This window comes from Quercus lobata, chromosome 9 (genome assembly GCF_001633185.2).
Source record: "Quercus lobata isolate SW786 chromosome 9, ValleyOak3.0 Primary Assembly, whole genome shotgun sequence".
Classification (NCBI taxonomy): domain Eukaryota; kingdom Viridiplantae; phylum Streptophyta; class Magnoliopsida; order Fagales; family Fagaceae; genus Quercus; species Quercus lobata.
This window is the reverse complement of record NC_044912.1, coordinates 4,953,725-5,025,813: the sequence shown is the minus strand read 5'-3', so window position 1 is coordinate 5,025,813 and position 72,089 is coordinate 4,953,725. Positions and strand designations below refer to the sequence as shown.

Here is a 72,089-nt window from a genome sequence, read left to right as displayed (position 1 = left end):
ACGGTTCTTACCGGTTCGTGCAATCCAATCCCGATTTTAACGGTTCACAGAATTAACAAAAAACCCAGTTCTTTATGCTTAAAAAACCGGTTGTCATCCCGATTCCTAGTTTTATGGTCTGACCTCCCAGTCCGGTCCAGTTTTAAAAACTATGCTTTTCACGCAAGAAACCCTATGACTACTCTTTAACTTTACACATTAAATATGCTTCTTACTTGGGCTAGAGTTTAAGACCCACTAAAACTTATCTCTTTAATCTCCAAGAAGCTCATAAAACTTAAATATACTTCCAAGACTTTAATTCTCAATTAACTATTTGAGGTTTATTTGTTTAGATAAGCTGGAATTCCAATGGATTCCAAAAGTTTTATATGAATAACCTACAAAGTAAAACTCCCCATTACATCTTCCTCTTTTATTTATTTATTTATTATTTTAATTGCCGTACTAAATTGTATACACTAAAACTTTAATTTTCTCACCTATTTTGTAGCACTACAAAATTATCTACTCTCATCTTACTATGCGCACATGTATAGTAACTTGACTCTATAATAATAATAACAATGACGGTGATGATCAGAAAATAAAATGGGGGTATTACACTCAATGTCTAACAAGCATGTAAATACGGCAATACATGTTCCATATCTCAGAGGTAATCAATTGCAGGAAAAGAAAATCCATTAGCAATCAGTGAAACCCAAGTAATATCTACCCCAAATATAATCTACGGTGAACCACTCAAACAAAGATGCTAAACTTTCAACATCTTGTTGTATATTCTTTTTCTGGCATGCTTTGATGGTTTTCCCTTCCAACCAGCATGCTAAATAAAAACGAAACTGTTAGCTTTCTTGCTACCGTAGATGCAAATGCATAAATGCTCTTTACATGGAAAAGAGGTATCCATATATAGTTGACATTGGCATTATGTATATATCTTTGCATATCCTTCTCTTTCTATAACTCAAAACTCCTTTAATTTTGTCATGCATTTTTATCTATAGTTGCTTTTGCCTTTTGTGGATTCATCACTAGATTTTAGTATGATCTTAACCTACTCTGCAATCCTCTCTTATCTATGTTATACTAATTAATTACAAACACAGATATGTGATCAACATTGATTAGTTTCTTAAAAATCCAAAACCATTCAAAATTTTGAGATAAGACTTAATCATTGACATTGTATGCCTTTTCTACCCACCATGTAAAAACTCCTCGCTTTAGATTCTCTTCACAGTTTCAGACCATGCAAACCTAAAAATATGGTCTTGTCAGTCCAATGATCCAAGTTTTCACAAAGCGCAAAACATCATAATGCCCCCATACTCAAAGCCAGAATTTCACGTATTCTACTGTTCCTAAAATGTCAGAACTGCACCAACTTTGTTGAACTTAGAATCATCAAAAGTTACAAAAACCAAACCAAAACCCACAATTATTTCACTTGTACAGACCCCTAAAAACTTTTCTTCGAGAAAAAAAAAGCCCATTTCACATTAGTATTCATTAGTCATTACACAAAGTTAACTAAAAAGAAAAAAAATTAAACCCAAAAAATAATAATAATAATAACATAAAAAGTCAAATATTTATTAGTTAATTAATCACTTAGACTCATGATCCAATAGGTTGTTCTTCTTGTTGTTGTGGTGGTTCCGAAGGTGAGTCATCGGGCCCTGATTCTCTACGGCGGTGAGCATTCTTGTTATTGTGCATCCACACTTTGAGCACATTGCGTTTGACACCAATTTCAGAACAGAACTGGTTGAGCGCCACGTCATCGTGCCTCTGTATCCTCCACCCAATCCTCTCAGCGAACTCTAGCATTTTCTCCCTCTGCTCCTGCGTGAACTTAGTCCTAAACCTCTTCGCACTAGTAGTATTATTAGTACTACCACTCCTCGTGATCGCCACGGGCCCCACTACTCTCTCCGGCGTCTCTGACCGTCCACGGTCGTGATGATCACCACCGTGATGTTGATGATACTGATGATGATGGTGATGAGGATGCCCACGTGGCACAGCAGCGGGGCCACCGTTGTACAACGCAAACATTGGTGGCGGAGAGTGCAGGTGCACGGGATGGTGATGCGGCGGCTCACCACCGAATACTTCCCTCCTGTGAAAATTGCGGTGACAGCCACATGCGGCGCACGTGAGCGAGTTCTCATGCTGCTGATCTTTAACAACGTTGTTGTTGTTGGTGGTGGTGCCACGTGGCATGAACTCGCCGCAGCCGTCGTTGGCGTGACCACCTAGAGAGGCCGCGTGGTTCCGCATGCACTCCTTGTACACAACGGTAATAACGGTATTATTAACGGTCTTATTCGACGGGTTCATAACTACCGGTTCACGATCAGCTACATCATTGTTGTTGTTGTTGTGGTTATGGTGGTTATTGTTGTTGTTGTTCTTCTTCTTAACGTCGTCGTTTTCGTTCTCGGACTTGGGGGTGTGGTTGTCGTAAGGTACGACGGTTAAGTCCATGAAAATAAAAGAGGGTTGAGTTGGGTTTGGTTTGGTTTGGTTTGGTTTGGGTGTCTTGGTTTTTTTTAAGGTAAAATGGGATTAGATTTAGAGGAAAAAGAAAAGAGTAGGAAGTTGAGACAAAAAGTTAAGGTAGAAGAATGAGGTTTTGTGGGTTTGGTTTTGTTTTTAAGAATGGAGGAATTGTGATTCCAAAGTTGAGGTTGTCGTAGTCATCATGACGATGATAATCGTTAGGTAATTCAGTGAAGATGAGGCGTGAAATGCATTTAAGACAAGCGTCCCTAGGGAAGAACAAAGATGGAATAGAATAGGTTTAGGTCTGTTAACTTACACGTGTCGGTTTTTTTTTTTTTTTTGGTCTCTTCTACTTTGTTTACATTTTTCTTGTACAATCTAATAATGATTTGGTTCATGCTTATCGCTGTTTATTCTAAACTTTCTAGAGTGAGCACAGTTCGAAATTAATGTCTCTTGTTTTATTACTTTATTGGTTGAAAAATTAACTAAAACTTGCACTCTCTAGTCGTTTAAAAAGAAATTAAGAGAGTTTGTTTCATATTATGATTTATAATTTTCAAGGATTAAGAATGTATATATATAGTGTTGTGTTATTACAAATTTAAGAAACAAAGCTTTTTTTCTCTATATAGTGAGGGATAGAAAATTGAACCTTATTCTATGTTCTTTAAAAACAACAAGAGGTGTTAACAACTTAACCTGCTGAGCTACAACCCCATTGACAAATAAAAATAAATAAATGATTTTGCATGACATGGGCATTACATATACCCTTAAATCCATAATAATTAAATTTTGATCATAAAATGGAATATCTTGATTTCATAAACACATAGAGAAGCTGCAACAAATTCCTTTTAATAGAATTTCATTTTTTTTTTCTTAAAGTACTAAATTTGTTAGTTCTAGATCGTTTTTGTTGTAAAGTTGAGATGTAAAAGCTTTGTTTAAAATGGATAAAATCAGTTGATCCGATATGAGTTGTTTGCTAGATACTTAACCATGTTGTTTCAACTTTAATTGAATTTTAATCAATTTCCCAATAATTTATTCAGTCTTTCAGAGGTGATTAATCCTTGGGAATTTGGGACATTGTTATAATAAATCTTGAATTCAAATATCGTAAATATAAAAAAGCCATTAAATTGGAATGCATTTCCAACTTGAATTTCTGATGGTGTCGGCTTGGCCAAAGTTTTCCTAGCTATTCCTATGTCCTAAGTTGAATTAAGATTTCATTGTAGAAAAAGAAAACTAAAAAGAAAGAACCCAAAATTCATAAAATCTTTACCAGTCTTCAAAACCATGATTGTTTTAAAACTATTTTCAAATAGTACAATTCCATATCTGCTCAGAAGGCTGAGATATGTCTAAAACCATGATTGTGTTACAACTTATATGCACAAATTCAAGACACCATCAAGTGTTTAAAACATTATAACCGTGCACAAGATGAAAAAATATATTCGAGAAATATTTATAAAAAAAATGCATAAAATTACAAGAACTTTATATATACAACTTTATAAATTATTGATAAATGTATTCTTAACTCACACTATTATTTATTTATTTCATTTATTTATTTGGATGTAAGATTTATAAGTTGTGAGAGAAAGATATAAGTTTTGCATACATTAAGAATTTTTTTTTTTTTAATAAGTTTTAACCTTTAGCATCCAATGTTTGCGTTTTACCATCTTTACCATCAAATCAAACCATTAATTGTTTTTTTGTGTAGGTAAGAATTAATTAAACTGTAAATTTCTTCTAAGAAATTTTATCAATTGTGTGACGTCTGATAATTACTTTTTATCACTTTTTATTAGAGAATTTTAACTTATAACATCTGCTCTTAATAATAATTCTTTATCATCAAACTAAAATACTAATCAGTTTTTAGTATAAGCGAGAATTAAACCATAAATCTCTTATTCAACTACCAAAAACATTATCAGTTGAAGTATAATCCAGATACATCCATGAAGAAAATTAACCTTCAACCGGGTGGTGTTTCAACCGGGTGGTGTCAGCCACAAGAATTTTTAGAGTGACAAAGCCAAAAACGTGAATACTGATTACCGTAAAACACACACTGTCAGTCACAAACGACCACGTAAGAATTCCATGGAACAAAACCAGAACAGCACAAAAGAAAAGAAAAACACAAGAACGGAATATCGATCGTACTGTAAATGCAACACACACACGTGTCCGTACGCGATTGGTCCAATCACAAAAACGTCCTGCCACAGAGAGCTCGTGAAAGGTCTACGTCTCATTATCAACAAAACGTGGGACCCACCACGTGGGTTTCTGATAAAACCCGATCAGAGAGGATCGGACGGCCCAGATTGCACTTTAAGCGCTGACGAGATCTTTGCACTGTATGTGGTCGCTATATAAAAAAATCAAATATGATATTATTTTTTATATTTCATTAATGAAGTTTTTTTTTTTTTTTTTCTTTCTTTCTTTCTTTTCCGCACGTCACGCTTTTCCCGCCATGTTGTGTTGGGTCCACAGAAAATTGTGACACAGTTTAAGAGAGAGAAAGAGAGAGATAATGAGAGAGAGCGTGGCTTCCAAGGTAACAGAAGAAAACAGAAGCCCACCACCACCGTCCAATAGAGGCTGTAGTTACTGACACTTTCTCTGCCACACGTAATAATCCCAAGGAATCCCAAATTCCATTGTTTAATCCAAAATAATATATTATAAGGTTGATTGAATTTTCCAAATTTCATTACAGGATGTCTTTCACTCTTTTGTAATCAATGAATCTAAAGTGCCGGCTCGAATACTTAATTCAAAAGTTTTAGGTTTTAGTTTCGTTGTCAGCCGTCCTCCTTGATGGGCGAGTAAGTCCTTTCTAAGGCCTCCGACCTTCCTTGATCTTGGTATGAAGTAACCTCCTCTCATCTAAGTGACCATTACAGGTTAAGAGTTATTGTAACACTTTACATGATACTCGATAAAAGTTAAGTGTTTCAAAGTAATACCAATTAGGTGAAAATGTTGGTATAGCTCAATCAAGACCCTAATAGTAGACGTGATATTATTCATTATTATCATATGAAATGAGATCAATGAGTTAAGTGGTTCAAGACTTCAAATATAAACTTTTTAGTGAATATGTTGTGTCTACGATAATAGTTTGACATGAGGTCGATGAGTTTATACTAAAAACTCTCTTTTTTATTTAACAAAAAAAAAAAAGTAAAGGTGCATATAAACAATAGTGGGAATTGCACATAAAGTATTAACTATTCACAATTAACCACATCTACCTTATTATAAAAATGGATAGAATGAAATTGAGTGCATTCCTAATTTTTTTTTTTTTTGAGAAACAAAAAAGATGACTCATGTGTGTTATCACAGCCGACCACACCTCACAGATACATCGCTTGTGGGTACCACCAGCACATAATGGTACCCGCAACTTGGACCATTCCTAATATTATTGTTTTTAAATACTAGAGTAGTTTTTTTTTTTTTTTTGGAACTATTTGATTATGGAAAAGCTAGCTTATTAGTTCTGACGGGGTTGTTTTCTTGTTAAATGTTCATACTTGCTTGCCTGCTCAATGCTCCCAAGTCCAAAAAAAAAAAAAGGTTCATACTTAACTGATTATGGCTGCTGATACTTGATTGTGTTTGACTTTTTACTGCTATCAAATTCAGATCCTCAAGTGCTAAAGAGATGAAACTAATTTTAAAATGTTTGTAGCTCGAAGATTCATACGAAAAAAATTTTATAATGGAATGACCTGCATTATTACTTATAGTTAGACAATATGCTAGGGTTAATTTGATATTTTTCATAATTTAATAAACGTGATTTAAAAAAAAAAATTATTGTTAATAGTAAGTGTATATACACATCATAAAAATTTGCCTATTTCAAATATTTAGTCTTCCTAAAACTTTATAATAGAAAAAGCATTTCATATATCGAATATACATACCATCAATTTCACAATATGTTTCTCTCTTCCTTGTGTGTGTTTGTTTCAAAAAAAAAAAATTCACAACATGTGAATCTTACATGAGTATGAAACCTACACTATAAAAAATAATGATGCATTTAGAAAATACATAATATAATTATTACCGCGGTTGACATTTAGGCATTCTCTTCCACACCCAAAATTCTCATAATCTTAAAAGGAGAATGTGGACTATTTTAATATGTTTTTAGCTCAAGGATCGATGTATCTAAGGGATAGCCTTTTTCTTTAAAAAAAAAATTGTTTGGTTGCTCAATATGCTAAAAGAATTCCTTCCAAATAAAATAGAAGTAAAAGAATAATCTTGGAATGAGAAAAATACTAATATAACGACATGCTAGTTGTTAGGCATACCCAAAATCTCTCAAAAAAATATTACATATACAACAAATTTTATAATTTTTTGAGTTAGTATAAATTATGCTTAATACATCATTTTCACAAGACAATAATATTATTTTTATTGTACGCCAATTATAAGATGTCATTAACAATAAAAATAAAAAAAGATTACAAACTTTATAATATCATTATATTTATTGCTCAAAATATAAGAAAACTCATAAAAACTGCCGGGATAGTACATTTGGACCTATACCAGTGGTTTTTTGTGGCTGTAATCGCAGTTTAAAAATGCTACTATAGCCTTTTGTAGTGTTCCTCACAAGTCTGCCGACCCTTAAGTCCTGTGAACAAAGGAAAATTTGGCTCCTACATGCAATATAGGTATTCATTAGGGGGAATGAAATTCAGAAATTGTATTGATGAATAAATGAGTAAAACTTGTACGTTTTGTCTTCGTACAAAAGTAAAAGCTAATAAAATGGAGAACAAAGTAAAAGCTAATAAAATGGAGAACATATTTATTAGCTTTACAGCCAGCATACGTACAGAAGACAAAGCTGTAAAGCTTTGTGGTGTTGATAGCATAGCAGTAGGGTTTAGCATTATTTAAGAATCAACCATGCAGGATTCCAAGTCTGGGTTTCAGGAGTAGCTATAGGTTGTTGCCTGTTATTGAATACAGAACAGATACACACCTAACCCAAACCTGTGTTTGGATTTAATATATAGGTATAATTGTGGGAGATTTTGTATTCTTAGACTTATTGTTAATAAACTTATCTATAAAAAATAAAAAAAATTGTTATCCCTACTTTTATACACTAATCCAAACAAACCATCTTAACAATTGTGAAAAAATTATTATAAATTTTTTTTATCTCTAAGCATATTGAAAATTTTATGTCACAAAATCTAACAAATAATTATTCTAAGTTGATCATTAATTAATCAACTGAAAAATCCATTCATTCCATGTGATTTTATTTTATTTATTTATGCTCAGCCAAAATGCATATTAATTTTCCTTATTGCACTCATTTTTGGGGTTTATTGAAGCCCAAAAATTAAGCACAAAGTCTCATAGAAAGAAGAATTCTTCCCTCTTGCAATCATAGTAGCTAATATCTACATTTTTGTTAAGAATTTTATAACTCAATGAAATAGTCTAGTTTTTTTAACAAAGATATCCAAAACTCGAATCCCTTTTTAACCGCATAAAATGTGTGTGTATATATATATAAATGTTTTTTTTTTTTTTTTGTATTTTCTATATGTATGATTTTAAATTAGGGGTTGAGTTTGAAAAGCTAACACTACACTATATAATATGTGTTTGCGTGTGTACCTTTTTATATTGGAGCCTAAGAAGCTACAATAATTTTGTGCTGTAAAATATTGCTCCGACAAGCTTTGCATCTAGTTGAATTTGCACGCATCCCCATATTTATCTGGATTAATATCAACTTTATTGATTTTATTATTATTATGAGGACATATATTCCATTCTTAACTTTGTAATTGGCTTATTTAAGCTACTTATAGACTTGTGCTTAAAACAAAAGCAAGCGTATTTAATAAACAGATTTGCAAGAAATCTATTGACGGAAAAGATTTTGCAAGAAAGCTCCCATGGTAACTACCACAACTATAAATCAATTTATGGGACCACACTTTTGTCACTACTAATTTGTTTCAATGAAAGTTTTTTTTTTTTTTTTTTAAATTTTATGCAATAACATTTCAACTTATGAGTTATGATATCCATTCCATGAAAATTACTCATAATCATCAAACAAATACATCAATTAATTTTTTGTCTAGGGGATGTTTGAATACTAAATTTTTTATTTGACGACAAATAACTTTACAGCTAATTGAAACCCACGTCTGTACTAAAAATTTCATAACGAGTATTTGTGTGATTCACTTAGAAGCAATGTACAAATTACAAAATATCAAAAAAAGAAATGGGGTCTATCCCCAATACAAAACTTAGTGACCTTACAAAGTGCTTTATTTGTGTCTTTACGAAAACAAAGCTCATCTTACACCCACCCAGCCACCCCAAAATGCTCTTATTGTTGGAAACTTGGAAGTGTTGTTACAACTTACAAAAACTTTAATTTGATTGTACTATACATATATTAAATGTACAACAACATGTTTGATAAAATATTCACCATAAAATTAGAAATCATTCATTGGTGTTGAAATGAACATAATTTTGACCCTTTAAAATCACAATGTCAGTCAATTATTACTGTCAGATTTTAAGCAATACGTATAGCTAACACTTGGACCACATCATCAATCCAGTTTGGCCAATCTTTTCGCCATGTCACCAGCTCAAATCGACCACAAACTCATGAGAGAGATAGCTCAGGTTGGGATAGTCCAGAAGAAATGAGCATGATCTCACCTCAGCTCAACCAAAAATTGGTTAACTTTAATACTAAATACTTTTTCAGAACCATACTAGCAGTTACAAGTTACAACCATTATCTAAAACTAACCACAACAATCAAAGATTCAAGAAAGCAAATAACCATAAAGCACAATAAAAACTCTCTATATACGAAAATCCGCTTACACTAAAAATTAATTGTTATCTTGTATAATAATAATGAGAAATCATCATAAACCGAACAATATCATAACTTAAAATTTTATCGTATCTATAAAAAACAAAGTTATCAAAAAAAAAAAAATAACATATTGATTTTTAAAAAGAAATATCTAACTAAAACATTGGAGGTTTTGTGACTGACACCATACCAATGTCTTTCTTTTTTTTTTTTTTTTTTTTTTTTTTTTTTTTTTTTTTTTGTGTGTGTGGACAGATTTTAATTGTTTATGTCACTCATACAGTCAACTAATTTATCGATTTGATATGGCCAAGAAAAAGTCCATAATTACAATAACAATTTGGGCTAACTAATCTTATTTTTAATTTTGGTTAATAATCACTTGTTGATTACACAATAGTATAGTTTGAAACTTTGACATCTCTTCCTCCATCACAATTCACTCATAGTCTATAAAGCCGGTTATCAATTAGTAAACAGGATCTAAGCACAGGAGGCCAATTATTATAGTTTGACGTATATAGTTAGTGGTCATTCGCAAAAATCTCCTACATTATTGGCTTTTTTATAATATAATTTTCAAAGATGAATCATTACAAGCGTAGTCCATAATTCATTGAAACAGTGGTCTTGTTGACATCTTTAAATTACTGTGTTATTGTGAAATGATTGCCAAGGGAAATCTTCTTCTATTTTCATCTTTTATCTTGGTTTCCAGTTTGCAATTTTCCTAAGAAAGGTGAAAGTGCTTCTATGACGTTAATCCACAATCAATATCATCAAAGCCCTATTATGTGAACCACGTTGCATTAATTGACAATGATCAATTTAGCACAAAAAAATTTACAAACTAAAGTGATAATTAATATAATTTTTGTCACTTCAACAACATAATAAATAAATGTCTTTTTTTATTTTTTTTGTTTTCAAAGGGTTTCTATTATTTTTTAATAATTGATGATATATCCACTGATTCAACTTGCAAGATTTATATAATAAAATCTATAATATCTTTAACATCATGTTTTTCATATACACGATAAATATATGAATATGAAATCATCGCTTATATAAGAAAGCGCATAATGACAAGTGATCTTTTATAGTTAACACCTATTATGTAAGAAAATTTGAAGTGTTACAAAGCAAACATCTCTAATAACCTTGTTTTTTACTTACCAGATAAAATTAGTTGGGAAAACAATCAAAAACGGAACTAGATTATAAATTAGATGTCAATTAGTAAACAAATGATAACATAAGTAATAACCATGACATCTTCGAAAACCAATAATCTTATAATTAAGTTAAGTAATACTTTTTTTTTTTACTGTAAAAAATATAGAGTTTTATATTTTGTTTTTGTTTTGAGATAACAGATTTGGGTTTTAAATATTTATAAATACTGATTTTTGTGATCAAAGCTATTTTATATTTTTTTATATAAAAATAAATAAATAAATAAAAACATGTAAAAACAAGTTCCATCTCAATCAAGCATCAAATTAAGATTTGATATAGATGCTATCATTCTTATCAAGAAAGAGATAGATACTGTATATGATTCATACCTAACATGTGAAAAGTGAAAAACATATATACCATAGCAATTAAAAAACAAGGGGAAAAGAAATATGAAAAGCTATGAAGAACAATCTTCTTGATTCTTGAATAATGATAATTCAGTGGTCCTCAAAGCATGTCAGCCTACCTCGCCTGACGGTGCAGAAGCAAGGACCCACTGGAATGGTTTAGTTTAAATGCAGTGACCTAGACCTAAATTTTTTTTTTTGATACATTAGACCTAAATTGATTGATTCTACTAGAATGTTTAGCTTCTAAAGCAATCTATATTTTTGGCTATGTTGGGAGATATAGGCTTTTTCTTTAAGAGGTCTCTAGGCATGTTGACTTGATATAACACTATCATTATCATTAGTTCTTAGTTACGTCAAATTGGTGGAGACATAAGTCTTTGTCTTTGCTTCCAGAACTTGACTTAATATAACACATTTGAATTTAAAATACAATGTGAAAAGGAAAGTTTCCAATGTAACACTTACATTTTGGAAACTTTATTACTTAACATTTAATAATATGATGCTACTCCAATAGTGGAGCCAAGCCATGAAATACATTAACTATAAATTAAAACTTTATTAGTTCATACAATATTAAAGATGCGTAATTTTGAGATTCAAGTAATAATCTAGTGTTTACTTAAAAAAAAATAAGAAATGATAGTCCAATGATAATGAGATGATTTATAGCACTTTATATATGTGATTTAAGCAACTCTGCTCTCCCTCTCCTATTATCTACCTATCTCAAAAAATAGAAACGTAATATTTTTGAGTGACAATATATTATTTCTTTCACTTCAATATGACAATTCGATTGATTTTTAATTGTAATTTGATTTCTTTTCAATATGAAATTTAACACAGATTTTTGAACAATTGTTTGCATCAATTTGTATCACAAATATTGTCTGCATCAATTTGTATTCAAAACTTAGACACTTCAAATAGAGAAGAATTATGGTAAAACTGAAGGAGCATGTGACCAATACCAACTATTCTATAAGGGAAGCAATTTTTTTTTTTTTTTTTGGTGGATAATTTAAAGATAAAGCATTATGTTAAGGCAATTTTATTTTAACTTCATGGTAGAATAATTAGGCCTTGTTTGGTTTATCACTCACTCATATCCCAACACTCATAACTCAAATCTCCTCACTCAAACTCATATCTCAATATCTCACAACTCTAACTCAATAAAACCCATAACTCACTCTCACGCTCATTTGGCTAAAGATTTTCACAGCCACTAGGTCCCACATAGCATTGGTTGCACTGCAAAAGCACTACAACAACAACAGACTACTCGCGTGTAATACCTCTCTCCTCTTCATGTCATTCCCACAAAATCTCATCAGCTTCTCTCTCCATTCTCTCCACAACTCCTTTGTTATCTGCAACTTCTCCTCACCCAAACTAGGATTTGTTAACTCAATTCAAGGAAATCCAAACAAGGCCTTAATGTCCAAAGTTTGGAATTCCAAAATTCCATGACAAAGTATTCAAAGTTTTTAAAATGTTTTTGACCATTCATATTAACAACTAATATGTAGTGAATTCAAAACTCTATCTATATCAAAAACCATTTAATCTTATCAGCTTCTCTCTCCATTCTCTCCACAAATCCTCTGTTATCTGCAACTTCTCCTCACCCAAACCATTGACCTTCTCCTCGGCGAAACTGGAGCAAAAGATTTTCAGATGAATTACAAGAATGTTTTTGGATCAGGTTGTGCTTGTGCTGTGGGTTTGGGAGAAGGGAAAAGAGAAAGTGATGAAGAAGAATATGGTTTGGTGGTTGGGAAAGTAATGAGGAAAAATATCCATTACTCACAAAAGCCTGCAGTGATGGGACGAGACACTACTGTGGGACCCATGTTTGTTGGAAATAAACAAAACTACCACTAATAACTCAAAACTCTTAACTTGAAAATAGCCTCACCATGTTTCCAAATTGCTCACCCATCACTCAAAATTATGAAATATCATCGCTGAGTTAATGGTTTGAAAATTCATCCAAACAAGCATACTACCTATGGGCCCCACCGATTTTGGGTTATGAGTTAACAAAACTAGGATTTGTTAACTCAATTCAAGGAAATCCAAATAAGGCCTTAATGTCCAAAGTCTGGAATTCCAAAATTCCATGACAAAGTATTCAAAGTTTTTAAAATGTTTTTGACCATTCATATTAACAACTAATATGTAGTGAATTCAAAACTCTATCTATATCAAAAACCAATTAATCTTGACCATATATGAAACCTAAAAGCACTTGGACCCTGAAGGCGTAAAAGCAGAGATAAAGAGAATCATGTGGGCAAACTTTTGTGAAACACACATCAGGCGGATTAGATTAGCAATGGCCCATTTTGTGTTTTCAAATCATTACTGACAGTGACGAACCAGAGAAGGAAAGCAATGAATAATACTGAGAATAGATTCATACAATGCATATACATCGGCTTCCTTTAGCAACAAACTAAGGAAACATCCAACTAACATAAATTAGATTATAGAAACGGTAAATCTAAACCACATAATATGCTGAAGATCCAACAAGAACTCCATGTGGACCAAGTACATGTTGAAAAACGTTTGGCACAACTACCATTGCAGGGTTGTCTCACACAACAAGACATGCAGACCAAGAGTTAAAGGTCTAGAACCTCGACTCTCAATCACTACCTGAGTTGGAAAACGACTTATCTTTATGACCCTTTGTGCTAGTTGCTACTGACAGTAGGACAGGCCACACTATCTTGGTCCACTAGGACAATCCCGCCTGATCCTCCTTTCAGCGAGACATTCATCACAATCCCCCACAAGGGGTGTGGTGCTTTCTTCCAAAGTCTTGCTGAGGACTTCTCGACCTAGGGCAAGCTGTTGCTCTTCTTTGCACAAATAGCACTTCTTATTGGTAAGCAACACGCTGCTTATCAATAAGCAACAAGCGTCTTAAACCCACAACCTCACTCTCCATCTATTATTATTATTATTTTGACGTAGAATAACTTTGCTCAGATTAGTTGCAAATCGCAAAACAGACTAAACAATTGACCTCATTGTTACTTAATCAAACTCCTACGGGCAACTAACCCTAATCCAAACTAAGCATATTATCCTTGTCTATTATGAGAGTGCGCTTAGCTCATTGTCAATCTTCACATGCATTCCAAAGGAAACATCTATTTAATGAAAACCAAAAACCATGATACTAATAGCAGCAAATCCACCTGCATTGGTTCTTTCTTAGCTCTGTACTTTCCCAGCAGAGCAACTAAGGAAAAGGAAAAAGAAAAACACATCTTCAAATTTTCTTTGCTGGGCCATATGCAATTGTGTGTTGTTATGGGCTCCATTAATTTTCCAGCCTTAGATTTTTAAAAGGTCCGTTTGGTACATGTGTTTAAAAACTAAAAATTGTTGTTTAAAAACTTTTGTGAAAATACATGTAGATAAAAAAATGTGTGAAAATACGTGAAATGTTGCTTAAAAATCAAAAATTATTGTTTGGAAACACTCACCAAACACCCCCAAAGCTACACAATTTTTTATTTAGTCCTTTCATAGTCTTGCAAATAATGCTCTTTGTTAAAACACTTTCGAAGGAGCAGAAACTTCTTCCCCCCAAAAGAAAAAAAGAAAAGAAAAAGAACAAGGTATGTTGATGGAACCGAATGCTACATTTATATTTCATTAACTAGGGTAATACACTGATATGGGAACCCATAAAGAATAAAATTAATTCTAACAATGGAGGAACAGACCCAGATTGTAAATGGCTGCTAATAACCTATATATACATATCATCCTTCTAAAGACCCAAACTTCTATATATTTAAAGTGGGAGACCCCGTTCATATTGTGTGAAACTATAGGCTATGATTTACAGCTCGTTGCCTCTGTGAGTGCAACCAACCAAGGTAGTCAGACTCTTCGTCTGATTGACTTGGTGGAGTTGGTGGAGTAATCCTCTTCCGGATCAGCATTTCTACGGTTGGGCACTTTCTCTTCCGGCCACCCCTAATCCTGGATTGATATTGCTCGTCTGACTCTTCAAAATCACCCTGAACCCAAAGCAGTATGATCACAGTCAAGAATTTCATTTTCTAACTTTGTCATTAAAGGATGCCTACCCAGATTAATAATAAAGATGGTGTCAAATAATCCAAGCATAAAATACTTACGGTTGTATGAACATGGCACCCTGTCTTCTCATGCTTGTCTCTCACATGCTTGTGTGCAAATCTCATGCCACAACCAGAAAAGCTACAGGCAAAAGGTTTAATATCAAGGTGCACAGCCTTGATATGCTGATGGAGATTTGATTTCTGAAAACATATAACCAAGTGAGCAAACATCACCCAAAAAGGCAAATAAATTTGTTTCGACATGAGTAATATACTAATCTAAACATTTAGCAAAGCAAGTGAAAAAAAGGAAACTCTTAAAAAAAGTGCAGTATCTTACAGTTGAAAATGTGTGAAGACAACCGTCGTAGTGGCACTTGACTCTCTCCAGTGAAACTGTGTCTTCATGTATTTGTAGATGCCGCTTAATGTTCCTTCTTAGTTGCTTGGTCCCACATATCTCACAAGTAATATGTTGGTGGCAGGACTGGATGTGGGCCTTAAGGCATTCTTCGTTTGAAAAATATTTCATGCAGCCAGGTTCACAGCAGAGTGCCTCCACTGAGTCTAATTTAACTGCATCAGTAATTGCATTTGTCAGAGCTTGCAACAGATAAAATTTCAAAAATTTACTAAGAATAATTTTTTTCTCATTTAAAGAACAATGTTACTATGTTACTGGATCATCTACAATATAAACTAAAGAAGACAAAGAAACATCCAAAAACAAAATCAAAAGTAGTTGGAAAGCAGAGAAACTTGCCATGGGATTCCTCATGCTTTCGCAATTTTGATGCAAATTTGAAAACCTTTCCACACCCTATTTCCTGGCAGACAAATTGCTTCTGGGGTTCAGCATTAATCGGAGGGCAATCTTTGCTATGGAATTCTTTCACATGCCTTGTCATGTTGCCTTGGTAAGAAAATTCATGGTCACAGTTCACAATTGGACAATTAAAGAGTTTCCCTTGGTGCTGAAGCAGATGCCGAGTCAAGTGGTCCTTTCTTCTATAGGTGGAGTGGCAATCATCAACTGGACAAGTATACAGCCTCTGCAACAAAGTCAAAAGTATCAAATACGTGTACACTGGAAAATATTATTAACAACTATATCTACATATACACGAACAAGAAGCCTTCAAACCTCAACTTGGAACATCGCGTGATTGAGGCTCGCTTGATGGAGCTTCTCAGGAGGTCTCCCCACCTGATACTAGTCCAATCAAGTCAGAAGATGCAGCCTCACGCATTTTGGAGTTCTTTTGTATGGGATCCAATGCTTCACACTTTCAAATTTCAACATCCATGAGATTTTTTTTTTTTTTTTTCTCAAATAATTAGCAATCCCTGCAAAATAATTCACCTTCAATTGAAACCAAAACTAAATAAATGTCAAGGATGCAAACGGCCATAGACACAATTAGCAATTAGGAAATAAAGCAGAAACATTTGAGCAATGTCTTCAAACATGCACACCCACCACTTGTAAACCCCACATTTGCTAGGAGGTAACTGGCAGCTTACAATTCAAATGTACCACTCATGAATTTCAACCATGTTCTACAAAAATTTAAATTCTCGGCTAAAAGTGCAAATAAGTTTCCAGAACAAAATCCACCACATAAGGTTATACTTTAAAACAGAACAACCATTTATATATATCAGCTAAATTTTGTACACAAAGCAACTCACAGTCTATTAAGACATTTGAACTTGTGGACCAACATAATTACACAGAAATCTTGTGCCCAAATCAAAATAGCTCATAAGCATCAAACCCCAACACATAATCATGTCAAATAAGCCACGTAAAAGAAAGATACCTCAACCGAATGACTTTGCATGTGTTGCTTCAAATACGCAGGTTTTGTGAATGTCGCACCACATTCTTGACACGTATTGGACTTTTTTCCTTCTTTTTCGTCTTCCCCACTAACCTGATTCTTTTCCATCTCTTCCTGAACAAAAGGAAAACACTAAAAACTAAGTAAGAAATTCAATAAAACAGATTTACAATCACATATCTTCCTCTAAAGGTTGTCACATAAGAAAATCCCACATTTTACACGTCATTGTACTAAGATTTTTTTTTTTTTTTTAATTTGGTTTTTAGAGTTACAAACAGTGCTATGATAAAACTATCAAACACCAACAAATTTGTGATTAATTAAAATTGAGTTTAATCTTCTCTAAACAAATTCTAATTCAATTAAGGCTTGTTCTTTTCTATAATTCTCTAATTTGACATGTTATTTATTAATATGCATTGATCATATAAGTACCTTATAAAACAATTAATCAAAATTCACTACTATAAAGAGAGACGCAGACCTTGTGGTGAGTGAGCATATGAGAAGTAATAAGAGACTTCTTGGACCTGCAAATGCCACAGTACTCACAGTAATAACGCCTTATGTCTCTGAATATTGGCTTCTCAATCTCACCCATCTCATCCATCTCTGCCATTCAAACGTGAACATATTAAATATATTAACTTTATCCCTTTTTTACTTTTTGCAATAAAGTCAAAAAAAAAAAAAAACTTCAACCCAGCTGAGCTTGTAAATTTTAAGCTGAACCCAATTGTTTTTAAGCTCAAATGGGTCGTTGAGTACGTGACCATGCTACAAATCTGTACTTTTGTTCTTATTATTATTTATTTTTTTGCAGTAATGAAATAACAAGTACATAAATTTAATTTCTTAAAAAAAAAAAAAGGGAACTCAACCCAATTGAGATTAAGAAATTTTAAGCGCAACCCATTTGATTTTAAGCTCAGATGGATTAAGTTTCGTCTTTCTAGTTCCCACTTTCTTATAAAAATATGTGCTTTTTATGTTTGTGTGTGTGTGTGTGTGTGTGTGTGTTTAGAGAGAGAGAGTGTACCTGATAACAGATCGGACATAGTTGGAGTGCCAAGCGAAGCCGAATTTTGAGAGCGATGTTAGTTGTTGTGGTTATAGATTGAGGGTTTCAGAATTGAGATATTGGTGGTGGTGCCAAATGTGAGAGCGGCGAGTCAACGAGAGATCTGGTGTTATGTTGAGCAAACAGAAAAATCACAACCCTAGATAGCATTCTGCTTTGCTTGGGCTTTGTGGGCTTTTCTTCCGGGCCTTTTGCTTTCCGAATCCAAACTTAGAATTAAGGGTTTTTTTTTTTGGGTCCGTCTCCCCTCCCGTTCAATTATCTCCCATTTTAAAATAAATGAATGACATGTGGCACATAAATGATCTAAAGGTTGGGAAAAGGACACATCAAACCCCATTTATTTCTCAAGTTATCTTTTCTTCTTTGCCCCTCTCTCCCCTCTGCAACATCGCCTCTATGCCGACCCATTGCCAATGAATTGGGCAAAGTAACACAAAACAGAAATTCAAAGAGTTTTTAACAAAGTCATCATTTTTTCAAACTACCTGAGCGCTTCAAAGGAATCAATAAAAAGATCATTTTTTTTTTTTTTATATTACATGAGTGGAAATATTATACTTTCAAAAACTGAAACTTGTGTAATAATCACAGCTAGAAACTTGTCTATAAATTCAACTCATTTTGTGAACTTTTACAATCAAAATTAGGAAATGAGTAATGAAATCAGTAACCCATCCCCACTAGAAAACCCATACCAAAAAAAAAAAAAAAAACCCAACGGAGATTCTTCCGCGTTGTGTTCTTATTATACCCACTAAAAAACCCATAGAAAAATCATTGTATCACCGTAATTCCATAATCAAAACAACTATAATACCTTGCTGTCACCATCAATACCCAAAGACATCACCCACATCGGAATCACAGAACAGCAGCGCTACAAATTACCACCAACCCTAGCTGAGACCCATCCCACCACCACCGAATCAAGCCACCAAAAATCAGAGAAAATAAATCTTGCCACCGTCGGCGAAGAACCCAGATTCATAGAACTCTTACCCTTAATCCAGTCAGGCCACTCCACAAAGTATCACTTTGCCACCGAGATCCTCCAGAAAGCTTTCCTCTTCACTTAGGTCAGGCACTTTGCAATGTGCTCAGCGTAGAGAAGGTAGTTTGAATGAAGATGTTGCAAAAGAGGGAGGAGAGAGGCGCAGAGAAGAGAAGAAAGAAGATAGCTTGAAAAATAAATGGGGTTTGATGTGTCCTTTTTCCTACCTTTAGATCATATATGTGCCACATGTCATTCTTTTTTCTTTTTTTGGTGGGGGTGGGGGTGTAGGGAACTAAGAGCATTCATAGTAGTGGAGTTAAAAATTTAGTTTTTTAACTCTATCAAAAGTTACTTTATCTATTTTAGCTACATACATGCTATAGCAGTGGATATATTTTAGTTTTTAACATAATAAAATAATATATCTATTACAATAAAATAATATATCTACTATAATAAAATAATATATCCTATACAATAAACAAAAATCACAACAACCTTCAACTGCCACCGTTATCGCCACCGCCGCTGCCACTACCGTTGCTGTCGCCGCCGCCGCCGCCACGCGACTCCATAAAATTAGAAAAAAATATATATAAATTTTCCTGCACACAGAAAATTCCCAAACTAACATTGATATCAAAACTTGACATGTAACTTAATCTCATTAAAATGACCACAAGAAATCCTTTGTGTGCTTCTCTTTGTGGTTTTGTGCAACACAACAAATTACAGAGACAACAAAAAATGTAAACTTCGCTGCACAAATTACAGAGAATACAAGCACTTCTATTATAAGAAAACTACACAACAAATTCCTGCAAATAGAAAATTCACAATACATTCCAATACAAATACATTTTGTCCATTCCAATACAAATACAATCTGTCCATTCAGATGTTATACCTAGCAAAAACAGCAAAAAAATCTCATAGTGCCAAATCAAAAATCACATTCCTCACACAGTTCAACATCCTTGCAAACAATCCAAAATAGTGCCAACTGCCAACACGCCATATCAAATAGCTATATTTTTCACATAACACCAAGTTTAGCCGACAACACACCATTTTTCACCACAAAATAACACCATGACACAAAACCAGAAAAATTAAGACAAAACAACGAACACCCGAATGAAAAAATTCACCGATTCATCAAAAAAAAAATTTCACTGACCCGACAACAAACCATTTTTCACCACAAAATAACACCATAAATGATGACACAAACCCAGAAAAATTAAGCCAAAACAACGAACACCCAAATGAAAAAATTCACTAATTCATCAAAAAAAAAAAAATGAAAAAATTCACTAACCCGACAACACAACATTTTTCACCACAAAATAACACCAAAAATGATGACACAAACCCAGAAAAATTAAGCCAAAACAACGAATACCCAAATGAAAAAATTCACTAATTCATCAAAAAAAAAAAAAAAGATGAAAAAATTCACTGACCTGAAGTGGATTGGCTGGGACGGCAAGGTCTGAGGCGGTCTGAGAGAGATGGGCGGCTAGGACGGCGAGGTCTGAGGCGATCGGCGGTTGGGACGACGGTGGGTCGAGCTTCGGCTGGGACGGCGGTGGGTAGAGCCTCGGCTGGGACGACGTCGGTCAACTTGAGAGATGGTGAGATGGTGAGAGTGAACCAGATCCGGCGCCAGTCAGCTTGAGAGATGGTGAGATGGTGAGACGGTGAGAGTGAACCGGGGAGTTTCAGAGAGGTGAGATGGAGAGGTGGGAGCTTGAGAGTGATGAGAGAGAGGGCGCTGAGATGAATAAAAGAATGAGAAAAAATAAACAACCAAACATTATTTTAATCGGGGTGCTGAATAAAGAATGATTATTTTTTTTAGATGATTGCTACAGTGCACATCTATAGATAGATGTGCACTGTAGCGATTCATCTAAAAATTATTGCTTTACCTCCTCTGCGGCGTTGCCCTTTTTGGTATTTTTGTGGAGCTAAAATAGCATTATAGCTATTTAGCTCCACTGCTACAAATGCTCTAACAAACTTTTCCTTTTTTTTTTTTTTTTTTTTTTTTAATGAGTAAAAAAACATATGTATCATTAACCCCACGTCACGTTGCAGTAAAAATAATGCCACGTATACCACTAGAGCTTTGATGGAAGTTTACATGTAAGTCATGAAAAAATATATATAATTTATATAAATGATTATGTGTACGGAATTAGTCTAATTTAAGAATGTTATAAATTGTTGTATCAAAAAAAGATGTTATAAATTGTCACTGTATCCCTAACTTTATTTCGTGGTTTATTATACATCAATAGTAGAATTGGAGGATTTTGGATTTTTCTTTTTCTATTGAAGAAACCATTAAGCTACAAGCTCTTAGGATCCGTTTGGGAGTTTATAAATAAATGGAATGGAATGATCATTAAAAGAATGGAATGAAATGAAATGGAATTTAAAAATCCAGTTTGGATGTTATAAAATAAATGAATGGAATGGAAAGCAAGTAACACCACTTGAAAGTTACATTGGAATGAATGGAATTGAATCATTTTATAATAACATTACTATTATACCCCTTATTTTAAAGAACATAAAAAATAATCAATGAGAACTTATAATTGTTTTGAAATGTTTAGTATTTAGTGTATGATTTGAAACTAGTTAGTCATAATTGGATTTGTGTTAGATTATTGAATTACAATATAGTTTTGTCAAAGTGAATAGATTGCATCACGCTAATCAATAATTTAACAGATGAAGATAATGGCATGAAAAATTGACAATAGCACAATTTCTTTATTTCAATTTGTAAATTTTTTTTAGGGGCTGCCAGTCTTAGATTGGATCTTTTTTGGTTGGTGTGCTTTACAATGGATTTGATAATTTAATACATCTTCATCTCCCAATTTCTTTAAGGAAAAAGGAAAATTTTATTGTAGCTAAAAAACAAGTCATGTATATTTCTATGTTATAAAGCAATTCATGCATCACATATTTATTCTCAACAAAATAAATATTGTCTAACAATGCAAACAAATATCTTAAAAAAAAAAACTCCAGTAATGAGTCTTGCCAAAACAAAACAAAACAAAATAACATAATCCATTCAAAAACTAAAGTTGGCCAAAAAATCCCACACTTTTTTAATTTTTAGGCCTAGACATCAATGTCAATAAGACACATTTGTGCTCATGATCTGGGTAACAAAAAAATATCTCCTTATATGTTGGATTTTCCATCAAAAATATGTAAGTCTCAATCTTTGATATTGGATCTAAGTCCAATACACCCAAAGCTACGTGAACTTCTGCTCCATATGACTTTGAAAAGCATTTTGCCATAACTTCAGTCGTTCTATCAATTGTCTTTGATACATTATCAAATGACTAGGAAATTACATTCTCGAGTTCATCATCTTCTATCAGTCGTCTTTTCTTGCTTTTAGAAGACATTGCATCTTATGATTGCACTCGAGAACGTACAACATTAATTTCTGGTGACCTCTGATCATCTTCCACTTCAAAGTTATCCAAAGAAACTTCATTTTGAGATATCAAATTATCAATCTCATCAATAGTAGTCAATGCAGTATACTTAGCACGTTTCTCCTTTGCAATTTCAGCATGATCACCTTTTGCTCTATCTTTAGCCCAAAGTTGTGCCATCTTAGAGTAGTTGGGTATAGGTGTTGTCATTCACTTCTTGGCTGCAGGTTTAGACTATAACAAACCAAGACAAATGGTTAAACAATAGATATAATTATGTAATACAAAATTAAACTCACAAAAAATGGTAATTTACCGCTATGAGTGGCTCCCCAAACTTCTAGTTCAGCTGTCCACATATTTAAAGAATTATTCCATCTAAAACCACTCAATCCATCTTTAAATATGTCATAGCATTCAAGAAAATTCTTCTTCAGTGTCTTTTGTCGCTTTTTCACCTTATCCTTGTTAATCTCCATGTCAAATTTTTCAACCAACTCTTTCACTATGTCATCATATGCCTTAGAAATAAAAGTTTCATTAACTCTACCACCTATTATCATCTGACGTAAAAAAACATCCACTAAAGCATCATCCATAACACTACTTCATTGTACTTCTTTGCTTGGATCTCCACCATTGTACTATTTCATTATGTCATCATATGCCTTAAAGGTAAAAATTTCATTAACTCTACCACTTATGATCACCTGATGTAAAAAAACATCCACTAAAACATCATCCATAACACTACTCCACTATACTTTTTTGCTTGGATCTCCACCATTTTTCTTTGATATCTTACTCATGCTATAATTAATAGGACAAAAAACACATATAAAATATTGTGTAAATATTAATATTAATTATCAAAAGATAGAGAGTAATATCAAAATGAAAAGAGAAATTTGCATAATATTTAGGTCTAAGTAATTAAAACATAGTATAGTTTTAAATAACATGACAACAATAAACCCAAAAACTATCACATTTGGACATAATTTTGCCACATGGCTGATGCTATAGAATCTCTTATAATATCTCATTGCCTAGCATCCTTATCATCTTCTCTTGGAGTAGAGGTCACACGTTCAAGATGAGAATGCAAAACCTCTTCATTAACTTCTGCAATAAGACTTTCATCAGGATCGACACCCATTAAATAATTATGAAGTTTACAACATGCTAAAATGATTTCATTTTGGGTGTTAACACAATAATTAGGCTCTGTAGTACTTGTTATAATAGGAAATCTCTTTTTTTAAGTACACCAAATACTCTTTCAATAGCAATGCGCAATGACGCATGTCGCAAATTAAACAATTCTTTAGGATTTTCAAGGGGACAAACAGAGTACTCTTTTAAATGATAACGTACTTTCCTATAAGGTGCAATCAGACGACTTCTATTCATGTATCCCGGATCAACAAGATAATATTTACCTAATAAACAATAACAACTATTAATTATATACTACAAATTTTTTAATTATAAAGAATACACCCTAATATGTATTTGAATTAAATTTACCTTATGGGATTTTCAAGTTATTATTTCTAGTTAAAGCACTCTCTATTATTTTTAAATCTGAAGCAGTTCCTTCCTAATCTGGTAATACGTATGTGAATTTTAAATCAAATGAGCATGCTACTAACACATTTTGTGTTGTGTAACCCTTTCTACCCCAATATCTTGATGCATCCTCATTAAACATTTTGACACGAACATGTGTTCCATCAAATGCCCCAATACAATCTTGAGATTAACATTATCTCTCAAACAAATTTACCTGAAAATATATTTGTACTAAACTACTATCAAATATAAATTATATGCATGATATATTTATCTTAAAATATGCATTGAACCTACTATTTTGTAGTATTTCAAGTGGCACTTGGGTTCCATCAGGTTGTCGAAGGAATTGATCCTCTAACATAATTATTGATCTTAACACGTTATGAAATGGCGACTAATGGTCTCACCAAAACGACAAAAAAAGAAGGAAATTGTACGAGTCATCTAATTATGTGCTAGTATGTGAAGAAACTTGCCAACTTGCTCTTTAACTGTGGCACACTGTGTGTGTTGAAGATCACCATCTCTTCACAAAATGTCACATAAACCTTGAAAAGCTTGTGAACCCATGTGTATTACATCATTGCATTTTACACTATTCCTAAGTCGAGACATTAGTTCATCACGAACTTTTTGTCTTTCTATGGTTGATTGTGTTGGAATGTGAGGAACACGTCTTCTTTTTAGCCGTTGCCTTTGATGGATAATGTAACACAAATAACAGCATGCAGCATGAACCAAGGCTAGTTTCCGCATAAAGTCTGAAAAAATGATGGTTTTAAGTACCTTATCATTCAAATCCATCTAAGTAAAAAAATAGTTATATTATTAGTCCAACTTAGAAAATTATGGGCACATGTTATAAAAAAATAGTTACGATATTAGTCAAACTAATTATAAATCTGTTACAACTAATCTAAAACTAAAATTGTTAAACTATAAACATTAATTTTGCTTGGGATTCAAAGTGTTAAATTATAACATTATCTCTCAAAGTACACGTACATTAATGTCTTTGAGAGATAAACTGTAACACTATCCCACAATAATTTCATGTTATGCATTACCACGATAAAAATAAGCACAGGTACTAGTCCCAAGCACTGTAGCCCTGCTGTAGAAAAGACGTAAATATTATAGGAAAAATTGGCCCAACAATTCATCCATACTCCAGGACCATTTAATGTTTATAACCTTTCACCTTCATGCGTCTCAATTATTATTAGTAGCATTGGGTACTTTATGCTCATGCCATCGAAGTACCCAATGCAACTAATAATGATTCTTTCACCACTGTTGTCTTGAAGACATCCCACAATCAGTGGCGGAGTTAGGAATTCATATTTGGGGGGCCAAATAAGAAAATAGGTAATTATATACTTTATCTATAATATGTATAATAGTCTAAACAGTACTACTACAAACATATATTTTTGAGATTTTCAATAGTTAAGTGATTTATAACTCAATAGTTTTTAATTTGTCAATAGACCTAGATTATCAAATTAAATTACAATCTATTAAGTACTATAACTAAAATAAAAATTTACTAATTGGTTAAAAATTGCTAAAAAAATAGACAAATAATAGTCATTTAATGATAAAAAATATAATCAAATAAACCAATCAAGTCTTCTAAGCAATTGAGAAGTGATGAAAATTGAGAAGTGGGTTGGGAAGACAAAGTAAAGGACTAGAAAGAGGAGTTTATCAGATTAGGGAATGAGTTAGGTTTTTTTTACATTGCTAAGTGCATGGTTTTCAATCATACACGTGGACAATACCCTTTCTGAAATTGAAGTAAAGACTTAAAGGCACTACAATAGTCCAGAAACTAGTTTAAACAACTTGAAGTGAGCAGAAAAAGAGTTTTGCCCAAAAAAAGAAAAAGAAAGAGAGAGACAGAGAAGGGAAATCAAACAAAGAAAGATGGAGATAAACTAAGAAAATATGGAATGCAAAAAGAGAAGAGAGGAAGGACTGAAATTGAGAAAAGAGTCAAAGACTCATCTATGGGCTCAAGGTGGGTTGCATATCAATTCAGTTGTAGATTTACTGGTGGTGTTGTGTGTTGTGGTTTTGAGAAAAAATGGAGGAATGAGCATTCCCTCTTAACCATTTCATTCTCTTTCACTTAAACTCCCAAACAAGATAATGGACCTTCCATTCCTTTCGTTAAAGCTCCCAAACAAGGAAATAGAAGAATATTCTAAAAATATTCTTTTTATTCAATTCCATTCTCTCCTTCCAAACGGAGCCTTAGGCTTCGTTTAGGAGTTCATAAGGGAATGGAAAAGAATGTAATGTATTTAAGTAAGGGAAATGAATGGAATGAAATTAAGTAACCTTGATTGGATGTTTTAAAATAAAGGAATAGAAAGAAATGAAAATGAATGGAATGTAAATAATCTTGTTTTGGAGCAACATGGAAGGAATAGAATGGAATCATTTTAAAATAAAGTGTTGAATATATAGGGGTATTTTGAGAGTTTTAGTAAAAAAAATCATTAAACCTAATTTTATTCCCTCTCATTCCTCCCAATTTCGTAGTCTTAGGTATCTTTGACTCTATTGATGATTGCTTTCTCCAAAAAAAAAAAAAAAAACTCTATTGATGATTGTAATTGCGAGTTGCACTAAAGGTATTCTAGTTTTGTTTGTGACCCATCATGTATGCTTATCCCTTAATTTTTTTTTTTTTTTAAAATGTAGATAGCTAAAGGGTATTTATTTATTTATTTTTATATAGGTAAAAAGTGGGGGATGAGACGAGGGTTGAAACCATATACACAAAACATCATAAAAGATATCAATACTATGGACTATCACTTTAATCTCATAAATGTCATCAACAAAATCAAATGATTAAAAATTGTCCTCAATTAGAGTTTATTCATCCATTCTCTTTTCTGACTAGGAAGAGGAAAAAGTTAGCAATTATAAACAAACTAGTATGTAGTCCCGTGCTACCGCATGGGAATGAATATATTATTAATCATGAGTTTATTCATGTTTAAAAGGCTCAGTTAAATCTAAATTCATATTATTAACCAGAAAATTTCATTAACAAAACTTAGCAGTATATATATTTTATACAGAAAGATGAACCTTGGTGACAATGTTTATCCAAAAGATCCATTCACGCTTTTGAATCTTCAATCTCTATTGGTGATTGAAATTTTCGCAGCTTAAAAAATTTAAAATTAAAAAAAAAAAAAAAAACCTACTCATTTTGTAGTTTTACGATGGGTCATTTTGTAACATGATGGGCATTTGTATAAAGAAAAAACCTCTGAAGTTCCATGGCTGATAAAAGAAATTCTCTCAAATCTCTTTTTATAGAGAGAGGGGTTTGTGCGTGTTTTTATACATCCTTCATAGTTGTATTATCACGAAGCAAGTCCAATGGATTTAGATTGGTACTACCGATTCCCAAAGCATGAGTGTTTAATGTGTTATTAATTTCATCTCATTGGCTTTTGCACATGACAACAAAATTAAAAATAATTAGATTGTACACGTGTATAGTAAAATTAGACTCCAATTTCATATTCTAATTGAACAATTGGAATGATAATATATGATAGTAACAACAATAAGAAAATTCAAATAAAATTTCGAATTAAATTGTAACAATTTGAATAAAAAATTCCAATAGAAAGACAAGGTGGAGTGATCCACTCTAAGAAGGCGACCAAACTTGCGTAAATATAGAATAATAAATCTCTCTCTGGAAAATTTACATAGTTCATAACCTTTACCTTCACTGAACATTTTAAAAACATAGTGACTCACATCTGCCATCCAGACATCTACAGCCGGGTCCTCTCCAATTCGTGTGAGATTCCATTGATCACTAAGTTCCTTTGCAGCTTGCAAAAAGTATCATCCATCGGTCCACAGCAGTACTTTCTTCATTATTATAGGTGCCAAACCTGAACAAAAAGCCAAATATAAGGATAGTGAATTTTAGGTATAATGTGCATCTAATCACATATTAGCAATTTATAACAAATGTAAAGATGCAAACTTTGTAAGTGAATAGTAAACAAAACTCAGTGTCAGAACTAAGAAGAAAGCACCTTAATCCGAAACTTAGTGCAAATGTAAAGATGCAAACTTTGTAAGCAATTTATAACAAAGATGCAAACTCTGGCTTTGCTATCTTTTTGGAAATTATGCAATGTACCCAAACCAAGTTCTTATCACCGATATTAATCTCTTTGGTTTTCACGTTTGACTACAAAATCAAGAAAAAACTTAATTAGCACAGTAACTCACTTGACCCGATACATAGAAGTGGTTTTAATGAGAACGAGCCCATATACATTTAACCACATGATGCAAAATTCAACTTCAATTTCAGATTCTAGACACATGGCACAAAATTAGAGTTCTAATTTGGAATTCAATTTCACACTCTCTCTGCTTCACCTATTATTTTATATATAGATGAGGTCCCCCATTAAGGATTTTTTTTTTTTTTTTAAAAAGGGAGTTAGTTTTTGTTTTTTGACCATGTCATATTTGTTCATTTAAAACTTACGTGCTAAACATTTTAAGTATTGCATAGGAAAAACGAAAAGACGAGCAAAAAAAAAGTGAGTTATAATTAGTTTAACTAATAAATTTTTTTGTCACAGTACAACTAACACATTCAAATTCTACCTACACTAATTAGATTGAATAGAGCAATTATTATGAACAAAATCGTGTATATTTCAAACCCCATTATATCTATAAAAAATACATATATATATATATATATATATGAAAGTGTAAATAAAAAGAATCCCAGGACCTCGCTAAAAAGAACACTGTTATTTGATAAAAGCCGGATTAAAGAAAAGTAGGGGGAAAAAAAGTGAGTTAAAGTTAAAAGACAAGCATTGTAGTTTTTACGGTTGAAAGGAACCAATCTTTATCTGATGAAGATTTTCTTGATATCCCACCTGCATATATTGCTTTGCCAATTTGCACCTCACCGACTCTTAGTGAAGCCACAAATGGCCATTTCTCCCAGCCTGGTCTCTCTGTCCAAAACTCAAAGGAGTAGTAAGTATTGGACATAAGAAGTACACAACAACAGAATCTCTTTTATATTCTCTCTCTCTCTCTCTATCTCTCTCTCAATCAATCTAAAACCATGAGTTCAGTCAATGGGTCCAGCTTTGACATTAAAATCATAGCTGGTTCTAGATCATTTGTGATGTGTCACAACATTGGATGAAAAAGTTTTGTCGGTTGTGTGTTTGCAATATATAGATAATAGATTTTATAAACTCTGTCATCAAATTATTTTAATAATTTGGAATGACTCTAATAAGTTAACATTAGAATTTAGATTGAGAAGTTCTATTATATTCATATTTCATACTTCATATGCCACCACCTTGAATAATTAATTAACTAGAGTTTTGTGTGGGGAGTGGATTCAATTCTAGGCCAAGGCCCAAAAAGCTCGAAAGCTCATATTAGGAAAGACAGGTTAGGCCCATCTCTATGAATTATAAAGGGAAGTGTACCCCCCCCCCCCCCCCCCAAAAAAAAAATTCTTGAGGAGTTCTGGATATGCCACCAACATTGAAACTTTCATCCTAGACAATAAACACGGGTGATCTTGGAGAATACAAAGGAGTGATCTCGGAATACCAATTTCATTTTTTTAAACTGAGGTGTTTTCTTAAACCAATGTGTCATTTTCACTATATATACCTCAGGAAATTCCCTGAGAGGATAAGGATCACAGAGACTGCCACCTCCGCATTAATGAGAGGTTCTCCACCTAATTTCTATCACATTAAATATATATAGGACAACCTAAACATTACAAATAGCCCCCAAAAGTCCCGTTTTAGGATAAGAATGGAGGGGAAACCAATAGAAGAGGGAAAAATATCCCAAAAAGATCTAGCTAGGGGTAAGCCAATTGAAGGGATAAGGAAAGGAGAATGCCTATAAAAAAGGGGGGATGGCAACAAAGAGGGGGCATGAGAAAAAAGAGACTAAGGAAGAGAGAACAAAAATAGGAGATAAGATATTCCTTTATCTTTGAGTCCCAGGACCACGGGAAAAGTGTGTAATGGTTATTGCTAGTAATATTAATACAATCTTGCTTCCTTAAATTAGTTGTTTGAGCTCACCATTGTAGAGTTTTCATCTTGTTCATTAGATAAATAAATTGTGCTAATCGGTCACCTAGGTAGGAATTTCTCTTAAAGGTTTATAGAATCTTTTTGAGAATTACTGACCTCCACAAGTTTAATATTTAATCTTTATCTATTATATTTTAAATTTAAATAGACACATTTTTTTTTTTGCAATCTTTTCTTCCTCATCCCTTATGTTTTTTTATTTTATTTTATTTAAACAGACTTTTTTTTTCTTGCTTCTTTTACTTTCTTTTTTCTTTTTAAATAGGAAAATCTCTAGGCAAAAAACTAAAAAGCTTCATCGCACACGCTAGTATATTATAAGTGCCTTTTTGGTGTGATTTAAATTTTGTGACATATTTAGTTTATTTTAAATTGTGGGATTTGTTATAAATGGGTGAAAATTTGAACAATATAATCCACTTTAAAAGGTTATAATTAATAACTACCACCCACTCTTGGTGGGTGGTTACTCCATAAGTATAAGTGCTTGTGAGATGTGAGAGGCAAGGGTTGGGATTTAAGTCTCCAGGAGGGAGTTCTACACACATATACACTTAGATTAGGTTAGAATAGAATTTTTATCTTGTATAAAAAATGTTATAATTAATAAATTAAATAAACCAACTTTTTTTTTAAAAAAGGATCATTAAATAAACCAGCTTTAGATGTAATCAAGTGAACACTGTTATTAAATAAAGAAAAAAAAAATCCCCAGCTCCCACCTAAAGCTAAAAGTCTCAATTTTTTTTTTGAAAAAGCCAAAGCCGCCAATCACTGCACAACCATTGTTGTTGTTTTACATAATTCCGATCGAAAGACTTTTTCTTGATGCCCCCGACACTTTTACACTCACTCTAACCCATAAACACACAAACAATAATGTTATACATGGATAATTTATTTATTTATTTTTTTTAAAGGAAGATACATAGATAGTTATTGATTAAATTATATTCTATATTTAAAATTTTAATTAAATAATTTAATTTTTTATGAATAAAGAAGTTAAAAGTTTGCTATGTTTTATTTATTTTAATTATATAAAATAATTAATTATATATTTAAGGATAATACAAAGTGAGAAAAATTAATTATGCTTATTAATACTGAATTAATTATTTGATGTTGTTATTATCATAATAAATTCTCACTAAAGCAATCTTATAAAATATGATATTTTCTCTCAATATTTTATTTTTTGTTGAAATTTGATAATTATGATTGATATTAATAGATATTTATATTTTATTATTGTGTTATGTGGAACTTGATATTTAGCAATAGTCATTTATTAGTTAATAACTCATGCCATGCACAATGTACTTGAGGGTTTAGGGTTCAACATAACATGTTTTATTCTTCCTGTTAAAAAAAAAAAGAAAATTTATAATTATGATAATTATTAATATAATAATAAAGACAAAATATATTATTACAAAATTTTTGACACCACCACAAATATAGGTCTGATTAGTTGGTATTTTTTTAGAAAATATAAAAATTTATCAAAAAATTAATTGTTTTTTTTTTCATTTACTATAAAAAATTGTAAATTCTCAAAATAAAAACAAAAAACATATTCTTTCTCATCCATTAACTTTCCCTTTTTGAAAATACTTCCTCATCCATTAAAAACTTATTCTCACCTAAACACTAGCCTGAAAAGTAGAGAAAAACTTCCACGCCACTATAAAGTATAAAACACTTACCTTCAAAACAGAGTAAAATTTTTACTCCACTTCACTGCAAATTACCCAGAAAACAAAACTACACATGTCATATATATAATCTATCACACACGACACAACCCGACCTCCTCTCTCTCTCTCTCTCTAAAACGACAGACCGTACCACGTGATCTTCTTTATTCCACTGTTACTCTGCCTCACCAACCTCTCTCTCTCTTTCTCTCTCTGTTTTCACCAAACTCAGTTCTCAGTTCTCACTCACTCACTCTCTGTTTAATCTTTTTCAAGGGAAAACCTTTTCCTTTTCCCGAGAATATCAAATTTAAAGCTCAAACCTTTTCCAACTGTAAAGCAATTTTTAAAGTTTTCAATCTATAAATTATAATCACACTTTAAACTTTAAAAACTCTCACTTTAAATATGCGGAATTTTGCTTAGCTCAATTTTTAAATTCCGAAACCCTAGCCTTTTTTTCCAAATGCACGGCTACAGTAGACTCGGCTCTTCGGCGAGGACTTCCTCCTCGTCGTCGCCGCCGTCGTCTCCGCGGTTCCGGCACGGCCGTAACAAGCTCTCCGGAGGCTGCTCCGGCGGCCGGAGCCCGAAGCAGACGAGCGCGGTGGAGAGAGTGGTGTACGTGTTCGTGTCGGCGGTGTTCCGGAGGCGAGGCGTGCTGCTTTTCGCGCCGGTGCTGTACATTTCGCTGATGCTGCTGTACATGGGGTCGGTGGGGTTTGATGTGGTGAATTTGAAGCACAGTGTGGTTGGAGTTGTTGTGCACAGGAGCAAGCATCGGACGGCAATGGCGCCCGGTTCGGTTTATCGGAGCCCTCAGGTGTTTGAGAAGTTGTGGCCGTTAATGGAGGCTGAGAGTAATGGGAGTAGAGTCAATGCGGTACCCTTTTTTGGCTGCTCTCTTTGAAATTAAGCTTATTTGTGGAAAAAGAATGAATTTTTAGTTGTTTTTATTAATGTTACCTACTATGCTTTGTGTGAATTTTTGTGGGTTTGGCAATATGTGTTATAATTGGCTTTGATTGATTGTGTTTTAAGGGCGGTCATGATTTTTAGTTCCAATGTAATTGTTGTGTTTTTACGGTTTGGTTTATGAATACTCGATGCGAACGGTTGAAAAATTAGTGTTGTAGTTCAACAAGCTTTGGAAGGGAGTAGTGGGATCAAGTTAGCTCCACTGGTAGAGTCTTTTTGTTGTTGTGTTCGAATCCTGCCTAGACTAAAAAGAATCTAATTTGGTGTCTTCGTCAGTGGTAAAGAACAATCAATTGGACAACCCAACTCAGTTCAAATCATATGGTATCTATAAGTGCTTTAGAAAGGAGGGTATACATTAAGAAAGGGTTTAATTTATGGACATCAATGTACTTTCGAATATTCTCTTCCCTCTTCCCTCCGTGTCAAAACTAACTTATAGAAGAAAATTAAGGGTTCGTGGACCTTTTTTTTTATGGTTGGAGTGTATGTAGATGTAAGGTTTTATTGGTTGTTAGAATGCGAAAATTGTCAGATTGATGAATGACTTTGAAGCCATGTTGCACTCGATTTGGAATAAAGATTTTATGCTAAGTTGCATTGTTGTCGTAGATTAAGATTATTAGACATGTTTTGATGAGTTAAATCGTGGGCTAGAAATATCACATGATAAGTTTGGGTAACGGTAAGCACACACGTGTTCATTTTGGTTGATGAGAAGATTCAAATATTAATGAGCCTAGCAGGTTAAAGGAAGAGTTGCTACTACTCAAAAGGCAAGTTGAGGGGTTTATATGGATTTATGAGGACCTACTATTGTTGTCAATAGGGAGTTTTACTTGTGAGCCAAAAGCTGAGTTTGGATTGCACTGAAAAGGAGTGACGTCTGCGTTTGGCCTTTTTTTCTTGGGTCCTGTGCATTGTTCATGGGACCCGCAAGTTTTGCTTTAAAATTGGGTCCCACAACACTATTCACACATTTAAAAATTATTTTGCTACGGTGTTTTCAACAATAAGTTTTCAGTTTTTAGCAATAAGCGGTATTCAAACAGACCCAAAGAATTTACAAATTTAAGAGGGAGGCCGGAGGCCAAAAAGGATACGTGAAAGACTCAATGATTAATAACACCCTACCTCATTGAAGTGTTCCTTCGAGCATGCACATTTGTTTTTCATTGAAGAAATACTCTGTTCATGTCCAACTGTTTCAAGTTCTATCCCAGATTTTACATTTTTCAGGCAATCCACAATGACGTCCACATCTAGTTCCTTTCATTTGTACCCTATCAACAATGTACTTTACCTTCTTGTGATGACATAAGGTCTTTCCTAAAACATATAACTACAGTGTTAATGGTTTTCTTTTTTACTCCAAATTTTGTTATTATTATTATTATTTTGTGCTATAAATTCATTGGTGAACCCTATCAGAAATGTGTTTGGCATGCTTTGGCTCCATTTGTTGACGTGTTGTTTAGTTATATCCATAGGTCATGCATCTTTTACTTTTACCTCTTCTTTCTTTCTTTTATTGTTTAAATGATATTTCTTTCTTTTTTTTTTTTTAATAAATATTTTGTGCTGCTTCAGGAATTAATCTTCAATTGTTATGCCTTATTTTCTTTTTCTTATTTTAAAAATGTTATTTACACCCTATGTGTACTTATATGACTAAAAATATACTGCAATGGAAATCATGCAGTTGATGACGGCATGGAATTCAACTGGGCGTCAAGGTTGGAAGCCTTGTGTTGACAAGAGTATTTCAACAACAGGTTTGGGTTTTCTATAGAGTTTTACTTAATATGACTACTGTTTGTTTTTATGGATTGCCTGCTATAGTCTATGATCGTTTTTTTTTTTTTTTTTGTTAGTTACGCATACACCCATGAGATCTTAAACCACTACTGCACTTTTCACCCCATTCTTATGGCGGAAGAAGTGCTATTCAGGTTAGAGCTCATGGGCTCTAATTGCTAAATTTGGGGTTGGGTGTAGTGATCCTTCTTTGCATACGGTTCTTCCTAAGGCAATATCCTCTCATGCATCATTAATGATGAGATCCATTCTTACTGCTGCTACTCAATAGCACATGTGTGGATCTTCCTTTCATCTGATCAAACCATCTAAAGTGATTTTCTCTCCTTGTCTTGTTAAATGGTGCCTGGCCAAAGCTACTTACGCTAAATTTTCTGTTCAGCATCTTGCATATGTTGAATGACTGGAAGTATGCTGCATAATGCATATACCATTTAAAAAAAAAAAAACATGTAATGCTATGTTTGATTTAATTGGCCCTACGCTTAACTTAGGAGTGAAATATTTATAGGAAATTCTAATAACAGAGGATAACATGCCTCATCATATTACTATTTGTGTTTCCTAATATTTCATTTTTGTTGTATTTAGAATTACATTTTGCGTGTCAAGGAATTATGAGTAGCTGAGCGCTGTCTTTTATGCTTTAAGGTTTCTCAGAATTGCCAAAGTCAAATGGTTTCCTAATTATTGAAGCAAATGGTGGGTTGAACCAACAGCGCTTATCGGTATGTTTTGTTTGTTCAAATGTTATTTCTCTTTGTTTTCCTAGAAAGATTGGTTGAATATGGTAATACTGCCTTAGATCATAGATGGAAATGAATTTTGTGGGTTAGACATGATGATTTGGTGACCTTGATGTCTTTTGGTCTTTGGCTGATGTTAAATCTGTTCCGATTCAGATTTTGTTGGAAGACATTAGAGCATTTTGCTGAAATATATCTCTGATCAGTCAGATATTGAATGATGATGGGATGAATGTAATAAATTTGTCAATATATCTTATGCTCCGCATTAAAATTTATTTGGTAATTTTTCCATCCTTTCTACACAGATATGCGATGCAGTTGCAGTGGCTGGATTACTGAATGCAACTCTTGTCATTCCAATTTTTCATTTAAATAGTGTTTGGCGAGATTCCAGGTATGTTGCAGCTATTGTTGGTGTTTCAATGATCATCATCTTCATCCACATATTTAGTGGTTCTTTTGTTATTATTGAATTTTTATTAAATAGCTTTGCCTAGTGGTTCTTAAGATACATGGAGGCGATTAGGTATTAGGATGGGGCCAGAGTGTTTTTATTGGGCAAATGCTCCTTCAACTTGATTTTTCTGGCCAACCTGGCAGATCCAGCCGCTTTGACTGCTGGAAAATCCTTCTTTACTGGAGGATCTTCATGTTGACCACCGCATCCTTCCTATTATTCTAAGTTTTGCACAGTTATGAGGGTAAAAAAGCTCTCATCTGTCAGAGTCACCTTCACAATGTAGGCATAAATTAACTCAAGACCCCCATATGCCAACTTCATCCCGTGATTACATAGATCATATTACACCATTCTACTAGATCTAGGGCCATGGGTTTGCAGATTAGTTTCAAATATCTGTAGGCAAGCTTCTAAGGTGAAAATCTGCTACTTTTTTTCACAAATTCAGTTTTGAAGGGAATGGACAAATTATTCTCATGTTCTGTTCTTAAGTTCTCAAAACATTATCACTGTTTTCTGTCTTCCAGCCCCTAACTTAGCAAGCATGATGTGGACAATGAGATGTTTTTGCAGAATGGGAGCTCCTCCTTCTTAAACAACATCCTTTCAAGGTCTTTAATTAAGGCAAGCAAGGTGGAAGGAGTGTCCATATGTGGAAAATATATTTCAATTGAATGTCTAACCTTTGTAGTTAGTAACCACTGTGTTCACGTGGGTGATGCCTTGTTTGAGGAGGCATGGATGATTAATTTTTTAGGTGGGTTTTAAACCCACGACTTCACCTGCCACCTTGCTCATATAAGGGAGGAAGTAGCATTGTGTAGTATTAATTGTTAAGTTAGGGTTGCTTCTTTGTTGATACATTATGCATGGTTGGAGTTGAAGGATTTATTTTGTTGTTCTAAGGGTTTTAAGTTGATTAGAGTTTAATTTTGTTATGAAGGTAAAGAAAGGGAAAATTTATGAAGTAATATAGAACATGTGAATCGTGGCTATGATATATAGAACATGTGACACATATTAGAGATTAAGCAGCTACCTATTTTTGCATTAAGATGTACTTTAAATTTGATATGTGGTATAAGTGAACCTTGATTTGTTTTAAATCAGTGAATGGGTTTGAGTAAATTGGCATGCTTCTGTAGTGGGATCTATACTTTGGAAATTGACAGTTTAAAAACTGTTGCGGATTAACAAAGGTTATTTTGACCATAGCAAAAACAAGGCATACACTCCAAAACATCTATTTGCCGAACATTTTCTTGTTAGTTTTATTTTTTAGTTTTTACATTCAAAAGAGCCTTGAATCTTGATTGAATTGACTATAATATGATTTTCTCATCCTTTTTTTTTGCTGGAATCGCAGCAAGTTTGGGGACATTTTTGATGAAGATTTCTTCATATATGCACTCAAAAATCATGTTAATGTGGTCAGAGAGATCCCAGAAGATATACTTCAGCGGTTTGACAATAATATAAGTAAGATTGTGAATTTGAGAGTAAAAGGTTGGTCAAGTCCAACCTACTATCTTCAAAAGGTCCTACCGAAGCTGGTGCAAATGGGGTATGAGATTTTTGTCTCTTTCAATTCTGAGTATGTGAACAAATTCACAACGGTAATTATTATAAACTAGTCGCTAACCCGTGCGATGCACGGGAAAACACAAAGAATATCTACAAAATCTATATAACATTATTGTTATATTTGTTAGGTTCAAACACCCTCTTCTTGAATTATCAAATTATTAAAAAAAAATTAATCCTCTTCTTCACTTTTTACTCAAACTTGTTTTCATAGCTCATATTTAAACAATCGTAGTAGGAAATTTTCTATTAATAGTAAAATTTGTGTAAAGACAAATTACAGTTTCATGTAAAGTGTACATACCCATACTCTATACCTCTAAGGAAGGAAACATCACAAACCCTTTACATATGTAGGTTAGATTTAAAACAAACTACATATATTCCAAGTTTGATAAGCCAACTCAATGGTAGAAAAATGTTCTTTATAAAATTAGATAGTAACATATTTTACAAAAGGGGGCAATTTTTTGTAACTCTATCTTGCTACTCATATTCTGTAGTATATAACAAAGTAATTTATATATCTAGGTACAATGGGCAATAGCATTGGCTGTTCTTAAGCACAATTCAATATAGACAAATGAGATAGAAAAGAAAAAAAGTAACATAACAAATACAAAAAGTACCACTGTTCCAGCCCTCTATAACTCCATAAACAGAATCCTTTCCTAACCCAAAAAGACCACCAACAACTCTCCACAACAGTCAAACCAACCTCTCAAAGAAACCCAAGGAAAGCACGACCAAAAACGTATAAAGCTTCCTCCTTTTTCTTATTGAACCAAGAAACCCAACAAAGGTAGCTCCTTTTCCCATTCATCCTGCACAACCAACGGGAAGAACATATACAACAAAGCAAGCAGCAAGACATGGGAGCAAAATATAGAAAATAACTCTATCTCTACCTTTCCCAACATCCTTGATTGTAGGTCCTTACTTTCTCTTAGCTTCTGTTTTAACATATATAGTATTAGATTAGATATTGATTTGAAATCACGTGAATAAACTGCTAGTTTTCCATCATTCTTTGGACAATATTCTCCCCCCTCCTTGCAATAGGATTTCCGAAAGAGCAATTAAGAATTTTGATTGAATGATTAAATTTATTAGTTTCTAACAATTTACAATTTTTAGATAAGTAGTAATTTATTTATAGTATCAAGGCAGATGGAATTGAGTATGAAATATCTTAAAATTTAAAGCCACACCATTGCCTGAAGGAAAAATGTTATACAGGTCTTGCATAATGAACTTATTTACTTCTTTGGATTACCAAAGCATGGTTGAAAAGAAATAATATTCATGATGGCTTATACGGTCTCAAAAGATAAATAAATTCATGATGGCTTATAATTGCCTAAAAAGTATATCTTGGTACATAGTTTCAAGAGATGAGATTAAAAGGCTTAATTATATTATAAATTTCAATACCAGAAGACTTGAAAAAATAACCTGAAAAAATTAGCAAGGAGGAGAATCTTTCCAAACTTAGAATTTAAAAGTTTAGGGAACTGGAGGTAGAAAGCTCTAGTATGGACCTAGGAACTAAGTTATGTGGGAAAACAGATAACCAAAAATTAGAGAAAGAATCTTCCACCTCTAGAGGAAGAAGCTAGAGTTTGAAAACCCACTAAACTGTTCGAGTTCTACCACAATAAAACCAAAACAAAAAAAGCAAATACTTTACCGGTTACGGGGATACGACCTATCTCTCTTTGCTTGTGGTTCCGACAAACCTTAACTGAACAATAGACCTAAATAAGATTAAAAAAGAAAAGCAAATATCAGCACAACATTCAATCCTACACTTATTTGATCCCCAGGATTTTATTAAGATTAGTTACAGAAAATTGTTTTTACTTTGAAAAAAATTGTCAATAAGTCTAAACAATAAACCCATCTATTGTGACCAAAGCATCCAAATTAAATTACTAAACCCAGTTCCAAAGCAATAAATTCAACTTGTCACCATTTAGAGAGAACTGCGATTCCAAAGGAGCTTCAATTAGAAAGAAAAAAATAGAATAGGAAATATTTCCAAATTAAAAAATCCAGGCCCAATTGTCCACTGCCCTTTGCTCTTTGCACTTTGCATCGTGTGTGTGGGTTTTAAGTTTGACTTGTGGTGATAGTCCTAAACCAAAACACGATGCAATTCCACAATAGTATACCCATCAATTAGCACGGTTTCCGGCAGGGATAGAATGGAAAAAATAAATTAAAAAAATTAAAAAAAAAATCCAAGGGAAAAAAACAAAAACAATAAAGTCATCTATTTTTTAATAAGGGTGAAAGAAGAACCCTAGACAATTCAGAAGGGGAAATTTCTTTTAAAATATATACAGACGACTTTAAATTCAATTTTGAATTATAAAAAGAACCTCCCTACAGAAAATTTTAAAACGTTGCAATTACCTACAAGAATAGTTATGTGTTTTTCTAAGCACCGATAAGAAGTTCCAGGGAAAAATTCATAACACATTGATAGATTTAACAGTAATAAACAATTAGAGTGAAAGATTTACAGAGAAAACAGCAAAGATCGTAACGTACCTCAGCGGAGCAACCACGAACCTCGCGGAGAATGACCTTAGGGAAGCCATTGACGTTTTCATCATCTTCTCTCTCTCGCTCTTTTCTTTTTCCTGATTCTGGAATAGGGTAGGGACGGCCAGGTTTTGTTGTTGTTGTTTTTTTTTTTTTAATATATATATATATATATATATTTTTAAAGATAAGTATCCGGTGTTTTTGAGTGAATAGAGTTTTTAAAGGAGTGAAAAGAGTTTTTAATTTTATTATTTAAATATTGTGCTGAAAAAATTATTATTTAATTTTTTAAATATTGTACTGACGTGGAAAATTGTGGGAGCTTCAAAGGCTTCGGTTTTATATATTTATATAGATTAGCCTTAAAAATAAATTTAAAAAAAAACCTTAATACCTTTTTGTTTACACTGGTTGTTGCATAATCTCATGGTATTATGTCTGTTACTTTCACATAATGGACAAATATAGACAATGCTTTGTTAGGTTGATTTGCGGTTATTTCTGTAAATTATAATTGACTTCTTGTCCAATGATGCAAAGAACATTTGCCAACTTTTGGTAAAGTGGATTGTTTCACATAATTGAGGATGAAGATGACAAAAATTGTGTTTTAAATACTTGAAAGGAAAAAATAAAAATTTTCAACTGAAAAATGATGATGTGTGGATAAACTCCTAAAAATGTTCTGCTTGTTCTATTTAGGGATGTGATTAAATTTTGCCATCTATCATTAGCATTGGGCTATAATTATCAAAGACACGCATATATAGAAGCTTGTTTTATGCAATATTTGGGGACAAATTATTACGTAGATACTTTTCTACTGTAATCAATTATTTAAATTGCCTTCAGGTTCCCTACAGTTACCTATGCAACCCTTTGATCTCTTTTCTATTGATGGGCTTGTAACATGTCTTTGACAAATTATATGTTTTCCACATTTCTTGGTGCAGGGCTGTACGCATTGCACCCTTCTCAAATAGGTTGGCCCAGGAAGTTCCTTCAAATGTCCAATGGCTTAGATGCCTAGCCAATTATGAAGCACTTAGGTTTTCAGGACCTATAAGAAGGCTTGCAGAGAACATGGTTGATCGGATGGTTAAGAATAGCTCCCAGAGTGGCGGTAAATATGTTTCAGTGCATCTTCGATTTGAGGAGGTGTTATTCTTGTCCCTGCATTCTTTTGTCATGTATGATTTATGAAAGTAGCCATGTCCTAGATCATTTCTAAGTGCCAATTTTCCTCTTTCAAAGGACATGGTAGCATTTTCATGCTGTGAGTATGATGGTGGGGAGGAAGAGAAACATGAAATGGATATTGCACGTGAAAGAAGTTGGAGAGGAAAATTCAGAAGAAGGGGTAGAGTAATAAGGCCCGGTGCAAATCGGGTAGATGGAAAATGCCCTTTAACTCCATTGGAGGTATACAAACGCATTAACTTATTCTTCTTTTTGGTAATTTCTCTATTTTCCCCCCTTTTCTTGTAATATACTCTTTTTAGCTTTATATAAATCTTAGGATTCAAAGCTCTGAAAATATCTGCCATCTGGGTTCTTTGAGTCTTTAACAGTATCTAAGAGTTCCCATTTCTACCATTAAAAGCTCTAATCCCTCACAATATATGAGTGGGCCTCTTAAAAACATAAACATGCATATTTCAGGTCTCCTGTCAATTATTATTTATTACTTGTGAAATGCATCTGAGCACAGTTTCTTACATCTAAACCTGATGGTAAACTCGGCTTGATTCAAAAACTAAGGCATTACTGTTGCAACTGTGACTAGTTCATGTCCTTGGATTCTGATTCATGTCTGCTGATCTGTTCACTTCCTTTTGGTACTATAGGTTGGAATGATGCTTAGGGGCATGGGTTTCGATAATAACACCTCAGTATATGTTGCAGCTGGAAAAATCTATAAAGCGGAAAAGTACATGGCTCCGCTTAAACAGATGTTTCCACGTTTAGAGACAAAAGATACTTTAGCCACTCCTGAAGAACTTGCTCCATTTAAGGTATCATACAAGCCATGGTGCATGCCCTTTTTACAACTAGGAACCAGACAATCATCTAGTAGAAAAGAAGATAAAGCTAGGAATAAGTCAGTCTTTTTAATACTTAAGTTTCTGATGTAGGGCCATTCATCTAGGTTGGCTGCTCTTGATTATACGGTGTGTCTTCACAGTGAAGTGTTTGTCACAACTCAGGGTGGAAATTTCCCCCACTTCTTGATGGGTCACAGGCGCTATTTTTATGGAGGACATGCTAAGACAATCAAACCTGATAAGAGGAAACTAGCATTATTATTTGATAGGCCTGATATCAGGTACAATGCAGTTAAACTCTCTTTCATTTTTCAGTTTTAATTTCTGAACTTTATAAGTGGCACTTCTCAAACTATGCAATCAACGAATATGGTACTGAAGAAAAATGTGCTAATACTCTACATCCAGTATTATCTCACCAGTCTCAATGCTAAACTTTTATTCAGCTAAACAGAATTGATCATCAATAGTTACCGTAATTCTAAAAATCAAATCAGTTGATGTAAAATCAATCTCCCTCACTTTGCTTCTTGTTTTTGTACCAAGAACAAAAGAGCTTGAATGATTTATACATTTTATTTTTCTTCTGTTCAGTTTGAATTAGATTATACGGCCCATTGGACGATGAAAATAATTAAAGAACTACATGTTTTGAAACTTGTCATTATCTACAAAGCACTATGCTATAGATCCACAACAGATGGTTCCTAAGCACTTAGAACATTTAAAATTATGCTTGAAATATGTAGGTTGTGTCCAAAATGGTCTTAGCTATGTTCAAAAAAGTATGAGATGTAGATAAATGTCCTGAGAAATATCCTTGATTTGGAAGTATCCCAGCATGCAAATATTGTATGTCAGGCTATGTGCACCTTCACTTCAGAAGTGGCTTCTGGTGCTACCTCGTAAGATTTTTGGCTCCTTGCATAATAATTTCTAGTTTCCCATGTTTTTAATAAGCATGTACTTTGTAAGAGCATCAGCATTGGGGAATGCTAATGCCAAATGTAAGAAGAATTTGGCATTTTAAGCCCCAAAGTGCTCTGCATCAAGGAATGCTAAACCCAACTATTGCAAATTTTTTTGCAATACTGCTACAGTGCAATTCTAACTTTAGAATTGCACTGTAGCAATATTCTAAAAATAATAATAATATTTTATTTCACTTTTTTCCCTCAAAATTTCTCTCTCCTCTATCTCATTATTTCAGTTCTCTTCTCTCTCTTCCTTCTCTGTTTCTCCACCTGCTCTCTCCTTCTCTGGTTCCGTGGTTTTTTTTTTTAATTTATTTATTTATTTATTTATTTTTGCTGTGATCGGTGCTTAAAGGAAGATCGCCAGTGTTTGGGTCGAAGATTGGTGATGGGTTTGGTGGAGATCGGCATGGGTCACGAAGATCGGTGATGGTTTTGTCACCCCCAGAAACGAACAAGACCATGGGTTCGGCCATGGCTGAGACGAGAGAGAGAATCGATCCGGCGGGTTCTGTGGTTTTTTTTTTTTTTGCTGTGACCGGTGCTTAAAGGAAGATCGCTAGTCTTTGGGTCGGAGATCTCTAGTGTTTGGGTTGGAGATTGGTGATGGGTTTGGTGGAGATCGACGTGGGTCACGGAGATCGGTGATGGTTTTGTCACCCCCAGAAACGAACAAGACCATGGGTTCGGCCATGGCTAAGACGAGAGAGAGAATCGATTCGGCAGGTTCTGTGGGTTTTTTTTTTTTTTTTTTTTGCTGTGACCGGTGCTTAAAGGAAGATCACCAATGTTTGGGTCGGAGATTGGTGATGGGTTTGGTGGAGATCGGCGTGGGTCACGGAGATCGGTGATGGTTTTGTCACCCCCAGAAACCAACAAGACCATGGGTTCGGCCATGGTTGAGATGAGAGAGAGGATTGATCCGGCGGGATCTGTGGTTTTTTTTTTTTTTTTTTTTTTTTTTTTTTTTTTTTGCTGTGATCGGTGCCTAAAGGAAGATCGCCAGTGTTTGGGTTGGAGATTGGTGATGGGTTTGGTGGAGATCGGCGTGGGTCACAGAGATCGATGATGGTTTTGTCACCCCCAGAAACCAACAAGACCATGGATTTGGCCATGGCTGAGACGAGAGAGAGAATCCAAGATAGCAAAGAGAGGGAGTGAGACGGATTTGGTCGTGGAGGGTTACAAATCTTGTTGGCTTCTTCTATTTGATTAAAGGGTTTGTTCACTGTGACTTGAAGCTTCAGAATATCCTCATGTTCGACAATGGGAAAATCAAAATCGCCGATTTTGGACTTGTAAAAAAAGAAGAGCAAAAACAAAGTAACGAATTGCCGACGGAATCAATTAATCACAATGAGTACGAATCGTCGGTAGATATTCGGGCTTGCTGAGTTGTGGTTGTAGTGAGAATATTTTTATATTATTTTTATTTTACTTTATATTATTTTAATGTGTAGTATGGTAATATAGAATTTTGGGATGTTGGGTGTGTTGTAAAATTGTATGGTATAATTGATAAAGTAACTTTTTAAAATGGTAAAATAGGATAGAGTAACATTTCCTTATGCTAATGCTCTAATGAATGTTATCGGTCCTCAAATATCACTCCCCCCCCCCCCCCCCAAAGAAAAAAAATTTCATTATCGCTTCTATTCTCAATAATTGCCATAATAAGCATAGAATTTTATCATTTGATTCATTACTTTTTTTTATTTGACTTCTCTAGATGGGAAGACTTTAGTCGACTAATGCAAGACATGCTTCGCCACAGTGATCATAAGGGATTTGAATTGAAGAAGCCTAGCGGGTCACTCTACACCTTTCCTATGCCAGATTGCATGTGTAAACTAGCAGAAGCAAGAAGTGAAAGCAGTAACACAACAAGACATGCTTGAAACTTTGAATGTACAAATACGTAGGGTCACAAATTTTCCACACCTGTATTTTATAGTGTATTATTCAATTGAATTCTTAAATAATTCTTTCATTCAAGTTGATAGGAGAGTTTTTGAGGTTTTGATTCTTTGAGGTTGACTCAGTAAGATTGGTAGTTTTGTACTCAAAATTCACTGTACATGACGCTGTAACTTGTAATGATTTACTAAAGTAATCTAGCATTAAATTATATGTAGCATTCTTTGCTTTGGTGACTAGTTTTGATTTGGTGACATGCTTCAATCTTCCCCTGTAGATTTGTTGTCCATTAATATTGCTTAATCGCTACTTATCAAAAAATATCACATAATTTGTGGTTTCTAATTTAGTTACGTAAAACGACTATTTGATTGTTTTTTGTTTGCATATGCTTTAAACTTGTTGACTAAAGCATACTTTTAACTTGTAAAGTTAGGAATTGTTTTCATTTTGACCCTTTACGTTTGGAAATTTTTGGCCCTTCATGTTTTATTCGTTCCATATTGGTCTCTTATCTGTCCAATTTCATTTTATTAAAGGATTAAAATGACGGGTCAAAATAAAAATTTTGAAACATGAAGGGTTAAACCAAAAAACTAAATCAAACATGAAGGTTTAAAATGAAAATTTTAAAATGTAATGGGTCAATATAAAAATAGAATTAATCAAGCATGAAGTGTCAAGAATAAAATTTTGAGAAATGACCAAAATGAAAATAATCCTGAGCTTTGAAAGTGTCAAAATTAAAATTTTGATATAGAGTTATAGAAAGGACCAAAATGTATAGAGTTATAGAAAGGACCAAAATGTATAGAGTTATAGAAAGGACCAAAATGAAAATAATCCTGAGTTTTAAGAACTAGAAGTGTATTTCAATCTTAAATGTTCTATTAGATGTTCTTATTGTAGAGTGCATTGGTATCAACTGTGTTAATTCCCTAGACATGCATTGTAAGTTACAACTTCAACTAAGAAGTGCACCATGCATGCTTGACATATTTGTTATCATATGGAGGTGGGGCTAGCACTAGTGTTACTCTTGCCTCTACCTGTTATTGTTTTTTTTACGTTTTAATGCTAAGAGGCGTGCTGTATGCTTCTTTTCTTTAGATGAAGAAACCTAAAATCTACCAAGAGACAAAGAAAGAAAACAAAAATCCTCCCACATTTTCTATAACAATCCTTCCAATCCTTCCTTGAAAAGTTCCATTCCTAACTTGCTTTTCAATAGAGGAATGGAGTGTTGCGTACTTGGTTGAGCAACTTGACTATTTTTGCTACACATGTGGACGACATTAACTTGGAAACTCTACTGTTCACTACTTTGTCTAAAAGTACCTGGAGCAATTAACAAGAAACCTGGTTGGTGGCCAAATATGACCAATTTTTGGAAAATGAACTTTTTTCAACCATTCATTTATTGTTTTGATTTTTTTCACACTAATGGAAATGAACGAAAGGAATAAGTTAATGGATGTTTGATTGCATTCGATAAGAAGGAATTGAACGAATCTCACTACATTAGAAAGTAGCAAACAATAATAATCAAATACTCCTTTAACTAAAAGTTGCTCGCACGATTCATTATAAGAAGTTGACAAATCAATTTTAATTTAAGCACTTCTGAGACTCATTGACAAGACTATTTTGCAAAATTGTTGTACGGTAAAACCAGGATAGCATTGCTGGGTTTGGTTGGCATTGACTATTGGGGGTAGTAAGTATTACCAATATTGGCATGCGTTGGGTGAAAAAGTTAGTGCAACTTTGACGATCCATGCTAATGTTAGTGGTAAGGTTAGTGGTGGTGGTGGTGGCGTACTTGAGGCATATAGTGCTGCCCCTAGTGGTGACAGTGGCTTGTGAGTTGTGATTATGGCTTTTCACACAGTCAAGGTTAACTGTTAACATTTGAGAGACTGCCTCTGTTGGAAAAGTCCGATTAGTTCATTGCATTCTATGATATTTGTTGAAATATGAAACAGTAAGGCCATGCACACAACTTTTTTTCATTATAGTTGATGACATGATCTGTTGTGAGCAGATAAAACTTGTAAAAGCGATGTCAGTGAATGATCCAAGCAAAAGTTATGATACTTCAATCACAATAGATTACGTCAATAGTTCTGAAAATAATTTATGAACAAGTGTTGTGTCTACTGTAGCAAACATCATAGTTGAGCAAGCTGTTAATACCTGAACACATCTATTAGCCTGATTTAAGAGATATTTAACCATCTAGGGTGGTGTTCTTTCTCTACTTTGAGCCTCAGAACCAGAAAAAGGCCTATAAAGTCAAACAATTAATTGTATGTCAGTGTACGAAATTGACTATTGGTTTAATTAATGTGATGATCAGCATGGGATGTAAGGTGGTATGTGTTCTTTCTACTAGCTATGTCCAACGTTATGTTATGTCATATTATATATTTTTTCTATTTTTTGCCATATATATTTGGTGATGCTTTTAAAGGTCCCAATTCCTAAATGGATTTCGTATTCACCTCATAAATTATAGCTACCTGCAAGTTAGCTTCCCACCACGTATGGGAGTAGTAGTACATATCTTAAATTTGTGAAAAATGACTGGAAAACAAATTTTTAATCAGCCATAAAGTTGGATTGGAAATGCAAAAGTACGGATGATACTTAAAAATTAATGGATGGTGGGGGTGAAGGTTGAGGAGCATGATTTCATGAATGATTTATTATATTTTTATCCAGATTATTTTTTTAAAAAAATGCATCAATGAAAAGAGGTTATATACTTGTATCATCAAAAGAGTTTTGAAAAGAGGTTAAACAAAATGCATCAATAATAATAGTTGCAGGAAAGTTGAAAACAAAGCAAAATCCTCAACTTGCGATCTCCCTAATATAGCTAAGGCATTAATTCATGCTTGACTTTCGTGTAAAGGATCATCTGCAAGAGAAACCTACACTTATTACCTTCCCCATGTGGCCTTGCCAGTCCCATCCCAAGAACTCTATGCATGTAGTTGGTAAGCAGCATGGGCAGTGAGGCATCTGTTTCTCAATATGAGGCAATTCTTACATAGTTCTGGAGTAGTGCTTTGGACTAAGTAAGTTTTTCCCATTAATATGAACAATTGGTTATGACATGTAGTCGAATTATTTGGGTATTTTAGTTATTCTTTTCTTTTCTTTTCTTTTTTCTATTTAATAATTCAATGATTACAATGGGGTGTAACTGGTGAAGTTTCTTGTATTCAAATAAGAGTTCTGAATTCAAACTTCGCCTACATAAAAAATCAATTGATATATTCGCTTGACGATAAAAGTAATCATTCTAGAGTATATGTCACATAAGTTGAAATTCTATCTTATCTATTCTTTTTCTTTCTTAATTGTTCTTGCTTTGCTTATTCACTATCTTCTTAATTGTGTTATTAATCTTTTTTTCAGTAACCTCCTTGTTACCTTATTTATTTATTTTGGTCCACTTCCTTCTTTTTTTGACTTGTTTCCTGCATTAAAATCTCTTGATTAAAATCTCTTAATTAAGAAAAGGATTCACCTCCAATCCCTGATTGGATTTGTGCTTCTAATGAGTGTCTTACGAATGCTCTAGTGTCATAGAGCGGTGAGAGGTCCAATTATCCAAATCTAATCATCTTTTTTGTGGTGATAAAAACGTGAAAATTTTAACAAACAAGGTTATACATCAAAAGAGACACAAGAACCATTATATATGCATCGTGTACAGTGAATGACAGAATGAACATTACAATCATACTCACAAATATCTAGAGTGTATTTGTGACTTTGTGTGTCAAGTGATAGCATTCTATTTTTCTGCCTAGTTACAATGCATTTGCATTCTATCTAATTGCTTGAAACACAGGTCTTGCACTAGTCACCTTAACGCATGCACCTTTTCTTTAATTATTTTCGTCACTCCCTAATCCCTATTACTTGTGTAACCAAAAAATAAAGAAGGTGAATATGAAGATAAAAATATGAGAATTGAATCTTTGAGTCTTTTTAATTAAGCTCAACTGAAAGCAATATAAGAGGTTCCTTGCAGAGAGATTTCCTCATTCTGCAAAATGTTTGATACCCAAAAAGTAAAGGACTATGGTGTGAAACAAAGTCCCATGGAGAGTAAAAACTGGGTTAACTTAACTAGTAAAGTTTCTGATAGTTAATAAGAGATTTGGGATTTTGATTGGTGTCTTAGTCTAATTATAAAGAGCGTAATCATCAAAAATGGACATCATAAGTTGAAATTCTATTAAAAAAAAAAAAAAAAAGTCACATGGAGAGTGCAATGGTGCTTTATGGGTTTTTTAATTTTAATAATTTTTGCTTTTTTGACAATTAAGTGCAATGTTGTTTGGTAACTCTTAATGTATGTTATGTTTTCGGGCAGATTGTTTGTGTAGTAAAATTTCATGTGGGGTAATAATTTTCATTATACACTAAGTGATTTGATTGTCTTTGCCTATAGCTATGATCCATATTGAGTTGAGCAATTGGTAATATCAGATATGTGTCATATATTTTTTCAATTTTCTCCTTTATTATATTTCTTGTTTTGGCTAGAACAACATTAATTCTGTCTCTATGTGTGAGAAAAAAAAATGCTCTTAATTTCTCCAAAGAATAAATAAGAATGTATTATGTCTTAAGTAAAACTTGCATGTTACTGTATTTAACAATCTCTTATGGGATTTGCACTTTACATAGCTTGTTAGATTATATTAATACATATTTAGTTTTTTTTGTTGTTGTTGTTGTTGTTGTTGAGAAAGATACATATTTAGTATTTGTTTGACAGATTATATGAATATGTTTTTTGTATGCCCATTAATACTTGAATATAATATTAGCTATAAGATGCATTTTTAATGTATGTGGGATGACACTTTATCTAATAAAAGAGTTCAGCATTGTCTAATTCTTATAAAATTTAATTTCTTAATTTTTTTTTTCAATGAATTCATTAATAGATGTAATATCAGCTAGTGTTCTACCAGAAATAACCTTGTTAAACTCATTTATGTACTTGTCATGAGTTACTAATTTTCTATTTCTATATAAATTTGGTAATTTTAAGGAAATCAATAATAAGAAAATTAATGATTTATTATTTTATGTAACAATTGCATGTAACATCCCTCTCACATAAAGAAGATCATATGAGTATGAGACCTATTTTTATGTGAGAAAAATGTTATATGCAATGATTACCTATAATACCACCTCAAAATCAAGGTCTAGAATTTAATTCAACTCAGTTGACAACAAACCTAAATTCATTGTTAAATTTAACTCGAATAATTATAAAGTGGGACTAAATTCACTATTACATCGAATGAACTCTCCTGTGTCCTGTCCTAGTTTCTTATAGCACCAATGACATGGGATTAAAAATCTTTAAAGTTCTTAGTATAATTCCAAGAGTTTTTAAAACTTTTATCTATTCATTTTAAAATAAACTAAATGAATTTTACCATATTATGGATAATTTAAATGTAATGTTCATTTTTTTGGGTAGAAGTAATGTTCATTTTTCATCCAACGACAATCATAGCCTGAGTATGACTCCAATTATTGTACAGTTGAACCAACTGGAAAGGGCAGCTGGAGGGAACCTAGGCCCACAGAGACATGTGAGTCACTATTGCCATCCATCTTCTTTTTTCTTTCATATGCTTTGTTACTTTCCATGTGTACAAACGAGAGCTAGAATAGTAATGATACATACCCAAAAAAAAAAAATTTTGCAATATTTCATAATAGTTTGAGTTGACAAATTTTTATTAGTTCTTATCTAAATTTATCATTGATAATATTTTTTTACCTATTACTAACAATCTACCATATTAGCCAGGTGTGAAATTTTTTGTATTTAGAGGATTTCTCAAGAAAGAAACTCTCAAATTTCAATAGAAGCAATATTGTTGTGATATTGAACTTCTCTCTCTGTTGTCTGTTCTGCTTTTGGGTTTTAACTCTGTTTTTTGTCGGTTTTTATAAATTTTAACTCCCACTTTTATTTTTTATCAATCAAATTCAATTTTTTCTCTTCTTTTTCTTGCTGAGTTAGCTCATTCCATAATGAGAGAGAGAGAGAGAGAGAGAGAGAGCCCACAATGTGACGTAAAAGTAGAGCTACCTACCAAATCCAGCCCTATCTGTAACCACTAACCACTTGTCTTTCTTACCAACTTGGTCAAATCTCCCCCCACACCACACTCTCTCCCCCATTAAGAATCCGGGTCTATTGCTTCCCTCCCTTTCATTTCTCTCTCTTATCTCCACATATATATAATCTCCTCTCTCCTCTCTCTCCCCCACTCCTTCAAAACCAATCCCCCCCCCCCCCCCTCTCTCTACTCTGTTCTTATCTTCTCTGCTTTCAAAAAAAAAAAAACCTCTTACAAACAAAGGAGCCAAAGAAAGTAAACATATCAAACACTTGCATACTTATCCACTTCCTGTATTGGGTGTTTCTATATCTATATCCAAATCCCACCTCTTCAAACTATTTTTATCAAAACATGGGACGCTCGCCTTGTTGTGAAAAAGCACACACCAACAAAGGTGCCTGGACCAAAGAGGAAGACCAGCGCCTCATAGACTATATCCGAGTCCACGGTGAAGGTTGTTGGCGTTCTCTTCCAAAAGCCGCAGGTACAAAAAAGTTACACCAGATATATATAACTTGATCTTAATCGTATTTTTTTTTTTTTTCAAATATACCTCAAATTGATACCCCCTCTTCTTGTTTCTATAGCAATCTCTCATAAATTTTGTTTCTTTTGTTGAATTTTGTAGGATTACTTAGATGTGGCAAGAGTTGCAGATTGAGGTGGATAAACTATCTGCGCCCTGATCTCAAGCGTGGCAATTTCACTGAGGAAGAAGATGAACTCATCATCAAGCTCCATAGTTTGCTGGGAAACAAGTAAGCCCTTTGATTCCTTTTCATCCAATTTTACAAATAAATTTTTTTTCAACTTTTAAATTTTCTGGCTCTAGGCATGGTTCTTTTTCGAAACCTGTCTCAATCCAAATTTCCAATCTTTTTCATAAAACTTATCCTCCTTTTGATCCAATTTGGGAAATATCATATCAATCATTAAATTCTCAACCTTTAGTTATCTAAGTGTAGTTCTAAGTTCAAACCCCATCTCGTGTAGTCCTGAGTTCCAACTCTTATCTCATTTTAACTTTTAGTTTTCTATTAGACCCTATTTGGGTGCTAAGGAAAAGTGAAGAAAAAGCTATGAAATTCAATTTCTTATAAGGTTACTTTGCTTGTTCACAGATGGTCTTTGATTGCTGGAAGATTGCCCGGAAGAACAGACAATGAGATCAAGAACTATTGGAACACACACATCAAACGCAAGCTCGTAAGCCGTGGCATAGACCCTCAAACTCACCGTCCTCTCAATGAAATCACCACCACCACCACCACCACCAACACAGTCCTAACACCAGCAGCAACAATTTCCCACTTAGATTTCAGCAGCAACAATTCGTCTCTACCATCTTTACCTGTATCCAAGCTCAACCTCATGAAGAACAGCCAGACAAACAACACGTACAACTACAACAACATCAACAACTTTAGTTCTACAACAATTACAGTACCCACGTTGAATTACCCAAAGATAGAGCCACTTGAAGATGTTAATTGCACTAGTAGTGGCACAACAACCGAGGAAGAACCACCACAACAAATAGTACAACAACAAAAGCAAGACAAGTTTGATGAGAGTGAGCTAAACTTGGAACTTTCTATTGGACTTAGGCCGGTTCAGACAGAGTCAACCAGGGTGTCAAGTGCAAACACAGCCGAGTCAAAGCTACAGCAAGTTCATGGTGGTTATAACCAGTTGTTTGGGACAGTGCAATCAGCCATGGTAGCACAGGCAGTGTGTTTGTGTTGCCAATTAGGGTATCAGAGCAGTAATAGTACTGAGTTGTGTATGAATTGCAAGAATTCTAATGGGCTCTACAGATATTACAGACCTTTGAATTCATAAATTTTTTTTTTTTTGATAAGCTATTTTCCTTTACAGTGATGTACAAATTTTACTACATCAATATTACAAAGGGACTTAATTATCACCTCTCATAGAAAAGCAATTTAGATATTTATTTATTATATTGTCGAAGTGAAACTAATTACATTAATGTCAGTTTGTAAGTTTTTGGTTGTAAAAATAATAGGAGTTTTAGAATTTTTTTAAAATGCTTGTTTGATGGTTTTACTTGACATGTAATCATATCCCATTTTTAGAGATATATATATATATATATATATGTTAATCATGCCAAGTTGAGGAATATTAATACATTTATATATTAGTTTTGATAGTGTTTTTAAGAACTTTATAGCTCAATGGCATAACCTCATATCTTTTATAATTAGAATAAAATTGATTCGTATCCCTTTTCTTTCCATTGTTGTAACTTGTAACTATATATTTAATTATTTTTAATAATCTTATAGCTCAATTGGTTAGTATTTTTTGGTGTTTCTAATGAAGACATTCAGGATTCAAATTTTTCATCTAGTTATAACTATTGATTTATCCAAGAAAAAAACCATCGAATTATTTAAAAAAAAAAGTTTAGATAACACTATTTGTTGATATACAAAAGTTACTATTATTTTATTGCCAAATGATTGATATTATAGTGAATTTTTATTGGAAAAATAAATAAAAAGATATGATAGTAAATGTGATTAATGCAAGTATGCAACATCAATAAATATAATAAATAAATTCTATAGTTTTTTTTTTTTTTTTTTGTTTAAAAATTGAAATACTAGTTTATAAGGATTTTGTAGTAAAATTTATAGCACCTTTCGTATTACTCATTAATTTTAATTTAAAGTTAGTGATATGGATGACAGTTTTGAAAAAACAAAAAAACAAAAACAAATATTTTTTGTAATGAGCAAAAACAAAAGCAAAAATGTAAATACATTTTCTGTTAATATTATAAATTTTATATATACTTCACACCTTCCCTAGCTTGGGCAAAAAAAAATGTTATTTGATTCTTCATATTGTATAGTTTCCTTCAAATAGAGATTGTAAATTATAGTTTGAAAAGCAAGCATGTTACAGTAAGTCAGATTATAAAGTCTTTATATTATATGATCTAAAAATAGACTATTTTTGTTTTGATGAAGATCCAAAAAATAGACTATGGTCCTACTTAAGTACACGATTTTCTTAACTTGTCCATGTGCATAGGGTAGGTAAGCCATGTGCACAGAAGTAAACTTGTATGTTCCGACACGTAGGCTAATGATTCAGTGTTTTATTTTTATTATTTTTTAAATTCTCTACAAATCTACCTTCTATTTATTTTTTAAACTACCTTCTAGTCAATTTATTATTATTATTATTATTATTATTATTATTACATTCTAGTCAGTTTGATAACCATATAATGAGCAAAATGTTACTGTAATTTTCCGATTGTATGGATTTTGTGCTGCAGGGACCTAAAGTCTTATTAAACTATAAATATATTTATATTATGGGGGCATATGTGAAGTCTCACATTTAATATGTAATTGTGTATCGTGTAGTGGTGTAATATGAATTTCGGAAATGATTTTGAGAACTCTCAACCGTACCCAATCTTTTTGTAATACAAAATAGATGTGACTATAGCTTTTCGGTCTTGGAAGATAATTATTATTTTAAACTTAAAGTATGTATTTTTTTGGAAAACATTTACTTTTTCATCCTAAAAATTTGCCACGTTTTTAATGTTCCAAAACTATCAATTAACCCAATTGACACCCTAATTTGAGATAAGTTTATCATATTCCTCTAACTATCTAAATTGAGAATTCAATTACTCAAAAATTGTGGCTTTTCATTACAACTACGAGATTTCATTTTGTAATTACATCTGATTTTCATCTCAAATTGGAGTATTAATCGTGCAAATAGATAATTTTCAAAGACAGTGTAAATACGATGAAAGTTTAGATTGGAAAATGAGTATTAATTTTCTCATTTCTTTTTCTAGTGATTGTAAAATTCAGACTATATAATATATCCTTTTGTTGAGGGCAGTAAAATTGAGCAAATCACTAAATCCTTCTAATTTTGGTAAAAGTATGTATATATATATCTCCAATCGGACAGTGGGGAATGACCTTGATGGATGATGAGTTTTGGCAGTAACCCTAGGGACGAGACCTTGTGGCCAGTGACTAATTATGCACTTGAAAACATCAATTTAGGTGTCTGTTTTCCTCATAATAAACCAATTGCACTAGTGGGTGGACAATTGAGGTAGTGGTAATTCCCAGCTAGAAACTTTTTTCTCCTAAATTCCACTGAAGATGGGAATTGCATGAATGATACTTAAGCATATATGCCTCTCAACTCAAGCAATCCAATCCCATCTCGCCAGACTCGATTTTGATATCAACCTAACTAAAATATTAGCCAATTCTCTGAGTGGATTTAGGTAAACTTGGTAGAATTGTATTAAAGTGTACCTTTATTATAAACAAGATTTGTCTGACTAACCCAACTTTGCTCCAAGTTGCACCTTATTATTCCCTTCCACCAATTAATGCTTAGAATGTTTATCCATCACAAGTTTAAGTTGGTATGTAATATATTTTTAAAAGTAACATGTGATTGGTTAAGGTTAATGCTTAATCATGCTTGTGCTGAAATATATGGACACCAATTTCTGTGTGAAGTTTTTTTTAAAAAAAGAATGTCGTAAACTCAGCACTGCTCAAATAGTAAAATTGCATCTAGAATAGAGAGATTAGGTTGAAGTTCAATTCCTTTATCCCTAAAACTTTTTTCTAAAGAAGTGAAAGTGGGATTGAGTTGAAAGGATTTGAATATTCTGGATGGTCTATCTAACATGTAACAAACACATAAAACTATTAGTCAGCTTTCCTTAAGAACCGCAGCCTTTACCAATTGACACGTCGGGTCACTATGTTTTATGCTAAATAAAAATTCTCTATTTTACGTACCACTCCATCAGTCACATCTTATCATATTTTATATAAAATATATTTTCATTGATGAAATATAAAGTGAAATACTCATGATGTGCGGCGGATTTTTATTTCGAAAACCTAAAAAGAAGTTTAGGATATAATCTCAGTTTGTCAAATTTATGGTTGGTTCAACTGCCAGAACCTTAACTAAAAGAATTAGTTTATGGTTTTCTTCATTGGATTGCGTAGAACCTACTAAAATTATTAGACGGTGATTAATTATTATTAGTTTGATATGATAAAGAAAAAACCCACGTGTTTGGAATCTTATAGTAGGGTCCAGTGGGAATGGCTGATACCTCTGTACCTAGAATACCAACTTATTTTACCAAAAAAGAAAAAGAAAAAAAGAATACCAACTTATTAAAGAATTTAAGTACAGGTTTGAAGGTGTAAAATTGAAGCTTATAGAGTTGTATAGGATTGAGTGCGTGCTGATTTGGGCATACATTTATTTACAAAGAGGAACTCCAACTCAGCTCTTTTGACCTCCCTATAAAGAAGAAGTTTATGACACGGATATATATATATATATATATATATATATATATATATCTTCTTATAGATAATATTGCACATCATGATACATATATAAGAAAGCCCTTTTTCATATCTCCAATTAAAAAAACAAGTCCTTTGAATTTGATTTGGAATAATCTCTAGGAAATATGTAAAATAATAAGAATAATTTGATATGATAGATACTAATAATACAAGATTTGGTAAAGCTTGAAAGTGAAAGTTTAAATCATATATTAAAACTCATTAAATTAATTTGTTCTATGAATAATATATTAAAGAGATTGTGATAGTTCATAAAAACAAATTGGATTTCTAACTTTAAATATTTTTTCTTTTTACAAGTTGAGAAATAAATCTATGGCCTACCTTCTCAATAGAGGAAAAAGATACAACAATTCACAAAATAAAATTTGTAAACCAAGAAAAATATGCCAAGTGACAAACACTAATCAATACATGATTACATGACGGGTTTTAGTTAACTCAATTAATAAAGTTTTTTATAATTGAATAAAAAATATGTGGTTCAATCTCCGCCTATACCAAAAAATGATTGATATCTTAGTTTGATGATAAATAACATAATTATTAGAAGTGGACGTTATAGGTTTAAACTATATATATAATAAATAAAGAATACATAATTACATGATGTGTGAATCAGAATTTTCAATTTTGTTCCTTAATGAAGCCAATCAATTAGGTCATGAATTAATTCGTGCTAATTTCGAAGTGGTACTATACTAATACCAATTGTACTATCGTCGAAATAATTTATTGAGTGTGAAAATGGAATCTAATGCATTTAGCATCTTTGTGATTGGGAGAGAGAGAGAAAAAAAAGAAAAGAGATGAGGGAGAACATGTGACATGTTTGGGAGGTAGGTAACCGAATCTGTAATTAAAATATTAGAAAGGAAACAGTTGGTTAGTTAAAGTTGGGTGAAGGTGGTGGTGGGGAAGAGAGTCAAAAGGAAAAGAGGGGGTCATGTGCACAGAGAGGTATGGGATTCCTGAATTAATGGGAATGGGATTTTTAGTTTAAAAGCCAGCCAAACATGACACCATTCTCTTCTTTCTTTTTCCTTTTATTTTACAACATTACCCCATTTTCAAGATATGTCAAATTAAACTATATTTCATCATCTCCGGCTAAGCTTGCTTGCTTGCTCTTTTAATTTGATCCTATGCTTTAATTTTTTAATATTTAGATTAGATAAATAAACATATTTGTTTCAACCTTCCAAGTATTGGGTATAATGGTTTCCATGCCTCAATATTGATTCATGAGATCTTGATTTCAAGTCTCTTAACCTAACACCTTAGGGTGACTTTCAAGTGATTAGCTTGCTTGTCCCTTTTAATTTGATTCTATACTTTAATTTTTTAATATTAAGATAGATAAATAAACATATCTGTAATTCTGTGTTTCAACCTCCAGGGGTTGGTATTCTTGGTACAATGGTTTCGCGCCTTTTGATTCATGAAATCCTGATTTCAAGTCTCTTGAACAACGGAAAATTATACCATGTTTCGGTTACATGTAGCCTCCCTTTCACAGCATGTGGGCCCTGAAACATGATTTTCCTCATCCTTGATCAATACCTTATGCAACATTCAAGAGAGTTTTCTTGTCACTATCTGTGTGTGAGACAATAAGACTATGTATATATACCTGATGATTAGTTAAGTGTTTTGAAAGTCATTAACACCCACATTAACAAAAAATTGATAATAATAATAATTATGTGTTTCATAAAGTAGAAACATATGTTAATCTTCGGTAAAGCATAAAAATAGAGTGCATGTGCATGCATATTCTTTTATAATACACGGTCTAGATGAATGGTCTAGGCCTAGTTTAGTAAAGAAGCAAAACACAGCCCTCAAAACTCTCTACCTAACATCTATATTGCATGGCCAATTGAATATTTTCTGTTGTATTTTAATTTTTAATTATTTATTTTTGAGAATCAATTTGTATTTTTTTTAATTAAAAAACAGACTCTGGCTCCTAGTGTTTGTTGGGACTAAAGAAAAGTTGCTATGCATTGTAAAAATTATATGGATAAGAATTATTTGTACTATTGGATCTACGTGTTAGACTTAGCCTCAAATACACCACATAATAAACGATTTGGATTTCTGACTTCACATTGGAGGGTCTTTTTCCTCATGATTGTGGAGCACACCACGATTTTTTTCTCTATAATGGTTGAAATTTAGAAATTACATTGCAATTCTACTATTCAAGTGACTAGAAAAAGACACAAAGATTGTCACCTTGTTGTCTTTTATTTTCCTCTCTCTCTCTCTCTCTCAATCAATGAAAACTTAATCAAAATAATTAATAATATACATTTGCCTTTTAAGTAGTAGACACATTTCTGTACTTGCGTTATTGAATTGTTCACTTGTTTGCCTTCTTCTGTGGGCAATTCGACCATGATCAGAATGTCCAAATTGTAGTCATTATTTCAGGCATTTCTTCATACCACTTTTCTAGTTTTTCTTATATGACCAACTGACAGTTGAACCCCTTCAACTCGATTTTAACGAGGGTACAAATTTAATCAGTAAGTATTTTCATTTGAGATGTGCATTTTAACTTTTTGTTACCTTTTTTTTTTTTGGCTCAAATTTTTTTCCCAACCGACACCTTATTAAAAGTTATCATTGATTCTTAATTCTTTCAACTATAAGCTTTGTAATCATGAATTTTCATCAACCACCATGCATAATTTAACAGGACAAAGTAGATTTTCAAAACCAGATTTAGGTATGTAGTTATTTTAATTGTTAAATTGTGTTTCTACGAAAACGTATCAATTCTCCTTTCAACTTTAATGCAAAATTTAACATGGCAAAGCAAATTTTCAAAACTAGATTGAGATGTAAAGTTATTTTAATTGCTTAATTGTACTTAATTCTACAAAAACCCATGGACAAAATGCCCAAAATTAATATAAGAATTAATTAATACACGTTCACTATCTACTCTCAAAATGTAATTGCTTGTAAAGTCTTTCATAATATTCTCTAAAGAGGTTTTGCCTCGTCAGTTTGACATAAAATAGCGTGTGAAACCTGTTAAAAATTGTTCATTAGGGTGGTTAGGGTAGCTTTTATAATGGAGGAAAAATAATCTTTTAAGAAAACTATTTATCCTCTGCGATATCAAATTATTAAGAGTTTTAGTGTTTTATTAACCTATGCTTTTAGGTCATCCGTTAATAAATCATTTTTAAAAACTTTTTATGAAAAAAAAAATGATCAACTTTTTTTTCCTTTTTTTTTTACAACTTTTTCAATCTACCATAAAATGTTTTCTAAAGTTGAAGATTAATGAATATCTTAAGAGCGTGCATTAATCGGATCCAATTATCCATACCTCAAGAATTAGAAGACAAATTTCCGGCAAATTGACTTCCTAAGGTTTCACATTGGACACCAACTTCAAGTAACTCTCTTCTTTTTAAAATGTAAACTCAAAACGTGAAAATAAAATGCTTCAAAAGAGTGTAGAAGATTGTGAGTTGACTTCTATTAACCAATTTCAGAGACAAAGAATAAATAAATCAAAGAAACAAATTAAGTAGGGAAGGAAAAAAGCAAAAGTAGAAGGTACAACACAGAATATTGAAATGTAAAGCAAGCAAATTTAATTGGGTTGGTCATCAAATGGATTTGGACAATTAACAACATTTTAGGTCAACAAGAGACAGGCTAATCATATAACAATGTTAATAGCTCATCGATTTAATCAGGATTTAATAAATTAATACAAATATTGACTTGGCTTATGTCTTTGTCATGGATATTTTCTTCAACACTCAAATTGGTTCAAATCCTATTGACAAAAAGATAAGCTACTTTCTTGGCTCGAAGCCCTATAACACACCATTTTTTTTTGCTTTGATTTTCATCGATCAAACGTGCACCAATGAACATCACAGAACATGGTAGGAGAAAATTTTTATTACATCACTTATCAGGTTCAGAATTTGAAAAGGAGTTGTTTTCAGAATTTTTTAAGTCATCATGTGGGATCAGGTAGAAGTCAATTAGTTTTAATCATACTTATTTTATAATCTTGCTCTATGAGATCAGCATTCCATGTGAGATTCATTTAATTAATATTATATAAGACAATCAGTGAGAGCATAGAAAGTTTCATGAAACAGGTTCTTAATATAGAATTGATAACTCAAAACTTTTTCTTGACTAGAAGGATTTTTTTTAAGTTACAACGCAAGAAATTCAAAAGGTAGAAAGACATTAGTAGAAATGCTCAAAACTAACGTCCTAAAACTAACGTCCTAGATGTAACCGACACGGGTATCAAAATTCACCTTCATATAGTTGTGAATGACATTACTTTTTAACCAAGCTCCTTCATTTCATGACAACCTTCGTTTTAAAGAATTTATTGTTTATATTAACTTTCCTTTCGTCATAACTTTTGACTCAAAAATCAAAACAAGATACTGTGAGTCTTGAAACTTTTCCTCGCATTCGGAATATTACATTTTGGTCAAAATGGGGTTTTACCACTTTCTCACAAACTTTTTAGTAAAATGTTCCATGTCTGAAACTATTTAAGAGTATGTTCCTGTTTTGAAACTCAATTTTTAGAAAATCAAGTTTCAAATGTAAAACTAGATTTTTGGACAATTGAGTTATAGCGAACTTAGACTTAAAAATATAAATAAATAAATAAATAAATAAAATTCAAGAACTCAAGTTCCATTCAAAATACTCGAGTTCCACTTGAATATTTTGTGGAACTCGAGTTTATTTGAATGGAAATTGAGTTCTTTGAATGGAACTCGAGTTCCACAATTTTTATTTTATTTTTTAAAATTTCCAGTTCGCTATAACTCAATTGTCCAAAAATCGAGTTTCAAAATATGAGCATTTTTCTAAATAGTTTTAGACAGGAGGCATTTTGTTGAAAATTTTTGACGAAAGGAGCAAATGCCCATTTTAACCTTACATTTTTAACAATATTTTTATGCGCAACTCAAATTAGGGCTTCTTTCTAACTTTCTTGGCAACCCTAAGATTTCTTTAATGTTTTCCCATATGAGGTAGTGGTCATAGTCCAATATTGGACTTCAAGTTATTCGTAAAAATAAAATTTGAGAGAGATTTTCTTCTACTCTGTGGATTCAATGGTTTTTACTTTTTACCATAACATCTTAAAAGGAAAAAAGAAACCCAATAATAAAGCATTCTTCCATTCCTTTGGTCCATACATTGACAATTTGACAAAGGTTAACAAATACATATTGTATAAGCAATTCCCATTTCATTCCCATGAGAGGCCTACCATTATCGAAACTGTGGGGGCAGCAAAAGTTGGATAAACTCTACCAACTTGGGTACCTGGAAGTGACACGGCATATGAACCTATGTAAGAAAAAGTTACATGGTTGGTGAAGGTTGGTAGAGATATATATAATATAATTATTCTAATTTTATATATATATATATATATATTTTTTTTTTTTTTATATATATAAAAATTGCAACTTTCTTTTCACTAAATGTGACCTTTAAATCTTGCAACTACCTATGTCTCTTCTCATCAATTCCTGGGGTCTACTTTTTTTTCTTCTTTTCTGCTTCTTTATTTCTCTTTTTAGTTATTGTTTCTATCTAACTATTTTATTCTCACGTAATTATTATGGATTAGATAAATATGATATATGACCAAGTAGCTATGCAAGGTGGGATCGATGGGACTTTGTTCTAGAACACTAGGCAAGATTCACGTTACCCACACCTTATTCGGTTGCCACTTTCACTTTGTTTTTATACTACTATTTATTTTATATATATCTAAGAATGTGACACACCCCTTTAAGTGTCAATCCTAGCTGATAATGCACCTTATTGCGTGGAGCCAAAGTGTGACATATATAAAAGTGTCACTGTTTTAAGGTCCAAACTTAATAAGATGGGTGATTGGATACTTTGATAGAACTTTCATAGTTGCTTTCACATTTTCCTCTTGATCAGGCTTTTTAGCACACACAAAAAAAAGGTACCCCATCTAGTTGTAGAGGCGTGACAAATATATGTGATGTCTGAAAGTTACTATAAAAAAATTATATTTAAAAATAAAAATAATTAAATAATTAAAAAGATTGGGGTTTCTTGAACTAACACGGGTCATATATAAGATTTATTAGGAAACCCATTAATTTTGCTTTCCTTTTTTTTTTTTTGACTTTTGAATTTGTAATTAATGGGCATCAGCATCATCACTTGTTACTTTCAAGCAGCCATGGTTATATGAGGATATAATTTTGCTGAGCTACTACAGTCGGTGCATGAACATGGACATCACTAACATATATGTGACTTTCCAATTCTTCAATTTGCTTTGATGTATGTCTGCTACATTTTTTTTTTCAGTTTACAAGCAGTGAAGGTTTATATCACAAAAGTCTCCAAGTTTATCTCAGAAATAATTCATTCTTCTAACCTTCCAGTATTCCACAACTTTATAATTCAGATTAATAATACAATCATACTATCAGTAAATGTTGATACTATCTATCTAGCAGTAGTATATGGGTGTTTTGGACTATTCTTAAGAATTTTTTCTGTACTATCTTAATTCTAAAATTTTAATTTCAGTTTATAGATATATTTTTTTGTAAAACTTAATCACATGATTAGTAAAGATGGGGTTTTTTTAATTTTTATTCTAATAGAGTAAATCTATATACACAACCCATTTCATGCATTTTCTACAACTAGCTAAGATGATAACCTATGTCGATAGATGATAAAGTAGTAATAGTAGATATACTAGTAGGTCCAAATTGTCACGTACCAATCATAACTTGATAAAAATGTTATATTCACTAAATTATATTCTTATTCTAAAATACCATCTCAAAGTACAATTACTTGGCACTTAAAAATGTAAAGAATAGGTGATTCCCCCCCCCCCCCCCTCTTTCCTTAAAGTTTTTCAATCCCTCAGTGATTTCTTACCTTATTCTTATTATCTTCTAGACTAGTCACTTCTTGGTTATATTCAATTAAGAGAATCCATGTTCAACCCTTTCTATTAACCTAATTTTAAAAGCACACACAAATTGATTACTTGTTGTGCTTAACACCTTTACTTTATTAAGAACCTTGTAACTTAGTGATATAATCGGTTTTCTTTTATTAAAATAATCAAGGTTTAATTCTCTTTTTTTTTTTTTTCCTATTTTTGTAAGAATCAAATTATTGTTAGAAAAAATTAAAGTAAAATAAAACTTGTTCATGGTCGCTTAGTCAGTGCTTGTATCCTTTGCATATGGATTTATAATTTTGCATGATATTCCCAAACTTAGAGAGATGGGCTTCTAAATGTAAAGCCTGGGCCCTATTGCCATCTATTGAATTTCTTATTGGGCTTTACGCTTTAACCCAATGAAGCTGTATACCACAATAATTTTTTTTTTTCCTGATCTGTGGAATTTATATAAAATAGAATTTTCTTTGGTCTGAGGTTTTAATATGGATGAAGTAACGGGCCAAGGTTGAGCAAGAGAAATCTTCCTAGAAGCCTACTCATTTGCTATAGAAATCAGATGCAAGGCCCATAGCTAACACTTAGTAATTAAGCCCAAGAAACAATTAATGGGTTTCACTTGGTGATTTGGATTGAAGCAAGTCCAAGCTGTGAGCCTGTGAGGCCTAATATAGCATTTCAAGAGAATCACGACCCAATACTCCAAGAGAGAGAGAGAGAGAGCCATATTGGTATAGCATTTTCTAGGCAGCAGATAGCAAATGGGTTCTCCAATCGTGGGACAAAAGAGGTGGAAGAGTAGAAGATATTCTCTCTTTGCCAAAACTTTTCACAGAGAAAATTAGTTGACACAATTTTCGTATAATAATTTTGATGTGACTAATTGTAAATGATGGAGAAAAAATTGTGTTTATATAAAAATGATAAACAACCACTCACAATCTGTCATGTTAAAACTGCGACAAAGTAGTGACTCAAAAATTGTGATCATAACAAAATTTAACTTTCCTCTCATTATATATATAGTCAATCTATGAAAAGTTGTTCTAAGTAAGCTCTAAAAAGAGGAGGGTAAAATCCTTTCTCTCTTGCTCAAAATTCAAAAGAATAATTCAAGATTTTAGATAAATCTGTCAAGGGTCTCTTGATTTAATGGCACTTTCATCTTTTTGTCATATTAGAGAGTTCAAGTTCAACCTAGGAACAAGATTTCTCAACTTATTGTAGAAAATAATAAATGTTAGCCCATTCTTAAATGTTTTTTTTTTTGGCTAAATTTATTATATAAAAAAAAATCTCTAATGTGGACTCATCGATTCTATCTACGTCACATGACAATAATAAATTATATCAAATATACCACTTGCATCTTGATGAAACTATCAAAATCTCTCATTTTTGGTTCTATGATGATAATTGAGAATAATAGGCTTAAATATATATAATTTTTTAACAATTGTTGAAGTAATATATTGTAATTTAAATAAATAAACAAAATATTGTATTGTTGATAATGAATCATGTGAAAGTTATTGCCGACCGTTCACGGTTTAACAACACATGAACAATGGAAAAGATCATTTATATGATATCCCTTAAACCCTTCACATTAATTTATTGAAAATTAGCTAAATTTCATTTTTTTTCTTTTGATAGGTTTTAATTTAAACCAAATTGACAGGTTAAATGGACAAACTAGTGGGCTGGGTCCTACACTTTGTTGAACGAGGACGTGTTAAAAGCAGAGCCAGGTTTAGAGATTATATGGTCAGAGTTATCCAATCAAAGCTGTATATATCTTCTTGGGCAATGATCCTATGGGTCCAAATAACTGTCAAAAAATGAAAAACCTTTTACTCTTTTTTGATGATGATGTGGTAGTGCTACTGCTACATGGGATAATTTGTTCTTTACTTTAATACTAGTTTTAATAATAATCTTTTGTCTTACAGCTCACAGAACCTGTACACAGTACCATAAAACCTGTCTTGTCTCTGCCAAATCCTTCTCCCTAAATCCGTGACACGTTGCCCACTGCATTGCATTCAATAAATAATCACCTCTACTCCACCCCATAATAAACAACAAAATCAAACATAAATCAACGATCAAAAAGCTTCCACTCGTAGCTTTCAAGATGGGCCCCATGCTCTTAAATTAAGTTTTCATCACACGTTACACGTGCTATGTTCATCCCCCTGATGTGATAACTTTTTGTTTTTGAGCTCCATAATATGAGGATTTTCTCTTTCTCATTAGTGGTTGTTTTATTTTTTAGGCCCACTTTTATGATGTAAAATATTTGGTCTAAAGTTAGTGTCTAGCTCTTCTTAACCTTTCTGAAAAAAAAAAAAAAAAAAAAAAAAAAAAAAAAATCTCCTTACCTTTTTCTTAAAAAAAAAAAAAAAAGAAGTTCTTCTTACCTTTCTCTTAAAAAAAAATGTAGTGCTTAGTTAAGAAAAAAAAATTATGGAAGAAAATATCCTGTCTCATTTTTTTTTTATAAGAATCCTGTCTCATTTTTTTTTTTTGAGATCAGAATCCTGTCTCATTAGTCATTATAAGAAAGATTCATTGCATATCACAAGCATTTATTGTACCATATATATCTGCATTTAAAATAAATCTCCCATATAATAAAGTTCATAAAATGCAATAAATAGTAGTGACATGACATGGAATGAAACTCTCCAATAGCTAGAGATTTTTATTTATTTATTTTTCAGGAATTGGCCATCTTAATCTTAAATAATTGTTTGTTTTGGATAGCTCTCTTTTACTGTTTTGTTATGCCTTAAAATATTTAGCTCATATTTAATTTATAAATATATATATTCTTAGTACATAAAAATGCTAAAAAAATAATAATACTCCCTCGTTTTGTTCTTACATAAAATGAGTAATATTAGTAATATAACATATTAAATTTTTTTGATATGATTCTTATGATTGAAGCAATATTACTTTAACTTAAATTTATTATTTTTTAAATCTATAATTAATACCACTTTTATTATATATAAATTATGTAAACATTGTCAACAAATAAAATATTCGTGTTCGAAACATATGTACACAAAAAAAACTAATTAAAGTCTTTATCAGATAAAAAAAATTGATTGTGGGGCCCGATGATTCATGGACCAGGCCCATTTGCCCTTAGAGAGTCCAAAGGCCCGAGCCGAGGAGAACTGTGGCCCAAGCTCTACAATACAGAGCACAAAACAATTTTGGGAGGCAGCCGAGGACAGTTCAGTTCTCGGCAGATCCTGAATCCCACCGGAATAAAGGGGTAAAACTGATATAGGGACGAATTTATAAGGAGATCCAAAATATCTTGGGGAAGTTATCCTTACTACCCTTTCAGATAAGATCCAACACGTGACAGAGCCGCACTCTGCAGCTTTATCAACCATCCCCAACAATTCTGGGATTAGACTGATGGGACAAATATCAGTCCTGTAAAGATTGACCCTACACGTGGACGAAGGACAATTAACGCAGACGAGTATAAAAGAAGAAAGCAAGTAACTCTAAAGGGGGGGCTCTCGATCCCACCTCCAAGAAAAGGGAGACGATCTGGGTGAGAACATCCCAACAACACCTGAGATTACAGAAAAAACCCATCGTCGGGTAACCGGGGTAAGACCCCAATGGTCCTCGGATCCCATCCGAGGAGGCCCATCCACGATTTCCTCTAAAACCAGGGCCAGGCACCGCCCCGTGTCCCACGGCTAGCTTTTCAAGCCCACTCTCTACAAATCATATTGTGAGGGATCTTTTATGCGCGAGCCCAACATCCTTATTGGGCCGCCAGAGAATTGTGTCCTTACAATTGGCGCCGTCTGTGGGAAGGCTTGCGCGCTGGCGCAGGTGGCGGTGGAATCAACTCACGCTCCAAGCATAAATTTCTGGGATCTCCTCCGTCTCCGGCGACATATAGTTATTGCTCCGACGTAAGTTTCTGCTAGGGGCTACGCCTCGCAGTGCTAAGGGCGCGGGCGTCTCTAGGGGCTTCCAGCCTCAGGCCGACTTTCCCCGCCCTGGTGTAGGGGCTCGTGGTCGAAAAACAAAACAAATACATAAAAAGATCGTAAGTTTTGGACAGAACCAAGGCCTTGCATAGTCCACGGACTCAAGCCTATGGGGAAACCAAGTACATAAAAAGATCGTAAGTTTTGGACAGAACCAAGGCCTTGCATGGTCCTCGGACTCAAGCCTATGGACTCAAGCCTATGGGGAAACCAAGTACATAAAAAGATCGTAAGTTTTGGACAGAACCAAGGCCTTGCATGGTCCTCGGACTCAAGCCTATGGGGAAACCAAGTACATAAAAAGATCGTAAGTTTTAAACCAAGGGGCATGGTCCTCGGACTCAAGCCTATGGGGAAACCAAGTACATAAAAAGATCGTAAGTTTTGGACAGAACCAAGGCCTTGCATGGTCCTCGGACTCAAGCCTATGGGGAAACCAAGTACATAAAAAGATCGTAAGTTTTGGACAGAACCAAGGCCTTGCATGGTCCTCGGACTCAAGCCTATGGGGAAACCAAGTACAAAAAAAATCGTAAGTTTTGGACAGAACCAAGGCCTTGCATGGTCCTCGGACTCAAGCCTATGGGGAAACCAAGTACATAAAAAGATCGTAAGTTTTGGACAGAACCAAGGCCTTGCATGGTCCTCGGACTCAAGCCTATGGGGAAACCAAGTACATAAAAAATCGTAAGTTTTGGACAGAACCAAGGCCTTGCATGGTCCTCGGACTCAAGCCTATGGGGAAACCAAGTACATAAAAAGATCGTAAGTTTTGGACAGAACCAAGGCCTTGCATGGTCCTCGGACTCAAGCCTATGGGGAAACCAAGTACATAAAAAGATCGTAAGTTTTGGACAGAACCAAGGCCTTGCATGGTCCTCGGACTCAGGCCTATGAGGAAACCAAGTACATAAAAAGATCATAAACCTCAAGATCCATCCGAAGAGAACTTCTCGTTAACGGTTGGGTCAATCCCTTAATTGCACGGGTTCCCCGGTCTACCCTTGGATTCCCCGTGCCAAAGGGAATGATGCGATACGGTACAGCATATTACCCAAAAGCACAAAGTCCTTCGCTACTCAACTGCCGTCTCGGACGAATTGTTTAGAGTTTATCGTTCTCGGGAATTGGTTTAGCGTGCATCGCGTAGCACTCAACAGCTATCTCGGTTAGTTCCATGAATTTAATCTATTGAGGATTACCATTATGGTACTTGATAATATTTGCGAGTTTAAACTAAAGGATTTGTGTTAAAGTATTTTTCTGCCCAGAATATTGTTAAAGGTAGGCTTAGATTTAATATTCAGGCTCAAAGTGGTTGTTGCAAAAAAGTATGTATAAAGAAATAAACGCATTTTTTATTAAGACAAAAGAACAGTACAGTGTACGACAAAAACTGAAACAAGTTTACATTAGAGTTAACTACGTAAGCAAAAGAAAAGTACAAAAGAGTGAAGATGATGCCGAGCAGACATCTCAGAGGAGAGGTTGGCTACTGTTCCAAGACGTCGTCTGAGGAAACTATTCCTCGACGCTTCTACATGCCCATAACTCAGGCAGCCAAAGAACCTGACCTCAGGCTAACACCATCTACAGAAAAGATGCAGGGAGCCGGAAGTTGGGAAGCCCCCGCAGAAATTTGCCTGCTACAAGGCAAACGGCGCTGATGGTGGAAATTCCTTCTTCGGACACACCAAAAATCTGGCATGACCAGAACCTGCTTCGGATTTTGACTAAAAGAGGGAGAAACACCCTTTCCCCTCTCTCGAACTGAAATATTCTCTTGAGTCTATGCCTCCTTGGCCCGTACCTCACTATCTGGAGTCTCAGGAAGACACGGCGCTTTTGTGGCGGAGAGAGCTCCTTTGCCCCAATCCTCGCCTCAAACATGATGTACTAGGAGAGGAGACTGAAGAATTTGTGCGAGGGCAAAGCAACTCTCTCTACTATTTATTTAAAAGATGAGGTGATGGCATTTAATTCACGCAACGTCCCAAGGAACGCTACAGACAAAATGTCTCCGGCTCGATTTCCAATGCCGTCTGCAACCCTGAGATTAAAGGAGCCTCGTGAAGGCGCACCTCAAACACTGGGACGCCAAAAAGTACCGCGTGACCAAAGACTACGGAGATGCCTCTAAATCTGTGGGCCTAATAAATTCGCGGCCCAGGCACGCTCTGCATGGAAGCCCACGGACTATGGCCCACACCAAGGAACAACTTTTGCCGAGGATAACTTCCTGCTCGGCAGCTTATGAGACACCTGAGAAAAGAGCATAAAGTTTTGGACAGAACCAAGGCCTTGTATGGTCCTCGGACTCAAGCCTATGGGGAAACCGAATACAAGAATTATTATTATTACAAGTTTTGGACAGAACCAAGGCCTTGTATGGTCCTCGGACTCAAGCCTATGGGGAAACCAAGTACAAGAATTATTATTATTACGAGCTCTGGACAAAATCAAGGCCTTGCATAGTCCTCAGACCCCAGCCAAGGGGGAAATCAACTGCTTGGATAAGAAAAGGTTTGGATTTCATAAGGTGGGCTACTTGATAAAAATGTCAGATCACTTGACCCACGGCTTAAACACCATAAAAGGTTAAGGACAACAAATTGTAAGGAAGGTGGTGGAACGCCCCAGTATTCAATGGCCTAAGAGGGCTGTTCATTTAATGGGTGGTACGTTCTCAAATGGTTATTCCTCACACGGCATCAAGCCTTCGTTTCTCTCCTCGGCTAGCAGGGGTAAGTATTACTTTTTACTGGTCTGCCCTATTATGCCGAACACTTCTATTAAAATTATGGCAACATCTTTTTATTATTAAGTATTTTGGTCTTAGCCGTCATTGATTTAGATGCGATATTATTGAGCCGAGCAGCACTTGCAAATTTATGAAAACAAAGAGACAGAACATGCAAAGTGAAATAGAAACAACTTTTATTAATATGAAAAATTATTACAATATACAAAGAGGGGCTTCAACAAGCCTATACAAAAGAGGGGCTGCCTAAGCAGCACTAACATCCACAGTACAGATAAGAAAACGGTCAAGCGCCTTTTAAACTTGTTTTCAAAGTCTCTCCAATCTCTGCCTCATTGTTGCTCATACTAAGAGAAGAACTCACTTCAAAAAAAAAAGAGAATGAAGAAGAAGGAAATAGTAAGGAAGAAATCAATGAAGAAGATGGAGGACATGAGTAAGAGAAGGAGGAGAAGAAGAGGGGGAGAGATGAAAAGACAAAGAGATGAGCAAAAGAGGGAGAAGGACAGCACCAGGGCGGAACTGGTGCTGGGAAGACTATAAAAGGAAGACGGAGGGGGGCACCAGTGAGCAAAGAGAGTGAGAGGCAGAAGCACTTCGCCCCTGCCTCAGCCCTGACTCCTAACACACTGGTGCCATGTTAGGTACGCTCGTGAGGAGCCGAGTGGTGTTGATATTGGGTGTTCTCGACTCAGTCACGCCGAGAATTCGACGTGACGAGCCCCTGCTTCGGATTTTAGCCGAAAGAGAGGCGGGACAGATCTTAAGTCTGCGCCACCCTTGCCCTGATCGAGCCATTTCAAGCTTTATCAGAACATGATGTTTTGAGGAGGGGCATGGTTCCTTCATCGTTCGTTATGGTAGGAGTATACTGATATGGTGTATAACAAACGGGCTAAGCAGACGCTAAGGGAGGCTACGGGTTTCAGATTTCAGAAGGAAGGAGAGGAGTTTGCACGAAAGTGATGGCCTCCTGCTTGCCTTCTTATAGGAAGGGCAAAATGGAGGGTATTAAATGCATTCTAGTTTCCTAAAGAATCTGAAGAAAAAAGAGGCGTCCGTTCCATTTCCCCACCTTATCAGATGAGCCACCGGACATAAATGAGCCTCGTAAAGGGGATTCATTAAGGGCGCGTCTGGGACAGCCAAGCGGCAGGAGTAGATCACAAGCAGATTAAACGGAATCCCTTAAAAACCGGCTAACTTCCCGGACAGGTGGAAAACCGCTCACATAAATGCGGGGTTGAACTAAATAAGCCACATTAAGGGCCCGGGTTTGCCAAAACCCTCCTTCCCAACCCGGGAGTCGGATAGAAGGGTTTTGAGGGGCTATTGTGGGGCCCGATAATTCATGGACCAGGCCCATTTGCCCTTAGAGAGTCCAAAGGCCCGAGCCGAGGAGAACTGTGGCCCAAACTCTACAATACAGAGCACAAAACAATTTTGGGAGGCAGCCGAGGACAGTTCAGTCCTCGGCAGATCCTGAATCCCACCGGAATAAAGGGGTAAAACTGGTATAGGGACGAATTTATAAGGAGATCCAAAATATCTTGGGGAAGTTATCCTTACTACCCTTTCAGATAAGATCCAACACGTGACAGAGCCGCACT

At 33.6% G+C, this 72,089-nt stretch overlaps 4 protein-coding genes across 10 annotated transcripts; 2 read left to right on the top strand and 2 right to left on the bottom strand.

The window, feature by feature from the left end:
* Positions 1 to 1,362: 1,362 nt before the first annotated feature.
* LOC115960413 (zinc-finger homeodomain protein 2-like) lies at positions 1,363 to 2,768 on the bottom strand. Its single transcript, XM_031079301.1, has one exon. The coding sequence runs from the start codon at positions 2,494 to 2,496 to the stop codon at positions 1,624 to 1,626; it is 873 nt and encodes a 290-aa protein (XP_030935161.1). The 5' UTR covers positions 2,497 to 2,768; the 3' UTR covers positions 1,363 to 1,623.
* Positions 2,769 to 14,705: 11,937 nt separating this feature from the next.
* Positions 14,706 to 19,306, bottom strand: LOC115960162 (transcription factor IIIA). Of its 3 annotated transcripts, XM_031078913.1 has the most exons (7): positions 18,060 to 19,306; positions 17,505 to 17,632; positions 16,997 to 17,131; positions 15,937 to 16,225; positions 15,514 to 15,749; positions 15,231 to 15,374; positions 14,706 to 15,110 (listed from the first exon to the last, which is right to left on the bottom strand). In XM_031078913.1, exons 1-7 carry the CDS (start codon positions 18,076 to 18,078, stop codon positions 14,916 to 14,918), a joined length of 1,146 nt encoding a protein of 381 aa, XP_030934773.1. In that variant the 5' UTR covers positions 18,079 to 19,306; the 3' UTR covers positions 14,706 to 14,915. The 3 variants fall into 3 exon arrangements, with proteins under 3 accessions (XP_030934773.1, XP_030934775.1, XP_030934774.1); XM_031078915.1 differs by lacking the exon at positions 17,505 to 17,632; XM_031078914.1 differs by lacking the exon at positions 18,060 to 19,306 and having other exon boundaries at positions 17,505 to 17,639.
* A 12,807-nt stretch (positions 19,307 to 32,113) lies between these two features.
* Positions 32,114 to 45,324, top strand: LOC115959850 (O-fucosyltransferase 9). Of its 5 annotated transcripts, none has more exons than XM_031078478.1 (10): positions 32,114 to 32,890; positions 34,688 to 34,760; positions 35,455 to 35,531; positions 35,858 to 35,946; positions 37,379 to 37,576; positions 41,103 to 41,307; positions 41,404 to 41,571; positions 41,997 to 42,164; positions 42,285 to 42,475; positions 43,524 to 44,121. In XM_031078478.1, the coding sequence occupies exons 1-10, from the start codon at positions 32,474 to 32,476 to the stop codon at positions 43,555 to 43,557; spliced, it is 1,620 nt and encodes a 539-aa protein (XP_030934338.1). In that variant the 5' UTR covers positions 32,114 to 32,473; the 3' UTR covers positions 43,558 to 44,121. The 5 variants fall into 5 exon arrangements, with proteins under 5 accessions (XP_030934338.1, XP_030934339.1, XP_030934336.1 ...); XM_031078476.1 differs by lacking the exon at positions 43,524 to 44,121 and adding an exon at positions 44,898 to 45,324 and having other exon boundaries at positions 32,115 to 32,890; positions 35,464 to 35,531; XM_031078477.1 differs by lacking the exon at positions 43,524 to 44,121 and adding an exon at positions 44,943 to 45,324 and having other exon boundaries at positions 32,115 to 32,890.
* Positions 45,325 to 51,437: 6,113 nt separating this feature from the next.
* Positions 51,438 to 53,185, top strand: LOC115962282 (transcription factor MYB8-like). The gene is made up of 3 exons (XM_031081189.1): positions 51,438 to 51,745; positions 51,890 to 52,019; positions 52,383 to 53,185. Exons 1-3 carry the CDS (start codon positions 51,613 to 51,615, stop codon positions 53,101 to 53,103), a joined length of 984 nt encoding a protein of 327 aa, XP_030937049.1. The 5' UTR covers positions 51,438 to 51,612; the 3' UTR covers positions 53,104 to 53,185.
* Positions 53,186 to 72,089: the final 18,904 nt, after the last annotated feature.

Bases quoted from the DNA above. Each gene is read 5' to 3' on its own strand.
- LOC115960413 (XM_031079301.1), bottom strand. From the start codon at position 2,496: ATGGACTTAACCGTCGTACCTTACGACAACCACACCCCCAAGTCCGAG.
- LOC115960162 (XM_031078913.1), bottom strand. The intron at 15,375-15,513 runs GTAAGATACTGC...ATATGTTTTCAG, and splicing joins GTCTTCACACATTTTCAACT to AAATCAAATCTCCATCAGCA. The intron at 15,111-15,230 runs GTAAGTATTTTA...CTTTGGGTTCAG, and splicing joins GGTGCCATGTTCATACAACC to GGTGATTTTGAAGAGTCAGA.
- LOC115959850 (XM_031078475.1), top strand. From the start codon at position 32,474: ATGCACGGCTACAGTAGACTCGGCTCTTCGGCGAGGACTTCCTCCTCG. The intron at 35,532-35,857 runs GTATGTTTTGTT...CTTTCTACACAG, and splicing joins TGAACCAACAGCGCTTATCG to ATATGCGATGCAGTTGCAGT. The intron at 35,947-37,378 runs GTATGTTGCAGC...CTGGAATCGCAG, and splicing joins AGTGTTTGGCGAGATTCCAG to CAAGTTTGGGGACATTTTTG.
- LOC115962282 (XM_031081189.1), top strand. From the start codon at position 51,613: ATGGGACGCTCGCCTTGTTGTGAAAAAGCACACACCAACAAAGGTGCC. The intron at 51,746-51,889 runs GTACAAAAAAGT...TGAATTTTGTAG, and splicing joins TTCTCTTCCAAAAGCCGCAG to GATTACTTAGATGTGGCAAG. The intron at 52,020-52,382 runs GTAAGCCCTTTG...GCTTGTTCACAG, and splicing joins CATAGTTTGCTGGGAAACAA to ATGGTCTTTGATTGCTGGAA.